The 60,948-nt window shown below is 55.7% G+C and overlaps 2 protein-coding genes across 3 annotated transcripts; one reads left to right on the top strand and one right to left on the bottom strand.

The window, feature by feature from the left end:
* The first annotated feature begins 2,221 nt into the window (after window positions 1-2,221).
* On the top strand, window positions 2,222-37,270 carry LOC120398917 (TBC1 domain family member 20-like). 2 transcript variants are annotated; one of them, XM_039526664.1, is made up of 9 exons: window positions 2,255-2,332; window positions 4,479-4,917; window positions 10,455-10,643; window positions 11,882-11,962; window positions 13,573-13,759; window positions 31,380-31,481; window positions 32,016-32,157; window positions 32,904-33,088; window positions 33,916-37,270. In XM_039526664.1, exons 2-9 carry the CDS (start codon window positions 4,596-4,598, stop codon window positions 34,163-34,165), a joined length of 1,458 nt encoding a protein of 485 aa, XP_039382598.1. In that variant the 5' UTR covers window positions 2,255-2,332; window positions 4,479-4,595; the 3' UTR covers window positions 34,166-37,270. The 2 variants fall into 2 exon arrangements, with proteins under 2 accessions (XP_039382599.1, XP_039382598.1); XM_039526665.1 differs by lacking the exon at window positions 4,479-4,917 and having other exon boundaries at window positions 2,222-2,332; window positions 33,916-34,165.
* Window positions 37,271-38,636: 1,366 nt separating this feature from the next.
* LOC120396417 (cytochrome P450 11B, mitochondrial-like) lies at window positions 38,637-47,330 on the bottom strand. Its single transcript, XM_039521241.1, has 9 exons — window positions 47,065-47,330; window positions 45,534-45,689; window positions 44,139-44,338; window positions 43,301-43,504; window positions 42,318-42,472; window positions 41,043-41,209; window positions 40,512-40,590; window positions 39,494-39,685; window positions 38,637-38,867 (listed from the first exon to the last, which is right to left on the bottom strand). Exons 1-9 carry the CDS (start codon window positions 47,328-47,330, stop codon window positions 38,754-38,756), a joined length of 1,533 nt encoding a protein of 510 aa, XP_039377175.1. The 3' UTR covers window positions 38,637-38,753.
* Window positions 47,331-60,948: the final 13,618 nt, after the last annotated feature.

The following is a 60,948-nucleotide window of genomic DNA, read 5'->3' as shown; positions in this document are numbered from 1 at the left end:
TTTAAGCCCATTGCCTCTTGTTCTATCCTTAGAGGCTGAGGTGAACAAGTTTTCTCCCTCTTCCTTATGACTCCCTTTTAGATACCTGAAAACTGCTATCATGTCCCCTCTCAGTCTTCTCTTTTCCAAACTAAACAAACCCAATTCTTTCAGCCTTCCTTCATAGGTCATGTTCTCTAGACCTTTAATAATTCTTGTTGCTCTTCTCTGGACCCTCTCCAATTTCTCCACATCTTTCTTGAAATGCGGTGCCCAGAACTGGACACAATACTCCAGTTAAGGCCTAACCAGCGCAGAGTAGAGCGGAAGAATGACTTCTCGTGTCTTGCTCACAACACACCTGTTAATGCATCCCAGAATCACGTTTGCTTTTTTTGCAAGAGCATCACACTGTTGACTCATATTTAGCTTGTGGTCTACTATTCACATAGTTTGTCAGCACTGGCTTTGCTGATCAGTTTGACAAACCAAGATCCTTCACTTTTACCAATTTCAGCATTGGGAAGCTTTCCTTCTTCATAAGCTTTTTTGCAAGAGGTGCACCTGTAGCCATCTTTTGTAACTCCAATAAATGGGAACACTTTGACCGACAAACATTGGGAACTGCCTTCAGGTTTTGGAGACACTGTTTCTTCAGTAGGTAGCTGTATTTGTGCTTCGGATTGGTTGGATGTAGATACACCTCTTGAACCTTCAGATGACATGTTGATATATTCTTGGTTCTTGATGTGTGCTTCACCTTGGTTAGTTTTTGAGGCCTTTGAGTGGAAAAATTGTTGTGTTGTTTTTTGTCTTTTCATTTTCACTTTGACCTGCAACATGTAAAAGAGATATGAATAAAGTAAATGTTTTGTTAGGATAATGCAAATTTAACATAAGGAAAATGCAAGTTACACCAAAACACATAACAGATTTCTAAAAAAATATAAATTAAAAAAAAATGTATTTAATTTAAATTGACTTTTGAAAAGTAAGCCATCCTGGGATGAGAGGGAAGGTCCTCTCATGGATCAGTAACTGGTTAAAAGATAGGAAACAAAGGGTAGGAATAAATTATCAGTTTTCAGAATGGAGAGAGATAAATAGTGGTGTCCTCCAGGGGTCTGTACTGGCCCAGTGCTGTTCTACATATTCATAAATGATCTGGAAAAAGGGGTAAACAGATGATACAAAACTATTCAAGATAGTTAAGTCCCAGGCAGACTGCGAAGAGCTACAAAGGGATCTCACAAAACTGGGTGCCTGGGCAACAAAATGGCAGATGAAATTCAATGTTGATAAATGCAAAGTAATGCACATTGGAAAACAATCTCAACTATACATACAAAACGATGGAGTCTGAATTAGCGGTTAACACTCTAGAAAGAGATTTTGGAGTCACTGTGGAGAGTTCTCTGAAAACATCCACTCAATGTGCAGCGTCAGTCAAAAAATGAACAGAATGTTGGGAATCATTAAGAAAGGGATCGATAATAAGACACCCCACATTCAAGTGATTTGAAACCCAACCCCAGCCAAAATCTCTCACTTGGGCAACACAGCTCTGTTTGCTGGATACCTCGGTAGATTAGGTGTGAATGGAAATACAGTCTGGCCCTGAAGCCTTTCCCCGCAGCCCCAGCTCATCACTAGCTGTCAGGGAGAGCTCATTTTGACTTTGCTTACAAATCATCATTTGAAATGATTAGGTTGGCCAACATCACTGAAATGAATGCACTGACATTGTCATAAAAAACAACAGCTGTATAAGGAAGCTAGTCTATGTTCATACTTTTCAAATCGATGATACTTTTTCAGACACACGTATTTTATCATACACTGTATATGCTTTTAAAGTGTGTAGTAACGTTTCAATTTCAATTCAAATTTCCAAACAGTCACTAAACTGGCATGTGACTAGTTCACGAAGCTGGGGGGGTTGGGGAAATACGGGGGGGAGGGAAATCACTGCCCCCACCCCTGCATCCCCCCACCCCCCACCCTTTCCTATGCAGAGCCCCCATGCCCACGCGTGTCCATGTCCGTGCCCCCGCCCTCCTTTGGCACAACCCAAGGCCCTCAGCTCCCGGGGAACTACATTTCCCAGCGCTCATTGCGCCCCGCTTCCTCTCCCCCTTCCACTCCGGACTTGAGCGACGGCGGTTCTGTCCAATGGGCAGCGGAGGCCGCTCCAATGAGGGGGCGGAAGCGGCGGGGGGCGGGCTCTGTCGCCCGGCTGGAAGGGGCGGGGGGGGGCTGTGAGTTGGCTCTGCGGCGATGAGCGGCGGTGGCGGCCCGAGGCAGCGGGGGGGCGGCTCGGCCGAGCGGCCCCCCCCGGGCAGGCGGCGGGAAGGTGAGAGGGGGGCGCTGACCCCCGTGCCCTGGGGCTGACCCCTGGGTGACCCCTATTCTGTGGGGTGGGGGGAGGTGCTGACCCCTGGGGGACCCCTATTCTGTGGGGTGGGGGGAGGTGCTGACCCCTGGGGGACCCCTATTCTGTGGGGTGGGGGCAGGTGCTGACCCCTGGGGGACCCCTATTCTGTGGGGTGGGGGCAGGTGCTGACCCCTGGGGGACCCCTATTCTGTGGGGTGGGGGCAGGTGCTGACCTCTGGGTGACCCCTATTCTGTGGGGTGGGGGGAGGTGCTGACCCTGGGGACCCCTATTCTGTGGGGTGGGGGCAGGTGCTGACCCTGGGGACCCCTATTCTGTGGGGTGGGGGCAGGTGCTGACCCCTGGGTGACCCCTATTCTGTGGGGTGGGGCAGGTGCTGACCCTGGGGACCCCTATTCTGTGGGGTGGGGAGGTGCTGACCCTGGGGACCCCTATTCTGTGGGGTGGGGCAGGTGCTGACCCTGGGGACCCCTATTCTGTGGGGTGGGGGCAGGTGCTGACCCTGGGGACCCTATTCTGTGGGGGGGGGGGTGTGGCTGACCCGTGGGGTACCCCTTTTCTGGGGGGGGGGGGGAGGTGCTGACCTCTGGGGGACCCCTATTCTGTGGGGTGCTGCGGGGCGCTGACCCCTGGGGGACCCCTATTCTGTGGGGTGGGGGCAGGTGCTGACCCCTGGGGGACCCCTATTCTGTGGGGTGGGGGCAGGTGCTGACCCCTGGGTGACCCCTATTCTGTGGGGTGGGGGCAGGTGCTGACCTCTGGGTGACCCCAAGTCTGTGGGGTGGGGAGGTGCTGACCTCTGGGTGACCCCTAATCTGTGGGGTGGGGGGAGGTGCTGACCCCTGGGGGACCCCTATTCTGTGGGGTGGGGGGAGGTGCTGACCTCTGGGGGACCCCTATTCTGTGGGGTGCTGCGGGGCGCTGACCCCTGGGGGAGCCCCGTGCCCTGGGGGGAGAGGAGGTGAGCAGGCGCTGACCCCGAGGGCCCCCTGGGGTGTGGGGAGGTGCTGGGGGGCTCTCCAGTGGGGCTCTCAGGGCTGCAGTGGCCTATCGGCCCCTCCCCCCGCGACAGGCATGATTTGGCACTAATTGGTGGGGGCTAGGGAGGCAGTTCCCCTGGCACAGGCTGTCCCATGAGCACCCCCTACTGGCTTCTTGCATCCTCCTGGGGCGCTGCTGCTGGCCTTGCTTGGGGGCAGGGTATGGCCTGTGGGGCGGGCCCAGGCTGGGGTTTCTAACGCTGGTGACTGAGTGCTGCGTTCAGAGCACAGGCCAGTGCTGGGCAGTCTGCCGAGAGGCGGCTCCGGTGACTGGCTGCCCTGTGCCGATGGGAGGCAGCGTGGTCTAGTGGATAGGGCACTGGGTGGGGACTCAGGAGACTTGGGTTCTCTGCCACTGGCCTGCTGGTGACCTTGGGCAAGTCACTTCCTTGCTCTGTGCCTCGGTTTCCCCATCTGTATAATGGGGATAGCGACCTGGACCCAGTGAAGCGCTGTGAGATCTGTGGATGATAGCGCTAGGAATTAGCATTATATTATATACACCTTCCCAAAGCCGCCGCAGAGCTGTGTGTTGTGTATGACCCCCTGCCCTTTGCTTGGGAAATGTGCTGCCCCCAGGTTCGCGTCACCCTTCCGGCCATGAGGCCTCTTCAGGCCAGCTGTGTAGAGCGGCAGAGGGGGTCGCGGAGTCGCATGTCCCGTGCTTCCAGCCTGGTTGGCAGTTCATGATGCGGGTCCCTGGGACGTTCCAGCCATGCTCTTGGGCAAGGGTGGGTCCGCGCCCCCCGCGTGGGGAGGAGGAGGGTTCGGGTGCTTGGGAATTTAGGCCTTGTTGCTGTGTCTCGTGAGGGAGCAGCCTTGTTCCCTACGGGGCTACACTCTGGTGGAGGTGGAAAGGCCATGGAGGGGGAGGGATAGCTCAGTGGTTTGAGCGTTGGCCTGCTAAACCCAGAGTTGTGAGTTCAATCCTTGAGGGGGCCACTTAGGGATCTGGGTCAAAATCAGTGCTTGGTCCTGCTAGTGAAGGCAGGGGGTTGGACTCAATGACCCTTTGGGGGTCCCTTCCAGTTCTAGGAGATAGGTATATCTCCATTATTCTTCTTAGGGAGCGGTGGCAGCACCCTGCCTGTCTCTTTGGGGCTCAGGCAGGAGCTGCAGGAGGAAATGTGGACGTCGGTGGAGCCATCGATAGAGTTCAGTGGCTCATCCGGCCAACGTGCCTATGGCCTGTCCTTTTCACAGCCAGCGGCACGTGTCCTCTGCCTTTGACTGCCCTAGCCCGATGGATCGGGTACCCGCATCGCAGCTGGATGAACTGGAGGGGGCCGTTCAGTGCGAGATGGAGCTAAACCTGCGACCTTCAGGACTGCAGTTGGGCACTTTAACTCCTCTGCGCCAGAGGGACAGGGAGCTGCCTGGAGTACGGGACACTCTGCAGGGCTGTAATTTCACTGCTAGAAAAGACATGAACGAGCTGCTTTGTGGAACAGCTGGGAGGGCCCGCGATGGGAGCGCAGGGGAGCCGGGTGCACCCAACAGAACAGGTGGCGTGTGCTGAGTTGATGGCTTCTCACTTCCTACCCCTGCATCCCATCGCACCAGAGGGTGCCCCAGGCCTGCACTGAGCTGGGCAAGCATATTGCTGCATTAGCTGGTCCCTGAGCCCTCGACCTCTGGGGGCTCCCTGGGAAGCATCTGATGCGCTGTGACGCTCAGGGCCTGACCCATGTGCGTGCTGGTGACGTGCGGCTGGTGTCATAGCCTTGACGCCAGCTCTGAACGTTCTGGTTTCTAGCGGTGATTTATGGATGGCTGGTGACAGGGAAAACGGCGGGTAGTGGCTTCCAAACCCGCTGTGCCTTTCTGCCGCGTCTGTGTCCGAGGCTGCCCCCTCCCCTTGTCCCGGGAGCGCTCAGCTGGAGGCGCCAGAGCTGAGGTGTGGGGGGATGTTTGCAATGAGATCTGTGGTGCCTCCATCGCATGGAGAGGTCTCCAGCCTGGAGCAAGGAGGAGAGAGTCCCTGCCGCGGCTTCTGGGGCCGCTGCTCCTGGAATTGTGCGTTCTGCACTGGCCCCTGGAGAGCCAGCTGCGGGGAGTTTGGAGGAGAGCTACAGAAATGCTCAGGGCCTGGAGAGCCAGAGCTGGATGGCCAGACTGAAAGCGCCCCATGTGTCTAGCGAAGGCAGCCAAGTAGGGGTGAAGGAGGGAGGGAGTGTGGGGAGGAGCAGGGTGGAGCCCGGAGGAAGGGGATGGAATTCAGGCAGGTGAGATGCATTGAGGTGGGGAGGGCTGGGAGCCCCATCGCTGGCTCAGGCTGCAGTGCCCCTCCCCACCCAGGGGGAGGGCTGGGAGCCCCGTCACTTGGGGCGCCTCAGGCTAGAGGGGCTAAGAGTCGAAGGCATCGTCTAGGGAGCAATCCCTGAGTAGGGGATGGCAGCCTGCTGCCCTGCTGGAGCCTTCCTGCTTGTGCTCACACCCGTCCCGGCTTGTGGCCGCTGCCCGAGCGGGTGCCGCGCAGAAGGGCTACTCCTGGGTCCCGTGGTGGGATTAGTCGCAGGGCCAGGCCCACGCGAGCCAGGTGTCCGCAGAGGGGAGGGTGACAGCTGCGGGGGTGGGCGTCCCAACATCTGCTTCTCCACCTCTCCTCCCCAGCTAGTCCTGTGAGCTGCTAATGCTGCTGGAGCCTGCCTGGAAGTCAGGGTGCTTGTGAAAGCTGCCGGCTTGCGGGTGAGACAGCAGGCTGCACACCAGCCCCAGGACAGTGAAAGGAGCGAAGCTGCCCCTCGGTAATACCCGGCACTCCCCTTCACCCACCCCCACCCCTCTTTCTGCTACATCTCTAGCATGGCTGGAGCGGCCCCAGCGCTTCACACAGTGGCAGGGGGGTAGCCTCAGGACGATTCTTCGCCCTGACATTTTGTCTGTCTCTGGATTGCTGCTGCACATTGAGCCTTACCTCTGTTTCCTGCCCTGCGTGCTGCTCTGGCCCCTTGCCTGAGCCGCTCTGGTTCAGTTCGAACGGCCCGAGGAGCTCAGGCTTGTCCCGCCAAAGGGCATTACTGCGCTTTTGTTACAAGAAATCCACTGGCCATGGCGCTGCTTCGGGGTCTCGGAGGCTCCTCAGCCTTCTCCACTCAACAAGCTAAAATCACTGTGTCGTCTACAGACTTTCCCACTCCCTGCTCCCGCCTTTCCCCGATCGGTCTGGGCTGGGCTCGGAGCATCCTTCATTATTATGGGTGCCTGACATTTCCTGTGATAAGACCCTGTTTTCAATTGCTTATAACTTTCCCAGTCTTTAATTGGTTGGGATAAAGCTTTTCAAGCCAGGTGTCTGCTTCAGGCTGATTATTATTAGTATTTTATTTTGAAAATTTCAGCTAAAATCATAGACTATTAGGGTTAGAAGGGACCTCAGGAAATCATCTACCAACCCTCTGCTCAAAGCAGGACCAATCCCCAAACAGAATTTTACCCCAGTTCCCTAAATGGCCTCCTCAAGGATTGAACTCACAACCCTGGGTTTAGCAGGCCAATGCTCAAACCACTGAGCTATCCCTCCCCCCTGTTTTGGGGGGTCAGCCGTTTTCAAGAATGTGTCTGGGGAAAAGGCAGTTTGCTGGTGTTAAAATCCTGGCAACCAGGCCTTTGAGAAGCTCTGGCACCTCCATGCTTTGGAGCAGGGACTCGAAATTTGGCATGGGCCTGGCCTTTGTGTCAGGGTGGTGCCGTTTGCCATCCCCAGGTAAATCCGTCCAAATTTGGCCAAGTAACAAGCCTTTGAGAAATTGCAGTTCACACATGTTCAATAGATTCCATCAGCTCTGAGCATGCTCCAGCCCTGAGGCTGGAGCGACCACAACTGAGACTGTCTCCCCTGCGCTCTCAGTGGTGCTCCCACCGAATTCAGTGAACAGGAGGGACCTGCTCTGGGGATGCAGTCAGGGCTGTGTGGTGAAGGCAGCTGCCTTATCTGCTGCAGACGTTGGAAAGTGTGTAGTGAAGGAGGCAGAGGACTGTAGGCAGAGAGGCTGGGCTCATGGTTAAGGCAGCTGAATGGTGCCTTTGCCACAGAGTTGCTGTGTGCTGCTGGGCAAGTCACTTAAACCAGACTATGGACAGGTGGCTGCTAACTGTGTGCACCTCGTTTTCTGGGTGCCTGACTTGAACCCTGGGGGCTGGTTTGCAGAAGCGCTGAGCTCTCAGCAGGAGCTGTGTTTTGAACATACAAAGTGCTGTGTGATGCTGAGTACTCTGAAGAATGAGGTCCTAGATGTCTCAGATTGGCCACCCCAGAACGAATCCCTTTGTGCCTCAGTGCTCCATCTGTAAAATGGGGTGATAGCTGCTCATTTCCCGGGGGTGTTGTGAAGATAAATTGTTTGTGAAGCACTCAGATGCTATAGTGCTGAGCGCTGTGGAAAAGCCCGTGAGGAAATGAATAATACTGCTGAAGAGCAGGGTTCAGATACTGTGGGTGAATAAGGCCTGTGGCTGCACAGTGGAGAATGAGGGTAAGTGAGCATCATCCATCCTGTGCACTGAATGAGGCAGGAATCCTGGGGAACAGATAGTATCTGATCACATAATTAAAGGCTGCATTGTAATATGCACAAAAGGGGCCAGATTAAGGCATTTTGTAATTTTTGAGTGCTGATTTGGCAACCTTAATAGTGTTCTTTTAATGCCGTTTTTTCCTGTGTAATGAATAATTAAATACTGGTCCCAGTACAGAACCCAGAACCACTGTTCAGGACCAGAGCTCCATTGGCATGGGGCTGCACAGGTGATAGACTCATAGAATCTCAGGGTTGGAAGGGACCTCAGGAGGTATCTAGTCCAACCCCCTGCTCAAAGCAGGACCAATCCCCAACTAAATCATCCCAGCCAGGACTTTGTCAAGCCTGACCTTAAAAACCTCTAAGGGTGGAGATCCCACCATCTCCCTAGGGAACCCATCCCAGTGCTTCACCACCCTCCTAGGGAAATAGTGTTTCCTAATATCCAACCTAGACCTCCCCCACTGCAACTTGAGACCATTACTCCTTGTTCTGTCATCTGCCACCACTGAGAACAGCCGAGCTCCATCCTCTTTGGACCCCCTTTCAGGTAGTTGAAAGCAGCTATCAAATCCCCCCTCATTCTTCTCTTCCGCAGACTAAACAATCCCAGTTCCCTCAGCCTCTCGTAAGTCATGTGCTCCAGCCCCCTAATTATTTTCATTGCCCTCTGCTGGACTGTCTCCAATTTGTCCACATTCCTTCTGTAGTGCGGGGCCCAAAACCGGACCCAGAACTCCAGATGAGGCCTCACCAGTGCCGAATAGAGGGGAATAATCACTTCCTTCGACCTGCTGGCAATGCTCCTACTTATACAGCCCAAAATGCCGTTAGCCTTCTTGGCAACAAGGGCACCCTGCTGACTCATATCCAGCTTCCCATCCACCGTAACCCCCTTTCCCAGAGAGCTCACGCACCCTTTGCCCATGTACATCCTTGTTTTTGGCCTTGGCTAGTTTCTGATCCACAACAAGATTTTGCGTCTTGCCCCATCTGCTTTGTTTTCACAGCAGCCTCCCGGGAGGGGCTTTGTCAAGGGCTTTCTGGTTCTCCGCTGTTGTGGCCATGCCTGGAGAGCTGCGCTCAGTCGGAGGAGCGGGGCAGCTTTTGTCTTGCAGATGTGCTGGTTGGAACGTGTCCTGTCAGGAATACACGGTGGGGTCGCCTGCGATAGCAGGGACTGGACTTGAGATCCCGGTGGTCCCATCTAGCCCAGTGTTCAGCTGGGTGCTTACAGCTCTGGTCCCAGCCAGTGCCTGTGATGATGCAAAGAGGCGCTTTGGTCTAACTCATCCGTTAGAGCCGCTGTTAAAGACAGCCCCAGCATCCGCTACCCTGCGCCACCCTGAATGAGCCTTCTCCCTCCTCGGGGTTTGTAGAGCAGCCATGTCTGTTCTGTTCTCTGTAGGGCCGTATCCCACCCTCACCACCTGGGGGTCTGAGCGCCTCCTGCTCTTGTGTCCGACGCCATCCTGCACGGTCCGGTCTCTCCCCCTAGCCCGAGGGCAGACCTGGGGGCGTGGTGGGGTGTTTCCTTTTGTCAGCGGCCCCCTTGGTCTGTGTGAGAGAAGGCCGGTTGGAGGAGTGTGCCTGGCAGGGGGAGCAGGGCTGGCGAGCCTTGGGGTGACCCTTTGTCCCTGGGGGGCTGTTGCATAATCTGGATGGCCCCTGGGAAAACTCTGCCTCTCGATGGCAGAAAGGTCCCCTGGGGCCAGAGGACCGGAGCTGTCCACAGTGGACTCCATTCGGGCTCCCCAGTGCTAGGCCGTGCAATACTTTGCGCTAGACTCTGTTCTCTGCAAGAGCAGCGGAGGTGGCGGAGGACAGGGCTGCTGCACTTGTGGTAGCCAGTGTCGCTGAGGAGACCCGTTGCAGCGTTCTGGGCTAGCTGGACGTCCCCAGGCCTGTCTCCACCCCATGGCCTGTCGCTGAGCCAAGCCTTGCTCGTGTCAGACTCTCCAGCGACTCGTTTCTCCGAGTTCCCTCCAGTTTGTCGCTTGCTTTCTGGGAATGGGGTGGCTGGAACTGGGCCCAGTGTCCCCTCCCTGCTCTGCGACTTGGTGCCTGTGCATGCGGCTCCCACAGCTACGCAGGGCTGCTTGGTCTTGTGATGGGAGCCGAACCCAAACTGGTGCCTAATCGCTGCCTCTCCAGGAGCTCTGCCTTCCTGCTCCCTTGGTCTGGCCCCCCATGAGGAGCTGGGAGTTTGGCTAATTCCCCAGGCTTCTTCGTTTGCCTTTATCCTAGTTGAATCTGGGGAAACTGGCTGCCCCACTCCCTGTCTCTCCCCTCCCTGTGTGCATCCCACAGGCCGAGTCTCAGGCCCTTCCCTGAGGAGTCTGCAGGCCTAGGTCGTGGCAGAGCTGAGCGTGTGCCCCGAGCCCTGGGGGGAAGGAGCACACTGGGCGCTGTAGGGAAGGGTTCGAGTGCAGGCTGAGCCAGGACAAGGATACAGGTGGCGACGGCCAAGCGTGGGCAGCTGGGCAGGGCCTAGCCGGTGACCATCTCTCTCCTGCTGGCAGAGCTGCTCGGGTCGAAGAGGAAGCAGAAGCTGCTGTTAATCCACCAGGCCCTAACGAGTGACCCGGTGGCCGTGGAGACCCTCCGGGGGGCAGCGGTGAGCGAGGGGGGGCTGCTCACCGATGAGATCCGCAGGAAGGTCTGGCCGAAGCTGCTTAGCGTCAATGTGTACAACCTGCCTCCCAAGCCAGGTAGGGGGGCTCAACTCCCTGGAGTGTGGGGGTGCGTCTGTGCCCCAGGGCCTCGCTGCTGGGCTGGCCAGTGCCTTAACGGGCTTCCAGGCACCGGAGGGGAGCGGGGAGTTCTGATTGGCTGTCCCATGAGCAGGAAGTGCTTGGGTCTCTCTTGCATGGTTGGTTCTATGCAGAGACGCTATAGGCTAGTGGTTAGAGCAAGGAACCTAGGAGCCAAGACTCCTGGGTTCTCTCTCCACCTCTGCTGCTGTCGCATCACTTTGCCCCTCTGTTCATCAGCACCCCCTGTGTAATGGGGATCGGATAGATCTCCATGGGGCTAATTCATATTCATAGGGTGCTTACCTTACATTTCATCCTGCTGGGACCCCGGGAGAGCAGTGCATGCTGGGGCTTGTAGGCCCTGTGGGTGGCACCTCATGCTAGACGTGGGAGTTGTGGGCTGGTGTGCCCAGAAGGGGTGTAAATGTGTGTGGCTGCCAAGGCCCCCTGCAGTAGCCTGCTTGGGTCACTGCGGTAGCTGCTTTGCATATTGCGAGCTACTGCAAACATCTGGCCCTTTGGGAGCTCCCAGGCGTTGGTTTACAGCAGCTGCAAAGCAAGGATGAGAGGGGTTGGCAAGGAGCTGCTGCCAGGGGCTCAGCGGGGCCTGGGTGCAGCACCCTCTGTGGTTCCTCGTCGTCGTCGTGCTGGGCTTAGCGAACACTGAGCCTGACGGGGTGGGGTGCTGACTGAGTCTCCCCACCCTGGGTGTGGAGCTGGGACCCGCATTCTGCAGACCCTGAGCCAGGAGATGGACTAATGCCTGGGCAACCTGGGGACCGGGCCAGAGACTTGCCCGAGCCCAAATCAGAGCTGGGGTTAAAGTCTGCCCTGTTAGCTCCGGCTGTGTGCTCTGCGCACTAGCTGGCACCAGTCCACATCGCCGTGCCGTGCCCTGGGGCCAGGGTGATGGGCAGCCAGCACAAAGCACTCCCTGCCACTGTGACACTGGAACTGCTGCCAGCGCTGCCTGGGTACCAGCCCTCCCCCGAGCCAGAGATCTGAGCTGGGGCCGTGTGGCTGGCAGGCGGGCAAAGGCTCAGACAGGCTCCCCAATGCCAGGCTGACCCGTCCTGTTCTGTGAGTTGGGGTCCACGCTGCAGACCCTCAGGTCAGCTGGGGTGAGGTGTGTGGGGCTGTCGGGATCGCTGCTAGCCCTGAGGGTGCCCCTGACCCCACTGCCTCTCCCCCAGGCAGGGCTGTCCGCCAGCACCACAAGGACTACACCCAAGTGCAGCTGGACGTGAGCCGCTCCACTCGCCGCTTCCCCCAAGGTGAGATGTGCCCTGGTGCCGGGGACACCCGTGGGCAGTGAGGTTCCCACAGGCCCTTCCTGGGCTGAAGTGGTGGCAGCTGGGGAGAGCTTTGCTGTGTGCTGGGATCGGGCATCGGTTAGTCCCAGGTGGCAGGGGCCTGATGGCCTCACCTCCCTCCCACGGGAGCTGTGGGGGAGGGTGGCTGGAGTTGCTGGGGGAAAGGAGAATTTAAGGGGAGAAGGTGTTTGTTCCCCCCTCCCCAGAGGCCCCCCTGCTGGGACAGAGACCCAAGGCGGCCACCGGCCCAGAGGTGTGAAAGATGGGGCCGGGTAGCTTTGTAAGGGGGTGGGGTGTTCCCAGGGGCCAGGCCCTCATTCCTGCATTGGGCTGTTGCTCTCAGCTCAGAGTGGCCAGGGAAGGGTTAAGTGCTTCCCCATTGCTAGAGCCAGGTAGGGCCCAGGGTTCCCCACAGGCCCCCGCAGGCTCCTGAGGCTAGACTCGGCTCCGCTGATCGGCACGTGCCCCTCCTCCCCAGGCAGACCCCGGCCTGGGTCCGGCGCAGCGGGGAGCGTGCTGCAGGGGAGTCTCCCTGGTAACTGTGTTTTCTTTCTGTCCTGCCTGTTCCTGGCTCTGCCGTGCAGAGCTGGTGCCAGAGGGGAGCTGCCTGCCTCGGAAGGTACCTGTGCCTCTCGCTGTGCTCCCCCTCCGTAGCCCTGCCTTAGAACTTCCACTAACCCAGCCCCCCGCCCGAGCGTCTGGCTGGAGCAGCCCCCTATCCACACCCCCTGCCAAGAGATTCCCTGTCGCTCCCCTGCTGTCTGGGGGTGAATCTGCCCAGCCAGGTGCTGGACTATTTGGGGAGGGTTGGTGGGGCACCAGTCTCACCCGGCTTCGTGGGGCCAGCGGAGGCCACTCGGCTGAAGGTTTGGTGAGAAAGCTCCGTGCGCGAGTCCGACTGGAAGAGCGAAGGGTCCCTGTTCTTTGCTACCAGTTCTCTTCTCAGACCTGACAAACTCACAGCACCAAACGCAGCGATCACGCTCCCTCCCCACGTGCACCCCGCACTGGGGCTCGCTGGCCACCCCAGGCCTCTCGGCCTCTTCTCTGTAAGCCAGGGCTTGGATGAGGGAGTGGCTGGCTCACAGGATGGGGAGGGACGATACGGGGCCCCTCAGCTCCGAATTACTGGTTCCAGTCTGCTGTGCTCCTGGCCCTCTGGGGGCTGCTGGCTGCTCTGGTTCATGGCCTTGGTGCTAATCCTCAAAGGAAGCAGGCCCAGCTGCAGCAGAGACCACGTCTCCGCTTGGGACCCGCCAAGGCAGCTGGGACAGGGCAGCTCACGGAGCCCAGGTACCGGGCCTGAGGCACAGTGCGCTCGGTCATGGGCACCTGCCTGGGACCAACTGCCAGAGGGGCTTAGAGGGGCCTGCGGTCAGGCCAAAGGAGCACTGCAGGGACCTCCTGTCTGACAGTCTTCCCACCACACCCCTGCCCAAGCAGAGCCAGGGTGGGGGAGCCAGAGGCTCCAGTGGGGGCTGGCTCGGTGGAGCTGGCTGAGTGGGAGGTGCTGGAGCAAGGTGCTTGCACTGCACGGTACCCTGGGGCTCTGACCCTCTGTCTCTGCGCAGGCATGCGGGCCGAGCAGCGCCAGGTCCTGCAGGAGCAACTCATCGACCTCATCCTGCACATCCTGAGGGCTCACCCCGAGCTGCACTACTACCAGGGCTACCATGACATCGCCGTCACACTCCTGCTGGTGGCGGGCGAGCGCATGGGCAGTGCGCTGCTGGAGAAACTCTCCACCCACCATCTCAGGTACCAGGCCAACAGAGCCGCCTTGGGGGGGCGGGGGACGTCCCCTCGGCCAGCCTGTGCCTAGGCCTGGGAATCAGTGCTGGCACTGTGCTAGCTGGGGTCCCCTGGGTCACCAGCCCTGTCCCTGCAGTGTTCCCTGGGGGGCTTCGAGCCAGGGTCTCCTGCATTGCATTGCAGAGCACTAACCGCTGGGGCGTCAGTCTGGCACTTGGGAGACCTGGACTGGAATCTCTGGCACCGTGGTGTTCTCAGGCCCCTCACCACCACTTGCCTTTAGCGTGACGAAGTCTTGTCTGTGCCTGCTGGGGGTGAGCTCCCTGAAACCACCAGCCTCTGGCAGCACAAGCACTGCCTGCCAGGGCTCTGCAGGCCCCGTTCCCTCTGTGCAGGGAGCGACAGGCATCTGCCAAGCCCCGAGTCCTCGGAGCGTCCCTCTGGAGGGCCCAGCCCTGAGCCACTGGCACTCTCAGAATGACCAGCCCTCCTGCGCGCACAGAACTCACCGGCTGGTACGCTCAGCCGGGGACCAGCACCTGCTGAGCACACAGCACCTGCATATATTTAGAGTGAAAACAAGAGTACGTTTGTCATCAAAGACAGAGATTCAGGGGACAGCGAATAAGAATATTGGAAACAAATGGCTGCATGGAAAACAAAATCACAGCCCAGTTCCTAGAGACTGCACTTAGCCACCAGGTTAGCCTCCTGGCTACAGCCGCCTATCTGGCCCAAGAGCCTCTCCCGCGTTTCCAGCCAGGTCTGGTTGAGACCCCGCTTTCATGAAGCAAATTGCTGTCCATTTACTTCCCAGGCGAAGGATCATCTTTGTCCCCCAAATGTCCTAGAGAGCAAAGCTTTGAGGTGCACCGTAAGATAAGAACGGCCAGACTGGGTCGGACCAAAGGTCCATCCAGCCCAGTATCCTGTCTGCTGGCAGTGGCCAATGCCAGGTGCCCCAGAGGGAATGAAAATAGGTGCCACTTGCTTCCTCCTATTACTTTTCTCTCTCTGAAGTTTTCTCGATCCTGCATTCGGCTCGGATCAGTGAGGTGAGACCCACTGTGAGCCAGACACTGCTTAATGTACATGTAACCAGCCAGCTAGAAAAACATTTGTCTGACAGAAAACCTGCTTTTCACCTTTGCCAGTGGCGAGTCCCTAGACACAGCCCTTAAGAACAGCATCTGTGCATGTGTTTTGCAATGATATTGATGACCGGTGCAGCAGTGGCTTTTATCTGAGACCTCTGTGACCCGTGGCAAAGTGTCACAGAGTGTGAGGGGAGTCAAGGCCCTGCACCCCCGGCTTCCTGCGATTCACCATGACTCTCAGCCAGCCGGTAAAACAGAAGGTTTATTTAGACGACAGGAACACAGTCCAGGACAGGGCTTGCCGGTACAGACAACAGGGCCCCCCCTTAGTTAGGTCCATCTGGGGCCCCCAGGGAGGCCACAGCCCTGTTGGGAAGCCCAAGCCCTGTCGGGACACCCCTCTCCATTTCCCAGCCAGCTCCAACTGAAACTCCCCCCAGCCTCTCACTCAGTCTCCCCCCCCCCCCCAGCCTTTGTCCTTTTTCCAGTGTCCCGGGCAGAGGTGTTACCTGGCCTCCAACCCCCGTCCTGGGTTCTCAGGTTACATGCTCAGGTATCCTCCCTTCCCCAATGCAGCCCGTCCCAGCAAAACTCCCCTGCACCCTTCCCAGGTCAATACTCCCCACTCAGCATTCACAGAACACAGCCGGAACATTCCCACTTCCTCACAATTCCAAACGAGTCTCTTCTCAGACCTGACAAACTCGCTATACCAAACACATGTCTTGCAGGGTATTTATCCCTGAGGGGTGACATGCAAGCTTGTAACTTACCAAGCCTCATAATGCTTGTGAGGTGTATGTGCGAGTAGTACTTAGGGGCTAATGTAACTGTATTGACAGGGTGCTTTATGAGCTTGGAGAAGAAGTTAGTCACCAGGGGATAATGTGTCTTGGTGATGGCCCACTCAAGCAGGAGGGAGTTGTCACCGCTCCCTGGTTAACTGGTGATGTACTGCAAGGCTCAGTTGTCAGCCTTGGGATGGAGCAAGGCTAATCGATGGAAACCATCAGAGACAACTGCAAACAATCGAAACCACTTGGAGGTGGTAAAGGATCAGGCTCGCCCTGTGTGAGCAGAGACAGTAGACTGTCACGGTAACACAGAGTGGGGGGAGGGCGTCTGGATTAATTCCCTGAGGAAACATCTTGTGGAGCGGGGGTGTTTTCATGAATGTTTGGCTGCTGGTTCCCGGGAAGCCAGCTAACTGCAACAGACTGAACTTTTGGGGGTGGGAGCAGTCATTGTGTCAGGTAGGAAAGGTAACTGTTAATAAGTACAGACCCACATGCATGTTTTGTGGTTCACTTTTGTACAGTCACTGTTTGTTTCCATCACTCTCTCGTGTTCTTAGTTGAATCTCTGTTCTTTCCTAAATAAACCTTCATTTGTTTCATTATGAGCAGGGTGGATTTGATAAAAATCACTAGGCAGGAAGATTCGATTTAATCATAGATTTTGACATAAGTGCATTCTTGTTGGTTGTTATAACCTTAATACATATTCTTCACAACTCAGAGATAGATGTAGGTTTCATTTTTAGAAGGTACACACTATACATTTAAAAAATGATTTATTTTGAAAACTTTTCAGATTAGTTTTACAGCTATATCAGAAAATGAATGTTTGGTTATTTCATTCACCAAAGGTAATTGAAGCAGATATTGATGAAGTCATTGGGAGGTGAACTATCTCCAGTTCAACAGTCATCAGAGGGGTAGCTGCGTTAGTCTGGATCTGTAAAAGCAGCAGAGAGTCTTGTGGCACCTTATAGACTAACAGACGTTTTGGAGCATGAGCGTTCGTGGGTGAATACCCACTTCGTTGGATGCATGTCGACGAAGTGGGTATTCACCCACGAAAGCTCATGCTCCAAAACGTCTGTTAGTCTATAAGGTTCCACAAGACTCTTTGCTGCTTTTACAGTTCAACAGGTTAATCATTAATATTTAGAGGATTTCCTTGCCATGCTGTATTAGGAGGAGAACATTACCAGACAGACTTTTAAATTGTTTTATTTAACTAAAACAGCAACGTTATGTATTCTGGATTTTTTTTCTTCAACAGCAAATATAAAATATTTTAACAAAACAAGCATATGAATGTTTGAATTTAAACATTCAAGTTTTTTTAAATCGGGTTTGTTTTTGTTAAAATTGTTTTTAACTAAAATAGTTAAATGAAATATTTTTTTAAAAAAACCCCTAGAATTAAAAAAACAAAAATTAAATTGACTACGTCAGCCAGGTCAACATGAGAAACTTAAAATATTGGCTTCTGCTGCTAAGTCAGTCGTCTTCACCTTCATTTTCCTGTTTGTTCATAATCTGGAAAAGAAAAACAAGCTTTCCTGCTTTTTCAGGTCCCAAACAACTTCTCAGTTTGGAATGAATTAGTGCAAAGGAAAAAAATATTCTTTCTACACCAGCACAACAAGCTACTGCTGTTAACAGTGAGATCATCACTTCAACAATCTTTGAAATCAAGTGCATAAGTGACTTCCACCAGTTCACTGGTGTGACTTTCTTTAAAGCATCAGCAAACATATATTTCTTGAATGGTTCACCCTTAGCTCTGAAGTTTATTATAGTTGGCATTATGGAGGGATGATTGCTGGATGTCCATGTAGAGTGACCAGATGTCCCGATTTTATAGAGACTGTCCCGATTTGGGGGTATTTTTTTTCCTAATATAGACTCCTATTAACCCCCACCCCCGTCCCAATTTTTTAAACTTGCGGTCTGGTCACCCTATGTCCATGTCATAGCCAACTCCTCTTCTTCACCAGTTAAGATTTGACCCCGGCACCGAGTATTGAAAATATTTGTGAGAAAATGAGCTAGAGATGGTGCTTATCCCATTCGTTTTTTTAATGCTTGTAATTTAACTCTGTCATTGTATATTTCTCTTTTTAAGATCTCACTCAGTTCCTTCCAAATTTCAACAGTGACAGTAATAAAACAGCTATTTCCCTGCATTTTGTTCAAGGCTACAGAAATAGGCTTCAGGGTACTCAGCATGTGTTCAACATTTCTCTTAAGCCTAATCTTGAGAACTTTGGCTGTGATGGTGCCATCTATTTTTTTCACGTTTTTGTTCACAAACTGTCATCAGATTAGGCCAGTTCTTGATATAGTGCTCAGAACAGTCCACTACTGAGTTCCATCGCGCATCTTGTGGGAGTTAGCTTGGGTCCTCCCACTTTTTTCAGAGCAGCTGCTGCAAAGTGGTTGTTACGGAAGTATTTTGCAATTTCAACATTAGTCTTTATTTCTGGAACACTGATTTCTTTGGCTAGGAGGTGCATCAAATGAGCACTGCAACCGTATGTTATTAGCTTGGGACTCTCTTCCAAATAATTTCTTCTCATCTTGGATACATTTGCAGCATTGTCTGTGACCAAGCTGCGTACTGGACATTTGAATTTTTTTCACAGTTTCTTGTAGCTTTTACTGCTACTTCTTGTAAGTATTCTGCTGTGTGGGCATTTCCTGATGTATCAGTTGTTTCAGTAAGGACAGTCCCTTCTGTTGTCACACAAGCACATGCAACAGGATCATTGGGGACATTGCTCCACTCATCAAGACTCAGGTTAACAATTTCACCCTCTAGACCTTTTGCACACTGCTCAGTTTCTCTTTCATACACTTTATCCAGCAATTTGCCTGCAACATCTGCTCTGTTGCGTGGACTGTATCCTGGTCTTAATGACTGAACCATGTTAAGGAAGTGTCCATTCTCAGTCATACGGAAAGGAGAGTTTGTTGCATAAAGAAAGTGGGCAATTTTTTCATCAATTACCTCTTTTTGTAATCTGCTGGTTCTTACCACAAACTTATCTATAGCTGTTTCTGGATGATGGAGATTTTTTTTTTCTTTTTGCTACAGGTGATATACTGTGGCTATGTGACATACATGATGTTACTGAAACTCTGAAACAATAGAAAATAATGGTGATGTTGAAGGTGGATAGTCTTCAGAATCCTGTATGTTGAGGGTGGATTCTCTGAAACAAAATAAGTTAATGCAGTTATTTAATTATTATTACCATACTGCTCATGTAGTGTTCCTCATTGCATTCACTGCCACTCAGTGCTACTTTAAAGGTGAAATTGTAAAAGGAAAATCTGCCTATTTCAGCTCTTTATTTTTTATCACAGCTGCATCTGAAATGATAGTACCACAGAATAACAACTATATTTTTTGCTTAAACATGAGAATTGAAGTATTGTCCAGAAGGAAGACAGGCAGTCCTTAAACTTTTTTATTTCATACTTCTTTCTTATCAACTTGAGGATCCTGCATGTTCAGACATGTTCCTTTCATTATCTTCAACACAGCTTCCTCCTGAGGTACACTTCCAGCGCTACTTCGCAGCAGCGCCAGCGCTAAGTGTAATCAAGCAAAGCGAAGGCGCCGAGAGCGCTCCTCAGCTCTCATCACTCCCCCTCCACCTCCTGGGAATAATAGCGCGCGCAGCGCTCCCAGCGCGCCGCTCGCACGCTGGGGCACTGGGCGCTTGAATTTGCAGCGCAATTTGAGCGCTGAGAGCCACACCCACCCACACTGCTGCAAATTTGTGTAAGTAGCCAAGCCCTGAGAAGGAAAACTTCTCATGATGTGGTTTCATTCGGGCAACCAGGCCTTGCATTTCTTTGTTGCACTGTTTGCATTTTGCACGCATGCCTGTCTTACCCACAGGTAGAGGAACTTCATTAAAATACAGGGCTGCCCAGATGGGGGGGAGCGGGGGAATTTGCCCCAGACCCCCCATGAGAATATAGTATTCTATAGTATTGCAACTTTTTTTTATGGAAGGGGCCCCTGAAATTGCTTTGCCCCAGACCCCCTGAATCCTCTGGGTGGCCCTGTTAAAATATTCCCAAACTGGGTCTCTGTTACTGCCAGCTGCCATTATAGGTTTTCCCTTCTAGTCAGGATGGATGGTCTGGTAGATCTCAAATCAATGAAGGCTACACTCGGAAAGATCTCAAGACTTCTAGAATATGCTGCTCAACCAGTTTCACTTTTGTTTCTACTGCCCGTCCCTCCCTTCTCACATTTATCTCCAGACCTATTCTGCCCCCAACAGTCTTCTATTCACTGAACTTTTTGAAATTTTGCACTTTTAGAGAGAGGTAAGGGATTGATTCTGTGTACACAACTTTGCAGAGGGACCATAGGGTTAGGTAATAATTGGAGCTATACCAATCTCCTAGAGCTGGAAGGGACCTTGAAAGGTCATTGAGTCCAGCCCCCTGGCCTTCACTAGGCAGGACCAATTTTTGCCCCAGATCCCTAAGTGGACCTCCTTAAGGATTGAACTCACAACCTTGGGTTTAGCAGGCCAATGCTCAAACCACTGAGCTATCCCTGAGCTCTCAGGTTGAGGTCTGTTATTTATTTATTAATTTAAAAACATTTTTGCTGTTAACAAGCATGTTATCTCGGGAGACACAAATTCACAGTTTGAGAACTGCAACACTAAGCATCTCTGTTGGTCTCTTCTAGATTGAGCGCTGAGTCCCATTGGGTAGATAGAAAGATTAACCTAAATAATCTACACAGAAACCCCTGGAACCCCACAAGATTGGGTCCCTAATCCATGAACTATTGGAACTCATTTACAAAACTTTTCGTAAACATGACATGAATACACTGTCTCATACTGTAGAATTAGAATTTATAATCCCTATTCCATGATGAGATATCATTGAGCTCTAATGTTTTAATTAAACAATCTTTAGATATGTGTTTTCCTCAAAAAGCATTTTATCAAAAAACCCGATTTAAATAAAAAAAATCTGATTTTTTTTTTTGAAATCATTGATTTTTCTCCACCCTGATTATAAGGGCTGGGTGCTGTGCGGGGGGAGTGGGCTAAGGTAAAACTAGTGAACTGGGGCACGCTGTTCCTTGGGGGCAGAGGATCTGGGATTTCTGGGGATAGCCAGTGTCGGGGGCTGGATATCACAGGGGAGTGATTCAAAGGGACTCAGGGACTGCAGTGCACCTATTGTTAACTTGCAAGGCGAAGAAATGGTTGCGTGAGGGAGCTGACACCCAGCTGTTGTGGGTAGGGCTGCCTTCTACTAGAGGCAGGGGGTAATAATCCTGGGTACCCCGGGCAGCGTCACAGCCTCACATGACACTCGCTGGTGAATTAGACTGTACGTACCAGTCTGTAACCCCAGGGAACCCCTGCCAGTTGGCACTAAGGTGTCACACCTGGATCACACCTCCCCTCATACGCTGGGGCAGTACGGGGAGGCACTGGCTGACCTGTAGGCGTCAGTTCAGAACCCTCTTGCCTGGATGGGTCGGTGGCTGCTGTGCTTTCTTTACCTTTAATATGTGCGGTTTCCATGTTGTATTCTTAGGGCAGTTTGTCGGTACCTTTTGTCCTGTGTAGCCATCTCAAGGGAGTGTCTGTTAGGACCCTGAATTCTCTGTTAAATAGCCAAGGCCTTAGCTGCTTAATGGCCCATGGTCTGGATTGCACCCCACAGCGTGACAAATAGTGGGTTGTGCCACTACCTGCCCTGTAGCTCTGGGTGCCTTAAATGCTCTGCTGCTGTGGCTCTCAGCCAGCAGCCAAGCATGCAGTACCCGAGTGTCTGCCTGCTGTGCGGCCCTGGACCAGCACTCGGACGCCAGCAGCCTGCCTACGACACAGCAGCCCCACCCCGGCTTCCATCAGTCTTGTTACTTGCAGAGGTGACCCCAGCTCACCCCTGAATTTTCCCAAAGCCACGTGCTCTGCAAGGTCCAGCCCTCTCCTGGAACACTCAGAAACAGTAAGGGTCATTGTCTCCTTTAAAGAGACAAAGACACATCCCAGCTTCTTAACCTCCCTGGGGTAAACACATCCTTCCCGTCAAGCACAGCACTGAGCTGGCTTAGTGTAACATAAACCAAGTTCAGACAAAAAGGACGTGGATGAAGTGATACAAAGTAGGAGGAGTAAAGTTAGACGGGGTTACAAACAAACAAAGATAAAAATACGCTTTCTAATGGCTAAGATCTAACTTAGCAAGCTACAGCCTCGGGTCCAGGTAGATTTCCTGCCAATCTGTTTCTTTGCATTTGATTAACAAATCTCTGAAAGGTGGCTCTGGCATTAATTAATCCAAAAGGTAACATTTTGAACTCAAAAAGTCCCCGATCAGTAATGAAGGCAGATTTGTTTTCTGCACTTTGCTGTCTAATGGGATTTGCCAATATCCTCTCTTTAGGTGTGGAGTGCTCAGATCTTTTGTCTGGCCCAGAGTGGTTAACGTGCTGTCAGTTCTGGGCACAGGGTGTGTGTCAGGAGCTGTGATGGTGTTAAACTTTCTCTGATCAACCCAAAACCTTGTGGTCCAGCCTTTCTGGGAGCCATAATAACTGGAGAAGCCCAGGAACTGTTTGACCCCTTAATTATCCCCATTTCCAGCATCCCTTTTATCACCTTAGGAATTTGCTCCTGCATCTTTCCTGTGGTCCGATATGCTCTGCTGGGAGCAGGTTGTGGCTCCACAGTGTTAATCTTACAGACCATTTTACGAGTCAGTTCTGGCCTATTGGAAAATCCCTGGGGGTGACTCTGCAACATACTCAGAACCTCTGTCTTTTCAGCTGAGCTTAGTGCTTCAGATAACCCAGTGCTCTCTAGTGAGTTGTTGTTGTGGCATGCCGCCATCAAATCAATGAGGAGCGCTCGGAGAAGTCTCCTCTGCACAACATATCATGTTTACAATGGCTTCCTGACTCTGATGTGCTTTTAACCTGTTCACATGCACGGTCTGTGAAGCCGCCTTGCTGAGGGGGCCTTCTTGTATATTGTAAATAACATTGTTATCCCTTTCTACAAACTCAGAAGGCCAGTCCCATGAGTTCTGTGTTTTGTACCTTTTTATAGGGAGCGTGACAATGGCAGAGCAGGGGCCAGCTCACGTCAAGGTCCCCATGTCTCCAGTGATCAGACACATACGTGGCTGGAACCAGGCTGGGTCGTCTGTGTGTTAGTATTGTTCAGATGGGTATTAGAATTGTAAGACTGTGCTTAGACTGTATGCAATGCTTGTGAATTGCTGCCGGCATTAATCTCACTTCTAACGTCTGTACCCACTGTCGTAAGGGAATATTTGAGGGTGTGAGCCTCTGTGGCTGTAAATCACCAGGCAGGAGAGAGACATTAACTAGTGTGAAATGCTGGTCTCCAACAGCAGGTGTTCTGTCCTGCCCATCAAGGAGGGCCCATCGACACCAGACGGACTAGGGTGGAACATTAAAGGGGACAAAAGACTGTTATTGACTGTTCCCCTCCCCCCATGAAGATGAGTCATTCAAGTGGATTCCTCCCATCAGCTGAGTTCACAGCTCAGAACAGAAGTGGGGAAGGGGTTAAAACCCCCTAACGAGGAGGAACTGTATCTTTATGCTGCTTGGACTCTAGGGGCAAGAATTACTAGGCATAAGCAAAAGATCCCCAGTGCTTATCCTGGTTTAGCCCTAAAGGACGTATAAAGCTTATCAGAGAAGCTTCTATTACTTTTTGTAGTTCATTTGTGTGTGTATCTATGGTTACCTGCTTTAACCTCGCCAAGAACTCTCCTGTTTCCTTTCCCATGTAATGGAGCTTTCGACAGCTTGTTATAGGGCTGGCTACAAGCGGGGCTTTGGTGTGAGAGCTGAAGCACAGGGGCCCGGGGGTGAGGACGGGGCCTTTGGGACAGGGCGTAACCTGACTGTTGCTGTATCCTTGGGGGAAGGGCCCGGCTATCGCACAGGTGGCAGGACAGAGGGGGGCGCCCACGGGCCTGTCTGTGACTCCCCGGTTAGGCTGTCGTGCGGGCTGAGGAGCTCACACCTGGTAACCGGTGGGTGAAATCGAACACAGAACTCACAGCCAATGTGGGGCTGGTGCTGGGTTCCAGGCACTCTGCCCTGAGGCTGGCACTGACGCCCTGGAGTCACAGCAGGCAGGTTGCCACTGGCGTAGTCGGCAGGAGTGACACACAGGTTGTTATTTTAACTGAGGTTTACACTTTGAGCCCCGGTAAAATAGTTTTAAGTGATTCTCTGGTGGAGAGGCTGGGACCAGTTTTACTAATTTCTATTTGTTTATTTCGAGCAAGGACAATAGAACAAAGGAAAGCGTGAAGATGACTAAACAGTAGCAAAGAAGCAGGTGCTGAGCTCCCCAAGAAGCAGTGAGCGGAGCTGTCAGCACAGGGAGCTCTGTCAGCAGCCGCTCAGACACAATCAGAGCCAGTGGCCATGCCGCATTCATGTGCCATAAGGCAGGCTGGGGTGCCTGCACCAAACTGGGGACCAAAGGGGGTCCCTCGTTCTACAAGGCATGCAAGAGACCAAGCGGCTAGTTCCCCAGGGGAATAATGGCAAGAGCTGGGGAGGTGGGAGTGGAAGAGGCTACTCGTGGGGGAGAGGTGGATGACGCTGGAGGCCTGTGCGAGGAGGCTGAGGTGCAGCAGCAGAAGCTTGCTGACCAGAACACATGCAGGCATCTCAAACAGAAGAGGCGGGACAAGTCACGCCCATAGGACCCAGGAGGAAGGACATATGAGGGTGGCTGATCAGGGGATAGCAGATGTCCAGATGTGGATAGATGGACCCCACCACTCTGCCTGTAGCCTGAGGCATGACGGACATTAAAGGTCATTCTGGGATTCTGACTGGGGGCATGTGGGATGTGGCTTTTCTGCATGTGTTAGTTCCTGTAATGATGTAACGGTGGAGCCTGAGGGCTTGGGCACACGCCTGCCATAGCCAGATTCAGTGGTCGAGGGGTAAGCCCTCACCAGGGAACCTGAGTCGGTGTGGAGTATGACTCTGGCACAGCTAGGAAAGCTGTAGGCCAGAACTCCACTGGAACAGGGAAACTGAGGCATGGCTGAAAGGTGCTGAGTGTGGAGAGACACTGGCACAGCGAGGATTGCTGTGGGCCAGAGTTCTGCTGGGAGCAGGGCAGCCTGGTAAGAGGTCTGGTTTCACAACTTAGAGGGTGACACTTTACTGTTCTGGGTGAGGGAAACTGAGGCATGGCTAGATGGTGCTGTGGGCCAGGATCTGCTAGGAGTGGTGGGACTCTGTCACAGCTAGGGAATAGCGCTCTGCTGAGAGCAGGGAAGACTGCTGGGAGTGGTGAGTCTCTGACACAATTAGGAGAGCTGTGGCCCAGAACTCCCCTGAGAGCAGGGCAGACTCAGCGTGGTCAGAGAACTGAGTAAACACCTTGGGGGTGACAGAACTCTTTACTGGCCTGGGTGACAAGCAACCACTGGGGGAAGTAGGAATGTTGAGGAGGGGGGAAGTTGCCCTTTAATCTATGGGTTGAGGGTGGTGATTTCAGATGTAATTAAACTACTGAGGTGTTGGTGAATGGTGGGTTCTAACCTGCTGCCTCCAGGTCAGCCAGTGGCTAACCCCCCTGCAGGTTTGTAAGAGGGAGGTGTGACCGAAAGTACCTCCACATTCATACCCTACCTGCTATTGCAACAGTCTTTGTACAAAATAGGCCTTGGGAGGCATCATCTGAAAAGTGATAACTCTCTGGTCGGTAATGTTCTTGTGTGGTGTATGTCTGTGGTGGGTATTGAGAGCTATGGAAATACGCTAGAATGATCACTTGGGTTTAATCCAGGCATGCTGGGGGAGTTGGGAAACAGGTCTGCCCTAAAGGGAATTTGTTTTCCCTACCTGCGAGTTACTTCTGAAGTACTTTGAAAGACAACGAAAATGTATTTACATATTTCATAAACAGACCTATCAAGCAGCTACGGGTGGAGGCAAACCTCAGGCTAACAAGTGAGAGAGAAGACAGCATGGTCTACAGCCAGCAAGAGGGAGAAGTGGGTCTGGGTTGTACTTCTCAAGAACCCACTGCTAAGGTTTACGGGTTTATAAAGATGGGGACGGGCTGAACCTCAAGTGATAAGCAGTTGGATCGGCTGATTGTATACGACGTTACTGAGTTATTAAAGGGTATGGAGTGAGGTCTTTTCAGAAAGCCCCTGACACACTGGTGATGGATCTCACTGTGAAATGTCTGTATTAACACTCTGTAAGGAATGATGGGGACTCATTGTTATTAGGCTGTACAGTCTGCCCAGGCAGGAGGGAACGTCGCCGCTATCTACCGGTCTCCTATGTAAATTCAGCATGGTGGAATCAGAAACAATGGACGCCCCATTGTCATAGAACCTGTGCAGGGGACGGGAAGCCCCCAGGAAGGGAAGAACAGCATGAGCTCATCCTGCCTCTTGAAACAAGTTCACTGACCTTTGGAAGATACAAGCAAGGACAGAAGCCATCTTTGGCATCTGTCACTGGACAGACACAAGGGAATGGAGCTCTTGCAAGCTGAGGACGGGTCCTTCAGCCAAGGCGGGTGGAGATTGAAGTCTCTGGAACTGAATGTAGGTGAGAAACCTGCTTAGACAAAGATCTTTCACCTAGGGAGGCGAGGGAAGCCAGCCCCTTGTACCTTTGTGGGAGGTCCTGACTGAGGGAAAGTCAGCTGTGGCTGGGAGGAAGAAAGACTGGTGAGAGAAACCATCGTGAATAAAGCCAGCATCTTGCTAGATTGTTTTAGACTTTGAGATGCATGTTGTCATTTTTATTTTCTTCTGACCCTTCCTAACTTTATTCCTTTCACATGACATCAATTAATGTAGGTCCTATTGTTAATAAACTTGTCTTGAGTTCACGCTAAAGCAGCTCAGTGCTGGGTTTGCAGGGGAGGGTGTATTCCCCCCAGTTAAGCTGATAAGCTGGGATGTGGTTTTGTCTCTTTACAGGAGCAGTGACTCTTATCATTTCTCTGCACTGTCCAGAAGCGGCTGGACGTGGTTTGGGGGAAATTCGGGACTGGGATCATCGTGCTGGTTGTAACCAAGGCTGCTGGAAGCCAGACTGTGGCTGGGGTGTTGCTGACAGGCTGCTGGGCCAGAGACACTCGGGATGTGACCTGCATGTTGGCAGGCTGGCTGGGAGCATCCCGGGCTGGGAGCTACAGCAGCAAAGCATTGGGAGGCACCCCGGGTTGCAGGGCTAATGGTGACTGGTCTGGATTGCACCCTGACCCGACAGCTGTCCCAGCGGCGTAGTTTGGCAGGATTTACACAAGAGTTGCTATAACTGTGGTTTACACTTGAAGCAGTGGGGAAATAGTTTTTAGTGATGCTCAGGGGAAGAGGCTAGGAACAGCCAGAGAGGTTACAGTGTGAGGCCTTCATGGATATTGTAAATACCATCGTTAACCCTTTCCACAGCCTCAAAAGGCCCCGCCCCTGAGTTCTGCATTTGGGGCCTTTTTCTAGGGAGTAACTCCAGGACCGAGTCGCCCATGTCACATGGTGACTTGCAGGCGTTGTAGTCACGCCAAGCTTCCTGAGCAGGCTGGTTCTCAGGAGGTTTTGATGAATCGTTCTATCAGACTCTTCAGATTCTTCCTAAACTTCTGTACGTCTTCAGCCACCAGCTCCCCCTCTGCCTCAGTCTCACCCTCCCAGGAGTCTTTCATGTGATCTAGGGGACCTCTGGCCTTTCTCCCACCCAGGAGATCACATGGGGCAAACCTCGCAGACTCTCGGGGTACCTCCCGGTAAGCGAATAACAGAGAGGTAACAGGACATCCCTGTCGCTTGCCCTCCTTTATACATTCCCAGCATAGATCTGAGGGTCACATTGAACCTTTCAACTGAACCATGTGTCTCTGGATAATATAGGGCAGATCTCAGCTATTTTGCCCCACACATCTTCCATAACTCACTAAATAGCTGGAACATGAAATTTGACCCATCATCTGACAGGGTTGATTTGATTTAAATTATGATTTAAATCACTAGTCAGACTTGATTTAATCATGGATTTCTACATAAACGTGTATTCTTGTTGGTTGTTCTATCCTTAACACACATTCTTCACAGAGACAGATGTAGGTTTCATTTTTAGAAAATACACACTATACATTTTTAAAGTGACTTATTTTGAAAACTTTTCAGATTAGTTTTACAGCTATATCAGAAAATGAATGATTGGTTATTTCGTTTACCAAAGGTAATTGAAGCAGATATTTATGAAGTCATTGGGAGGTGAACTATCTCCAGTTCAACAGGTTAATCATTAATATTTGGAGGATTTCCTTGCCATGCTGTATTAGGAGGAGAACATCACCAGACATTTAAATTGTTTTATTTTACTAAAACAACAACGTTATGTGTTCTGGATTTTTTTCTTCAACAGCAAACACATAATAGTTAAATGAAATACTTAAAAAAAAAAACCACCCTAAAATTCAATTGACTATGTCAGCCAGGTCAACATGAGAAACTTAAAATATTGGCTTCTGCAGCTGACTCAGTCGTCTTCACCTTCATTTTCCTGTTTGTTCATAATCTGGAAAAGAAAAACAAGCTTTCCTGCTTTTTCTGGTCCCAAACGATTTCTCAGTTTGGAATGAATTAGTGCAAAGGAAGAAAATATTCGTTCTACACCAGCAGAAGAAGCTACTGCTGTTAAAAGTGAGATGATCACGTCAACAGTCCAGGTGCTTAAGTGACTTCCACCGGTACATCATCAGCAGCAAACATGTATTTCTTGAATGGTTCACCCTTAGCTCTGAAGTTTATTATAGTTGGCATTATGGAGGGATGATTGCTGGATGTCCATGTCATAGCCAACTCCTCTTCTTCACCAGTTAAGGTTTGACCCTGGTACTGAGTATTGAGAATATTTGCAGAAAATGAGCTGGAGATAGTGCTTCTCCCATTCAGTTTTTTTTTTATTGCTTGTAATTTAACTCTGTCATTGTATATTTCTCTTTTTAAGATCTCACTCAGTTCCTTCCAGATTTCAACAGTGTCAGCAATAAAACAGCGATTTCCCTGCATTTTGTTCAAGGCTACAGAAATAGGCTTCAGGGTACTCGGCATGTGTTCAATGTTTCTCTTAAGCCCAATCTTGAGAACTTTGGCTGTGACAGTGCCATCTGTTTTTTCACGTTTTTGTTCACAAACTGTCATCGGATTAGGCCACTTCTTGATATAGTGCTTAGAACAGTCCACTACCGAGTTCCATCGCATGGCTTTTGGGAGAGTTAGCTCGGTTCCTCTCACTTTTTTCAGAGCAGCTGCTGCAAAGTGGTTGTTGTAGAAGTATTTTGCAATTTCAACATTAGCCTTGATTTCTGGAACACTGATTTCTTTGGCTAGGAGGTGCATCAAATGAGCAGTGCTTGAGACTCTCTTCACTCTCTTCTAATAATTTCTTCTCATCTTGGATACATTTGCAGCATTGTCTGTGACCAAGCTGCGTACTAGAGATTTGAATTTTTTTTCACAGTTTGTTATAGCTTTTACTGCTGGCTCGTTAGCACTGACCCCCCACTTGCTGAGGCTACTCCCATCTTTTCATGTGCTGTGTATTTATACCTCCCTACTGTATTTTCCACTGCATGCATCTGATGAAGTGCGTTTTAGCCCACAAAAACTTATGCCCAAATGAATTTGTTAGTCTCTAAAGTGCCACAAGGACTCCTCCGTTGTTTCTGCTGTGTGTGCATTTCCTGCTGTATCAGTTGTTTTGGTAAGGAAGACATTCCCTTCATCTGTCCTATGGACTAATTCATTCCAAACAGGTCCAGACTAACACGGCTACCCCTCTGATACCTTCATCTGTTGTCACACAAGCACATACAACAGGATCATTGGGGACATTTCTCCACCCATCAAGACTCAGGTTAACAATTTTACCCTCTAGACCTTTTGCACACTGCTCAGTTTCTCTTTCATACACTTTATCCAGCAATTTGCCTGCGACATCTGCTCTGTTGGGTGGACTGTGTCCTGGTCTTAATGACTGAACCATGTTAAGGAAGTGTCCATTCTCAGTCATACGGAAAGGAGAGTTTGTTGCATAAAGAAAGTGGGCAATTTTTTCATCCATTACCTCTTTTTGTAACCTGCTGGTTCTTATCACAAACGTATCCTTGGTTGTTTCTGGATGATGGAGATCTTTTTTCCCTTTTGCTACAGGTGATATATATTGTGGCTTTGTGACATACATGATGTGACTGAAACACTCTCATTGGCAGATAACTCTGAAACTATAGAAAATAATGGTGATGTTGAAGGTGGATAGTCTTCAGAATCCTGTACGTTGAAGATGGATTCTCTGAAAGAAAATAAGTCAATGCAGTTATTTAATTATTATTACCATACTGCTCATGTAGTATTCCTCATTGCATTCACTGCCACTCAGTGCTACTTTAAAGGTGAAATTGTAAAAGGAAGATCTGACTATTTCAGCTCTTTATTTTTTATCACAACTGTATTTTTTGCTCAAACATGAGAATTCAAGACTAGTCCAGAAGGAAGACGAGCAGTCCTTAAGAAAAAAGTATGAAATGAAAAAGTTTACCAACCTGAAGATCCTGCATTTCATTATCTTCAACGCAGCTTCCTCCTGAGAAGGAAAACGTCTCATGATGTTGTTTCATTTGGGCAACCAGGCCTTGCATTTCTTTGTTCCACTGTTTGCATTTTGCACGCATGCCTGTCTTACCCACAGGTAGAGGATCTTCATTAAAATATTCCCAAACTGGGTCTCTTTTACAGCCTGCTGCCAGCATAGGTTTTCCCTTCTAGTGAGAGGATGGTCTGGTAGATCTCAAATCAATGAAGGCTACACTCAGAAAGACCTCAAGACTTCTGGAATATGCTGCTCAAACCGTTTCACTTTTGTTTCTACTGCCCGTCCCTCCCTTCTCACTTTTATCTCCAGATTTCTTCTCCTGGTCCAGATCTATTCCGCCCCCAACAATCTTCTAGTCATTGAACTTTTGAAACTTTGCACTTTTAGAGAGAGGTAAGGGATTGACTCCGTGTACACAAATTTGCAGAGGGACAATAGGGTTGAGGTCTGTTATTTCTCACATCTATGTATTTATTTTAAAACATTTTTGCTGTTAACAAGAATGTTACCTCTGGAGACACAAATTCACAGTCTGAGAACTGCAAAGTTAAGCATCTCTGATGGTATCTTCTAGACTGAGCACTGAGTCCCATTGGGTAGATAGAAAGATTAACCTAAATAATCGATACAGAAGCCCCTGGAACCCCACAAGATTGGGTCCCTAATCCATGAACTACTGGAATTTATTTACAAAAATTTTCTTAAACATGACCTGAATATATTGTCTCATGCTATAGAATTAGAATTTATAATCCCTATACACGGCTACCTCTCTGAAACCCGATTCCATGAGGAGATAGTTTTAATTAAGATACATTATAGCTCAAAGATATCTTTAGGGTTTTTTCTTCAAAAAAAATTATCAAAAAAAATCCAATTTTTAAATAAAAACATTAAATCATTGACTTTTACCCACCCTGCCTGTAACACAACACGGCGGGGGGGAGGCTCCTGGTCCCAGCAGGCACTGGCTGAGAGTGCGGTAATCACGCCTGTCGGTGCTCCTTGTGACTCGCTGGGGACACCCTCCTCTAACCTCTCCCCGTCCGCAGGGACTTCATGGACCCCACGATGGACAGCACCAAGCACATTCTGAACTATCTCATGCCCATCCTGCAGCGGGAGAGCCTCCGCCTCCATGACTTCATGCTGAGGTACCAGGCGCGGTCCTGGGCTGGGGGCGGGCGGGGGATGTGTGCCATGCAACGCTGCCTCCTTCCTGGGCCCAGCTGCTCCATGACTGACCTGCCCAGAGCCCCCCCCGCACCCCCGCCCCAAGATGGGCCCAGGATGGAAATAATTGGGTTGGGCCCTGCAGGTTGGGAGGCAACAACAGAGCTGGTTGGATGAGCGGGAGGACCCTGGGGCTGCAGGAGCAGGGGGCTGTGGGGCAGGATTTGGGGCTGGGGTTGGGGCTGTGGGTTGGGATTGGGGATGGGGAACTGTGTGGTGGGGTTGGGGCGTGGGGCTGGGGGTAGTGGTTGGGGATGGGGTGGGGCTGCAGGTTGGGGCGGGGCTGTGGGTCAGGGTTAGGGGTTGGGGCTGTGGGTTGGGATTGGGAACTGTGTGGTGGGGTTGGGGGGCGCGGGGCTGCGGGTGGTGGTTGGGGGGGAGGGCTGTGGGGGGCAGGTATTGGCAGGATGGAGACAGGCAGCACCTGAGCAGGACCCTCTCTCCTGTGTCTGCAGAGCGGAGGTGGGGACGATCTTTGCCCTGAGCTGGCTCATCACGTGGTACGGCCACGTCCTCACTAGCTTCCCCCACATCCTGCGCCTCTACGACTTCTTCCTGGCCTCGCACCCGCTCATGCCTGTCTACTTCGCTGCCATGGTACGTCCCACTGGTGTCCTCAGCCCAGCGCCCTGCGGAGCCCTGCCCCCAGCCCCACCCTGCCCGGGGAGCAAGGGGAGCGAGCCCTGGCCCCTTGCACCCCGCTTCCGTGGGGGGCTTAGCAGAGGAAGGTGACTGGCCGCCAGCCTCCCTCCATCGCCTCCGAAGGCAGAAGGGCCCATTGTGATCACCCAACCCGACGTCCCTCGAACACAGGCCAGTGAGCACAGCTCTGTCCCCTGGCCCATCTCACAAACTCAGCCCACTGGGACGGCTCAGTAGCTGGACGGGAGAGCTCGGAGTTGCTGCAGGGCGGGGGTGGGTGACTCGGAGCGGGAGGCAGCCCTGAGCCCAGTGCCCCGGTGCCTCTAGTCCTGGCCATTGATGAGCCTCTGGCAGTTTTAGTCAGTCGAGTCCCAACCCAGCTCCCAGGAGGGTGACTGTGGTTCCCAGCTCCCCTGCAACTTCACTTGGTCATGGGGTTCTCTTACTGCCTGTCTCAAGCTGCTGGGTGCTGTCCCTGTTCACTGTTAAACAGCTGCTGTGCTCCACCCCAGAGCTGGCTGTTTTTCAGGGGTGCGGTAAGGTGATGGGCCATGAACCATGTGACGGGGGCATGGCCGGGGCGGTACACGGAGAGCCCTTGTCGGGGCTGGGGGATGTGGGTTATTGCAAAGGCTCCAGCCCCGTGGCAGTGCTGGGAAGCCGCACGTGTCCCATGTGACAATGACGCGCTCTCCCTGCAGATCGTCCTGCACCGGGAGGAGGAGGTGCTGGCGTGTGACTGCGACATGCCCAGCGTCCACCAGCTTCTGTCCCAAATCCCCCAGGACCTTCCGTACGAGCGCCTCATCTCCCGGGCCCTCCAGCTCTTCCAGCGTCACCCGCATGCCGAGCTGGCAAAGCAGGCGGCTCTGCAGCACCACAAGAGGTGAGGGAGGACAGGGTTGCGGGGGGAGGGGGAGGTGAATTGCGTCCGGGTGTGCACCCGGCTCCCAGTGCTCTCCCAGGCGCGGGGTTGCCCGGGACCCTGGCAGGAATGTCTGGTTAAAGGTGCAACTCTTCCCTTCCCTGGCTCATGTAGCTGCTGCAGGGCTGGCTGGCTGCCCCACTGCCAGGGTTCCCAAACTCCCTATCGATTCCCCTCTGCCCCTGGAGCAGCGAGAAAACCAGGCGGTCTGGCCGAGCTCTCAGGCATGCTGGCGGCTGCAGCAGAGGGGGTGTGGGGGGACTGGGCACCCCTCTTAGCTCGCGGTGTCTGGCAGGGTGGCGGTGAGCCAGCCCCCAGCATGCAGCCCTGGCGCTGAGAGGCTCCCAGACCGCGGCACAGGCTGGTACTGCCAGAGCTGAAGGGCCCTGACTGTGGGAGGACTGGCGCGAATGGCTTTTCCGTGGGTCTCCGGCCCCTAGGCGGCGATGTAATGGCAGACATTGGAGCCGGTCCGATTCCCTTCCACCCAGGGCAGTAACCCAGGGGGTCCAGCTCGGCAGAGCCGAGAGCTGTACTGGCCAACAGCCAGAAGCCAGGGGGTTGTGCTCAGAGATGCCCCCCTGCCTTCTCTCACCGTGGCAGTGCAGCCGAGGAGGACAGGTCTCCCCACACAGTGCGGCCTGGCCACCCAGGAAGAGAGCTGCATGCTGGGACCTGTGCAGGCTGCACATCTCGGCATTAGGTGGGGAGAGCCCCAGCTGGGCCCTGGCCAGCCCTGCGTGTCACTCACCCCTGCGCTAACCAGCTCCCTCCCTGTCTGTTCCCAGCATCTCCATAGGCTCCTTCACCGCCTTCCAGCTGGCCACCTCCCAGCAGCGCCCGGACGCCGTGCTGCGCAGACAGCGGCAGCAGGACAGCGCCCACGCCGAGGCCGCTGCTCTCCTGCCCACGGCCGGGCACAGCCTGCTGGTGAAAGCAGCCGTGTGGGGGATTTCAGCCACGCTGGGGGCGGCGGCTCTGGCCGTCACACAGACTGCCCTGGAGTGGGCACCGGAGTTCTTACTGCAGCTCTTCTAGTGCCCAGCAAGCCAGCCAGGACCCTGCGGCCGGCACCTGCACCGGGCCACGGAGCCACAGCCCTCGCGCCTCCTCCCACTTAATTTATTGGACTGTCTCAAAGGCCTGGGCAGCCGAGTTCAGACAGGCTGTGCCCAGCTCAGAGCGGCCAGTAGCCAAAGCACTAGCCACAGCGGCACAGAACTGGGACAGGCCTTTCCTGCTGCTGCCTGAGCCACTCGTGGCCTGGAGGGGGCAGGGCTGGGGTTACACCCCGGGCGAGAGCCGGGGCTCGAACGCTGGATCTCTCCCATGGCTGGGGCAGGTCCCACCCCGGCTCTCAGGTGGAAGTGTAGAACGGTGACCGCGGGGCGCTTGCAGGGGAACAGAGCACTGATCCCCAGCCCCCCGATGGCCCCAGAGAGCTTTCCCAGGTTCCTTTGCCCAGCCTCTGCCCGTGGGGCTGTGCTGCTGCAGGCTGCCGGCCGTCCTGCTGCACAGGGGGTAGGTGTTTGCTAAGCACCAGCTGCCTGCGTGTTTGGGCCCAGGGCGCAGGAAGAGAGACGCCCCCGCCCAGAGGGGCCAGGCAGCCCCTCCTCCACTAGCAGGATGGTGCGAGCGGCTGCAGGCTGCGGGAAGCGCTGTCCCAGCAGAGTGGCGGGGGGGCACTGCAGGCCGGGGCAGCGTGCCAGGAATGGCGGAAGGCAGGGATCACTGGAGTGAGGGTGCACAGGCATGAGCAGAGCCTGGAAAGCAGTGAGGAAGGGCGCCCTGCACAGGCTGCACCAGGGGAGAGAGGCCTCGCCTAGATCGCTGCTTCTCTCCTACTGCCTCCCTTGCACCCAGGGTCCTCCTGGTGTCTCCTCTGTGCCTGCCTCCGCTCTCGCCTCGGCCCTGCCAGTCCCGCCCCTCAGCCAGGACGGAGGGACGCTGGGCCCAGAGTCTGGGACAGGCCCTTTTCTCAGGGCTTCAACTTTATTTCTTCCACATAAAGCCAGTGCAGCACATCAGCCGTCCCTTCCCCCAGCGCCGGGAAAGCAGCCAGTGGTGCCTGCCTCCCCATGCCAGTCCCAAGAGGTGGCAGCAGCAAGCGGAGCTTGTGCCCTGCTTACCAAGTGGCCCGGATCACGCTGTGTCAGTGACCTGTCCTCTTCATTCTTTCCTATTCCCTCAATTTCTGTCAGCTGCAAACGTGATCAGGGATGATTTTATGTTTTCTTCCAGCTCATTGATAAAAATGTTAGTGTAGGGCCAAGAACCAATCCCTGTGGGACCCTGCTAGAAACCCACCTGCTCAAGGATGAGTCCCTGTTTACAGTTACCTGTTGGGACCTATCCGTTAGCCAGCTTTTCATCCATTCAGTGTGTGCCAAGTTACATTTATATCATTCGAGTTTTTTAATCAAAATGTCAGGAGGTATCAAGTCAATGCCCAATAGTCTATGTACGGTGCATCAGCACTATTACCTTTTTCAACCAAATTTATAATCTCATCAAAAAAATATCAAGTGAGTTTGACAGGATCTATTTTCCATAAACCCAGGTTGATTGGCATTAATTATATCACCCTCCTTTAATTCTTTATTAATCGAGTACCATATCAGCTGCTCCACTATCCTCTCTGGGATAGATGTCAGATTGACAGGCCTCTAATTACCAGTTTACCCTTTTTAGATATTGGTGTAACATCAGCTTTCTTCTAGTCTTCTGGCACTTTCCTGGAATTTTAAAACACTAGGAATCAATATGAATGGTGCAGTGCGTACCTCAGCCAGCTCTTTTAAAACTCTTGTATGCACGTTACCTGCTGATTTTTAAATGTCTAACGTTAGTAGCTGCTGTTCAACATCCTCCTGAGAGACTAGTGGACTGGAAAGGGCGTTATAGGAGATGACTACATCTTTTTTTGACAGAACAAAAATATTTATTGAACTTTTCTGCATTATTATTGATAAGTCTACAATTTCCATCTAGTAATGAATGGACTGTTCTTTTTGTTCCTAATATAGTCCTTGTCCTTAATTCTGCTGGCCACAGATTTCTCCTTGTGTCCTTGTACTTCCCTTATTCATTTTCTATAATTCCTAGTTTCTGATTCATATTCGTTATTATCAACTTCCCCTTTCTGTGCTTTGTTACGTATTTTCTAGCTGCTGTTACTTTCCCTCTCAACCAGGGTTTTTTTTAACCAATAGAATCATGGCCTGCTGCTTTGAGACCCTTCTTGCCGTTTCAGCTAAGAGGCCAAGGACTGAATGGCTACACAGGGACTGAGCCCGCCCCCCACCTCCTCTTGTTGTTGTTGGAGAGTTCTGGATTGACAGCTGTGGATACCCTCAATGTGCCTTTACAGAGCGGCAAAGCTGCTAGTTAATGTCATAGAATCAGAGACTATCAGGGGTTGAAGGGACCTCAGGAGGTCTGTGCCTTTGCTGTGGGGTGAGGCCTTTAGCAATTTCTGCTCCTTTTTGACTGCACTAAACCCGCTTTACAAGAAACAAGCACATTAAGAATGGTGAAAATAAAATCAAGGGGTTTCTTTTGTTTTAAATAATTGATTTGAACTGGCCACCCTGATGGGTCCCATTAACATTCCATTAGTGCTGGGTAAGATATGTGATCATTTCTGGAAACTTTAAAAGAATTTCCACCCCTTGCCTTGTGCTAGACACTTAGCAGGTAGGTAATAATGTTCTGAGCACTGCATGTACCCTGGTCAGTGAGGGGATGTGAGTACTCGCTGGGCTAGTGAAATATTTATTTATACACCTATAATGCTCCAATTCAGGGGGGTCTCGACAGTCAGGTGACAGCAGCTTCCTAGATACACACACACACACACACGACTTTCTGGCGCCAGTCCGAAGTGACACAGCTCTTTGGCCAGGCTCGGAGGCTAGCAAGCAAACCGGTTATTAACAGTTAAAAGGTGACCGTATTCCTAAGCAGGGGATGGGTCTCGGGGCTGTCCAGAGAGGAGCTCGGGGAGGGAGAAAAGCCAGAGAGCACGTCTGTAATGAAAAGTCGAGAGGGAATTCCTCTTTCCAAGGTCCCCGCGCATGGAAAAGAGGGAGACGCCCGGGAAGCAGCTCTCTGTGTACCCTGCGTTATTGTGTGGAAGGTATATTTTCTCTGAAATACTCTTGTTCTCAATAAATGATTCTTTTGCTTAAAGGGGGCCATTTGGTCTCTCTAGCGACCACTGGCAGTGCCCTCAGAGGGAAGAGGCCTGCAGGGTCTACACGCTGAGGTACGGCACCCGTGATCCATGGGGCTGCCCCCCAGGCTCTGCTTTGAGAATGGGAGAATTTCACCAGTCTGTCCTGAGCTCAGGTGATGGCTTGAGGCCTAAAACCTGAGCAGGGGGGCCCTCAGTGAAACCAGGAGGGGGCAGAGGTGAAGTTTCCCCAGGAACCCCGACTTGAGACCTGTCAGCATTTCTGGAAACTTGGAAAGGCGTCCAAAGAGCACCTTGCACTCACAGCCATAATGGGAAGTTTTATTTTTCTTAAAGATATAAAATCTGAACCTTCCCCCCGGCTCACGTGCCAAAAACTCCAACCCTCTCCAGAAAAGTAATAGTTGAGAATAAGCAGCTGGCCCGAGCAGAGTGAACCAGCAATCCCAAGACAGGAGCTGCTTCATCGTACCAGTAACCTAAGCAAAACGCGTGGAACTAATTACTGTAATAAGAACATTAGAACAGCCACACTGGGTCAGACCAAAGGTCCATCCAGCCCAGTGTCCTGTCTGCCGACGGGCCAGTGCCAGGTGCCCCAGAGGGAGTGAACAGAACAGGGAATCATCAAGTGACCCACCCCCGTCGGCCATTCCCAGCTTCTGGCAAACAGAGGCCAGGGACACCATCCCTGCCCAGCCTGGCTAAGAGCCATTGATGGACCTGTCCTCTGTGAACTTACCTAGTTCTTTTTTTAACCCTGTTACAGTCTTGGCCTTCACAACACCCTCGGGCAAGGAGTTCCACAGGCTGACAGTGCGTTGTGTGAAAAAATACTTTCATGTGTTTTAAACCTGCTACCTATTAATTTCATGTAGTGGCCTCTTGTTCTTGTGTTATGAGAAGGAGTAAATAACACTTCCTTATTTACTTTCTCCACACCATTTTATAGACCTCTACCATATCCCGCCTTAGTCACCTCTTTTCCAAGCTGGAAAGTCCCAGTCTTATTAATCTCTCCTCATACAGAAGCTGTTCCAGACCCCTAATCATTTTTGTTGCCCTTTTCTGAACCTTTTCCAATTCCAATAGATCTTTTTTGAGATGGGGCAACCACATCTGCACGCAGTATTCAAGCTGTGGGTGTACCAGGGATTTATATAGAGGCAACGTGATATTTTCTGTCCTATTATCTGTCCCTTTCATGGTGATTCCCAACATTCTGTTCCCTTGTTTGGCTGCCGCTGCACCTGAGTGGATGTTTCCAGAGAACTCTCCACAGTGACTCCAAGATCTTTCCTGAGGGGTAACAGCTGATTTAGACCTCACCATTTTATATGTAGAGTTGAGATGATGTTTTCCAACATGCATCACTTCGCATTCATCAGCACTGAGTGCGAAAGGAGCAGGCGGGGAGCTGGGGTGAGGGGCTCAGTCGATGGGCCGAAACGTGAGCAGAGGCGGCTTCTCCGGCATGAGGATAAACCCGAAGACGGTTTGAATATCTGCCTTGGACACCGTGTCAATCCGGAAGTTCCGCAGCACCTGAAAGGAGACGGGACGGGCAGCTGGTGTGACACCGGAGCAGCTGGGGCTGGGATCCGGCCAGCGAGTCTGAGACCCAGCAGGGGCGGGCCGGGCTGCAGCGTGGGGAGATGGGAGACCCAGATGCTGCAGGGTGTGGGGCTGGGAGGGGATCGCGCAGGGGCATTTACTGGCTCATTTCTGCCCGTCACTCCTGACTCGGGGGCTGAAAGGGCTGCGTGGCCTGCTCTGTCCAGGTCAGATGGAAGAATCCAAGCTCCTAAATAACCTGGCTGTGGGCTAAGGAGCAGAGCAGTGGGGAGCCCGGGAAAAGGTAAGGGGGCTGGGAGTCAGGCCTGAGGCACACAGTGCAGAGCTGAGGGGAGCCCGGGGCCGGGATAGCGGGGTACCGTGGGCTGGGGTTGAGGGACGGTGGCCGAGCTGTGTGGGAAGGTCACAGAGTGACAAATACCTTCTCCTTTTCTTGAAGTACCAAGAAGCAAATTGAATTGTGTAAAGTTTGGCCAACGTACAGTGAGAGCCCCCTGGCCTCGGGCCAGCCCCAGGCCTGCCCCCCCATGGGCCTGCCCCCGACCCGCCTGGCTCTCTGCCCTGCCACCTCTCCCCAGAGCTGCTCCCCGACTCACGTGCATGAGGAACAGCATCATTTCGGTCTCTGCCAAGCGGCGGCCGATGCACTGCCGGGCCCCGAAGCCGAAGGCCAGGGCCTTGAAGCTGTTATCCTCCTTGCTCAGCCAGCGCAGGGGGTCGTAGCGCTCGGGGTTGCTGAACACCTCGGGGCTCCGGCCCATGGCGTACAGCCCCACCTGGCACAGGGTCTGTGGGGCAGCAGAGGGGAGACGCTCTCCCAATCAGCTCGCTCGCGTAGGAGAGCTGATCGGTTTATACCGCCAGCGTTTCAACGGCTGCTGCTTTGTCCAGCCGAAGTCAGGCGGTGACCTCCCCCCGCAGCCCGCGCCGACGCAGACCGGGGCCCTGGGGGCCATGAGGCCTCTGGGGCTGGAGTTCTCTCATTTCCCTGCAATGTACCAGGGAAACCCGAAAACGAAGCGCAGCAGGGGGAGGGGGAGGGTAAACGCCCTGCGGCTGTTGAGGGAGCTCCCCCTCCCTGCCTGTCTCACTCCCCCACTGCGCAGGGAAGGGGGAGGGGGTCAGAAGGCTGCACCCCAAGAGAGCCCCCTGCTGACCCCGCCAGCCCCTCAGCTTGGCCCCGTCCGCTTCCCCTGGGAAATATTGGGTCCCCCAAAAGGTCAACATTTAGGTTAAAAAAAATGGGTAAAATGTGACTAGTGGTTTTATCAAACCCCAGGATTTTTTGTGGCAAATCAGGAAATCCTGATGCCGAAGGGCTCGGCCCCCTGCTGTGCCCTGCACACGCTGTGGGGCAGCTCGGTGCCCAGTCGCGGCCGCTCCCTGCGGCTTCAGGGGGCAGAGAGAGAAGCCCATTGTGTGCCGGGGCAGTTGTGCAATGCTGTGGATGGGGCCTGGGGTGTGATGTTCCCTTCCAGACCCCCCAAGGCTCTTCTAAGCGCAGAGTAGGAGCTCCCGCTTTGTGATCTGCTTGGGCGTCTGACCCCCGGGCCGTCCTGGGGGCAGCTCCCGGCTGCGGAGAATGGGGGTGGGGGCAGAGGAGCAGGGACTCACCCCAGCCGGCACGCAGTAGTTCTGGAGCACCACGTCTTTGGTTGGGTAGCGCTGCACCGTGATGCCCACAGGGTAGAGCCTGCCAGCAGAGCCACACTGTGAGCTGGCCGTCCCCTCACCCCCCTCGTCACCACCTAGACAGCCGGCCTGACACGGCTCAGGCCAAATGGCCCCTGGGGGGGGGCCCCCATGTCACCTCCGCTGCCCTTCATTCACCCACCGCTGCTGCTGAGCTTTGAGCCCCATGGAGCCAGCTTCCGGCTGCCCTCCTCCTCCGCCAGCCACCTGTGCCCCGCAGCGTCTGCCATGCCCACAGCCGCTCCCCGCTCGTGCCTGGCCAGACCCCACTGCTGGAGGGGCCGCTGGGCTGGGCTGCCCCCATCCCCCGCGCCGGAGAGTCCCGTCCCCAGCAGCCCTGGGCGGATGCTCAGGCACAGGCAGGCATTTGAGCCCAGCCCCAGTGCCTGGCAGGATGGAGAAGAGCCCCCCCTCCTCCCCCAGGGGCAGCTCCGCAGGGGCCCTCGGCCTCACCTCAGGGTCTCCTTGAGGGTGCTCTTGAGCAGGGGCATGGAGTTCAGCACCTTGGCGAGCTCCCTCGGGCCCTGCGACTCGGCCTCGGCGATCTCCCGGCGAATGGCCGTCTGGACGCTGGGGTTGCGGGCCAGCTCGAAGAGGGTGAAGAGCAGGGGCATGGCAGTCTGGGCCAGAGGGGACAGTCAGAGCCGGCCCACCCCTGCGCCTGGCCCGGGGGCCCGGGTGAGAGGGTCCCAGCTGCGCTGGCCAACCCAGAGTTATCAGCCACTGAAACATCCCCAGCCTGGCTGGGCTGAGTTGTGTTCTCGGAGATGCAGCCTCAACCTTCCTCTGCTCTGCCCCCCTGCCCCATTCTCTGCGCTCTAGGCCTGTTCCCCCCAGCTCACCCCGCTCCCTCCATGGGGTTCAATCCCCCTTGGGCACAACAGACCCATTCATGTAGGTGCTTCCCCCTGGCCCCTCCAGCTCTCCCATGAGCATCCTCCAGCATGGCCACCTCCGTGCAGGATCCAGGTACCCTGAGTTGGGGGGGGACCCTGCAGAGCCCCACTGAGGGGAGCTCTCTGCCTATGCAGACACGCTGTGCCCCGTTGCTGAATCAGGGCCTGTTTGCTGCCCCCTTGGTCCCTCAGCCGTTCCTGCTCCCTCCCACTGGGGGTCTGGTTCACCCCCCCCCCATGAGTATTAGCTGCGGGTCTCTGGCCTGAGTCTAGTGTTGTTCCCCAAGCCGGTCTCTGGTTTCTCCAGGGCCCCCAGGATTTAGTCACTGCTGTGCTGGCTGCTCGCGAGGGTCTCTAACCGGCCCACCCCAGGGCGGAGGCCTGCCCGGCCCACCTCGCCGCAGCCCTGGCGGTGCCCTCGCCAAGCTGACCAGGGCCCTCACTACCAGGCTGTTCTCTCCCACGAGGGGAGTCCCAGGCCGGAGCAGGGATGAAGCCAACAGGGCCCCACGGGAACTGAACCTAGGGGGAGGACTAGAGCCCCAGAGGCGGCGATAAGGAACAAGTTCCTGTCCATAGGTAGCTCAGGCACCCGGTGGAGTCCTGTGGCCAGGCGGGAATCCCCCCTCAGCTCCACAGGGACTTCCCCTCAGGGCCCCAGCGGGAGCCATAGCTCAGGAGCAGCTGTGAGCACTGGGACGCCCAGCCAAGGCCCAGTGCTCCGGGAGGGGGGGCTGGGCTGGGCTGCCTGCACTCCCCAACCGCGGCACTGCCAGGGAGCTGGCCTGGGGCTGCAGCCAGCCTGCCAGAGGGGAGGGCGCCAGGCACTCACCGTGTCCACGCCGCCCGCGGTGAACTCAGTGATGTTGGCCTTGATGGAGTCCAGCGGCAGCTCCGCCTGCATGAGCAGCTCCGCCATGATCCCCGAATACTTCCGGGGCTGCCCCAGGCAGAACTCCTGGTAGATGTTCTGGATACACTTATCCGCTGGGGGACGAGCACGGGGCAGTGAGCGACTCCTCCCAGCCGGGGTCCCAATCCCCCCTCAGCCCAGCCCAGCCCCAGGGCAGGAAACAAACCAGAGCCCCAGGCGCTAGGGAAAGCAGAGCAGGCCGGGACCAGCCTCCGGAGCCTCAGAAACCCTGAGGAAAATGAGGGCTTCCCCCTTTAGAGAAGGGGAACCGAGAGGGCAAGTGTCCAGAATCCCACAACTCCAGAGCCCCAGACAGAACCCAGGAGTCCTGGCTCCCAGTGTCCCCCCAGACAATCTCCCAGAACCAGGAATGGAACCCAGGAGTCCTGGCTCAAGCTCTGAGGCTCTCCCCACTGGCCATTTCTGCCCCAGGAAGGGGGAAGAAGAGTGGGGGAGCAAGGGGCCATGGGGAGTTTGCTAGAGGCGATGACATGCAAGCCCCATGGTGCTCCTGCAGCTGCAGGACAGCCGGACTCAGGGGGGTGCTTTGGAGATGGGCTTGCAGTTGTTTTGCTGCTGGGAGCTGGTTACATCTCAGGTGGGCAGATCCCGGGCAGACCCGCAAGGAAAATCCTGCATGCTGCAGGGAGCGCTGCGGGGGAGTCTTTCATTGCACCAGCGCTGGGCACAGTGCCCCAGCCTGGCACTGCGGGGGGACGGGGCTGTGTGGCTCGGGGTGCGAGCTCATTGCTGAGGCGACATGCCAACCTGTACCGCGTGTGGCTGTCCAGGGAGGGGCCGGGCATCCCCTGCTGCGGCACCCCGAGGCCTGTTGCAGGAGACCCTGCCGGGATGCCCCACTCCTTCGTACGGCGGGGGGTGCCCTCTGCCCCCGGGCTCACCATGCTTGAAGATGGTGTCCCAGGCCTCGATGTGGTCCCTCCACAGCTTGGTGTTGACCCAGCGCATGAGGCCCGGGGGGATGAAGAGCAGCGGCAAGGTGGTCCGCAGCATGGTCTCCACGGCGCCGATAAACCTCTGCGACTCCACGTTGGGGCTTTCCTCCAGGAGCCCCAGGCGCTCCCCGTACAGGGCGTAGCTGCTGGCTGGCCGGAGGGGAGGGGAGCCGTGAATGGATCAGCATCTCCATGTCCCACTTGGGGGCTGGGGTCAACCTGCCCCCACACACACAGCACGGCGGGGCAGAGCCAGGAATCGAACCCAGGAGTCCTGAATGGGGGGGGGGGGTAAGCGCTAGGCCATCCCCTCCTTCCACTGATTGTCCCTCGGCTCCCCGCCAGCGTGTTCAGGGCCCCTCCGCACCAGCACCACGTCAGAGAGCTGCCGGGGGCCGACCCGCCCTGGTTCATGAGGGGGCCGGTGACAGTTGTGTCCGTCTGGCTGGGCTATGGGAGGCAGGCAGGGCCGTGGCTGGGGCAGAGGAGAGCTCACCCCGCCCTTTGCCTGGTGCGGGGGCAGTTTGCTAGGGGTCCCTGGGCCTGGCTTGTCTAAATGGAGTAGGATGTGGGGACGCAGCCCTCCCGGTCCCCACCAGCGAGCCTGGTCCCAGGGACAAGCCAGGCAGAGCCCAGCCGGGGGCAGCAGTGGCGACGCCACTGGGGCAGGGCTTTGCATCCCCCACATTGGCCGCAGGGCATTGCTCGGATGCCACGACCCCCAGGGCCCTGGGGCGAGGACCTGGGGCCCTGGCATGGCCCGCAGCTCCCCGCCCCCACCTACCCTCCAGGGTGAAGCGGAACAGGTCGCCGTAGAGGTCGATGGTGAGCGAGCGGCGCGTATTCTTGCTGATGCGCCGGTGCATGAGGGTGACAAAGTCCTGGGCCACTGCGTTGAGGAAGGGCAGGAATTTCCGGGTGCCCGTAGGGCTGATCACCTCCTTGTTGAGGATCAGGCGGTCCGAGCGCCACTCCTCCCCGTTCCTGCGGGCAGGAGAGCCAGCGAGTGACACTGCCCTCTGCTGGGGGCATCAGAACTGCCCAGGGTGTGTGTCGTCAGCCCTGCACTGCCCCCAGCCTTGGGAGATTCCCCGTCAGCTCCGGGGGCAGGAGGGGCTGGGGGTGAGCGCTGAGTGCCTGGCCCCCACCATCTGCAGCAAAGGGGCACCCGTGGGAGCACAGTTACTGTCAGAGCCAGGACATGGCACCTGGCTCCAGGGAGCGGAGCACCCCCGCATGGCTGTGGCCAGTCACTGGCTCAGTTCTCACCTAAGCAGATCCTAGCTCATGGGCGATGCCCAGGGGGATGAAAGTTCCCCTGGGCCAGGACTCCCCCTCCCCTCTCCTCCCCTCCCTCTGTCCCTGGCCTCCTCCATTCCTCTCACCCCCTCTCCTCTCCCCCGCCCCAGGCCTTGCCCCTGCCCTCTGTCACGGAGTCCCTGGGCGCTGCTCTGGAACTGCTCCCCACAAAGCCAGGCAGGACTCTGGGGAGCCTCCTCTCCCTCGGAGCAGCCTGTCTGCAGGGCAAGAAGCTCCCACGGCTTCACCTCCTGGGTCTCTCCTTGGAGCATTCAGCATCCTCTGCCCCTCCGTGCGCTTCCCACAGCGAGTCCCCCCAGCGGCGTCCTGGGGAAGCCAGAGGGTCCTGCCCCCCCACTCTGCAGTCAGACGTGACTCTCAGCCAGCCAGGAAAACAGAGGTTTATTCGATGACAGGAACAGGGTCTAAAACAGAGCTTGTAGGTACAGAGAACCGGACCCCTCGGCCGGGTCCATTCTGGGGCCCAGCGAGCCAGACCCCCATGTCTGCCCTCACTCCTCGTCCCCAGCCAGCCCCAAACTGACACCCCCTCCAGCCCCTCCTCTCTGGCCTTTGTCTCTTTCCTGGGCCAGGAGGTCACCTGATCTCTCTGTCTCCCACACCTTTAGCATCCCCTTGCAGGGGGGAAGGGCCTGGCCATTAGTTGCCAGGTGACAGAGGGTCGGCCAGGAACTGAGGGCTCCCCCCCCCCCAGTATTCAGGGGAAACATTAAGAACAGCCCCACTTCGTCACAGCATCCTCCCTCTGTCCTGCACCTCACCCCCTCCCCTTGGCCTTGCCCTCCTCTCTCTGTCCTGCACCTCATGCCCTGCCCCTCCCCTCCCCTCCGCAGCGCCCCAGCCCAGCGGCAGCCCTTACAGCAGGAAGATGCCGCACTTGTGGTTGCGGAGCTGGCGGTGGGCGATCCAGGACTCGATGCCCATGCGCCGCGGGAAGATCCCCTCCGACTGGAAGAGCTGGGCCGCGTCTCGGGGCAGCAGCACGTTGACACAGTTGTAGGTGCCTACGGTCTCCCTGTGGGGAAGAGCCCTGGCCTCAGCTCGGCCCCCGCTGCCCATCCCCCGCTGCCCATCCCCCGGCCCGGTGCGCCCAGACTGAGCCCTGGCAGCGGGTGCTCTGAGCTCGGCACAGCCCAGGCCCCAGCTGCCCCACCCCCGCAAGCAGGGCCTTTGGGAGAGGAGCAGGTCACACGCCTCCCTGAGCACTGTCCTGGGCGGCTCTCCCCAGAGCCAGCCAGGGAGGGGTCTCCCCTCCCTGCTTCGGGGCAGGAACCTTCGGGACTGAAAATCCAGCCAGCCGGGATTCCCACCCCTCTCCCAGCTGCCAGGCCCAGCGCGGGTTCCCCTGGGGTCCGGGTCCATTGCTCCAGACGCAGCCTGTTCCAGAGAGTCCCTCTCCCCCCCGGGCCCCGCACTGGGTGGGCACCCGGCTGTGCTGGGATATGGCCTCCCCCAGGGTAATCCACGGGAGCGAGTGACTGGGACGGATTCCCCAAGGCTCTCGGGTGCCAGCAGCTGCTGAGCCGGGCTTGGTGCTGCTGCTTCTCCTGGTAAAGGAGCTTCTATGCGCAGGAGGAGCCTGTGCCACCCAGAGCCCGCGGGCAAGTGCCACAGAGACGGACCAATCCTCTGCCAGCCCCCAGCACTTCCCAGCCACTCCCAAGCTCCGGGAGCATTGCACAGGGCAAAGGATTCCTGGCACTGCTGGGTAGTGCTCTGCCTCCTGACCCCAGCCGCCGCCAGCTCAGGCCCTGAAGCATGAGAGTTGATTGCCCCGCCTCTCTCCAGAGACAGATGGTTGTGGGTTTATCTGTGGGTGTCTGGCTCTGATCTCCTGCTGCAGGGAGTTCCAGGGGTTGGCCCCCTGGGCACGTCATGCCCGTGGCTCTGAATGGAAGAGGGGCTGGTCCCTCTGGAGGGGAGTGCTGGGAGACCCCTCCCTGGGGACACCTCAACCGGCAGGGGGGCGAGGAGGGAACCCAGGAAAGCTGGAGGGAAACGCAGCCCTGAACCTGGGGGCACAGACGGGCTGACGGAGCTTCGCCGTCTCCAGGGCGCGGATCAGTCCGGCGCCTCCCGGCCCAGTGCGCCCGGTCTCACAGCCCCGCTCTGATCCTTTGGCTCCCGGAGCAGCCGCTGCGTTTAGATCCCGGGCAGGGGACCCTGGAGGCCCCCGCAATGGGCTGATCCAGCGGGGCCGGCGGACACACACGATGGGGGTCTCACCCGCCCCCCAGCCAGCCGGGGGGCCCTGCCGGGCGGGCCCGGGTCCCCTTCAAGCGGGCAGGGCGCTGCTTGGGGCGGGGGAAACCCGCGAGCGCTCCCTGAGCAGCCGCCGGGCGGGCGGGCCCCGCCGGAGAACCCAGGAGTCCGGCGCCCGCGGGCCGCACCTGTAGATGGGCCCGAGGCGCTGGAAGTTGCGCTGCATGACCAGGTGGAAGCGCTGGAAGCTGTTGCTCCGCCACAGGCGGTACAGGCTGAGCCAGGCGCTGCGGCCGCTGCGCGGGATGGCTTCGTAGGGCAGCGGCCGGGCGGCGGCCGGGGCCGGGGCCGGGGCCAGCGCCGGGGCGGTGGAGCTGCGGGCGGCCCCCGACGGGAGGCAGCGGGAGAGGCGGCGCTGGGCGGGCCGCTTCCAGAGCTGGCTCGGCGGGCCCATGGCGGGGCGCACGGAGGGGTCCGCGGGGCTCGCTGCGCACCCGGCGCCCGGCTCGCCCTTAAATCCCTGCGACGGGACGGGCCCGCCCCCCTCCTCCCGCCCGCCCCCGGGCCGAGCGCCCGGCACCGCGTCGGCCCCCTCCTCGCCCGGCCCCGCCCGCCCCGCCCGGCCCCGCGTCCCTCCTCGCCCCCGGCCCCGCCGAATCCCCTCCCTCCTCGCCGGCCCCGCCCGCCCCGCCCGGCCCCGCGTCCCTCCTCGCCCCCGGCCCCGCCCGCCCTCCTCGCCCGGCCCCCGGCCCCGCCCGGCCCCGCGTCCCTCCTCGCCCGGCCCCGCGTCCTCCTCGCCCCCGGCCCCGCCCGCCCCTCCTCGCCCGGCCCCCCCCGGCCCCGCGTCCCTCCTCGCCCCCCCGGGCCCCGCGTCCCTCCTCGCCCCCGGACCCTGCCCGCCCCCGCCCCTCCCCGCATGGGAAAGGAAACAGGAGAGTTCCTGGCGAGGTTCAGCAGGGAACCACAGACACACACCGGAGTTACAGTCACAAGGTTCCAAAGGGAATAGAAGCGTCTGTCACATGCAAGCTCCATACGTCCCTTCGGGTGACCCAGGCTGAGCACTGGGGAGCTCTTGCTTCTGCCTAGAAACCTGCCCCTCCAGAGTCCAAGCGGAGCATCATCATTTCCCTCCGTCTGGGGGTTGATCCCCCTCCCCCCACGTGCTCTGAGCTGCAAACTCAGCTGATGGGAGGAAACCACTTGCACGACTCAGCTTCATGGGGGGCACAGTAGGTGTGGATGGGCCCTTCCCCGTGGGGCAGGACGTGACACCTCCCGCTGGAGCCAGCACGTCACACTGGTTAGTGTCGCTCTCCTGCCTGGTGAGTTACAGGGTCACAGAGGCTCCCAATCCAACTGCTCAGATGTTCCCCTGCACCAGGGGATACGGGTGTTACCCGTGAGATTGATGCCGGCAGCAACTCACCCCCATTGCAAACAGGCTGAACACGACCCACCTGCTTAGAGTCCTGGCACCCGTCTGAACAACAGTAACACTCAGGGGCCAGGCTGGCTCCAGCGACGTATTCGTCGGGGTTCCCTTGGGACAAGGGGACTTTGGCTGGAGCTGGGACCTGCTCTGCCAGCGGCACAAGAGGTTCAGAGAAAGGCAACGTGCTGATGCGGGGGATGGAACCGCTGCATTTGAGGGGAAATGAAAAGGACTTGGACTGTTCAACTTGGAAAAGAGACGACTAAGCGGGGATACGACAGGGTCTAGAAAATCATGGCTGGTGCGGAGAAAGCGAATAGGGGAGTGTGATTCACCCCTTCTCATAACGTAAGAGCCAGGGGTCACTCAATGAAATGAACAGGCAGCAGGTTTAAAACAAACCTAGGGCAGAATTTCTTCACTCAACGCACAGTTAACCTGTGGAACTCGCTGCCAGGGGATGTTGTGAGGCCGAAAGTAGAAAGGGTTCAGGAAAGACCTAGATAAGTTCCTGGAGGACAGGTCCATCAATGGCTCTTAGCCAGGCTGGGCAGGGGTGGTGTCCCGAGCCTCTGTCTGCCAGGAGCTGGGAATGGGTGACAGGGGATGGGTCACTTGCTGATTCCCTTGGTGACACTGGGCTAGATGGGCTTGGTGAGGTAGGGATGGGCGGGGGGAGCTGAGGGCTGGGATGGCCGGGGCTGCAGATCGGGGTTGAGGGGCACCAGCAGAGCTGTGGGCGGGGGGAGCTGAGGGCTGGGATAGCCGGGGCTGCAGATCGGGGTTGAGGGGCACCAGCAGAGCTGGGGGGGCTGGGGGAGCTGAGGGCTGGGATGGCCGGGGCTGCAGATCGGGGTTGAGGGGCACCAGCAGAGCTGGGGGGGCGGGGGGAGCTGAGGGCTGGGATAGCCGGGGCTGCTGATCAGGGTTGAGGGGCACCAGCAGAGCTGGGGGGGCGGGGGGAGCTGAGGGCTGGGATAGCCGGGGCTGCAGATCGGGGTTGAGGGGCACCAGCAGAGCTCTAACAACCAGGAGTCCTTGTGGCATCTTGGAGACTAACACATTTATTTGGGCATAAGCTTTTGTGGGCTAAAACCCACGCAGCCGATGAAGTGGGCTGTAGCCCATGAAAGCTTATGCCCAAATAAATGTGTTAGTCTCTGAGGTGCCACAAGGATTCCTCGTTGTTTTTGCTGATACAGACTAACGCAGCTACCCCTCTGAAACCAGCAGAGCTGCCTGTGTGTGTCTGGGGCGGGAGGGGGGGAGCTGAGGGCTGGGATGGCCGGGGCTGCAGGTCGGGGATGAGGGGCACCAGCAGAGCTGGGGGGGGGGGGGGCTGAGGGCCAGGATGGCCGGGGCTGCAGGTCGGGGATGAGGGGCACCAGCAGAGCTGGGGGGGGGGGGCTGGGATGGCTGGGCTGCAAGTCGGGGATGAGGGGCACCAGCAGAGCTGCGTGTGAAGCCCACACAGCCCCTCCCACACTTTGCCGGCTCTAAGCCCTGCTGTTCATCCCTCATTTTCGTGAGTGCTAAAAATACCCTGCAGGCCGGGCAGAGCAGGGAAAGCGCAAGGTCTTGGGACCGGCTCCCTCTGATCTATTCATAGCGCCCCCCCGCCCCCCCAGCAATGTTCCTCTCCACAGCAGGGTCAAGAGAAAGGGCAGCTGCCGGGGCTCTCCCTGCCAGCCCTGGCGGGGTGCAGAGCAGAGCAGTGCATTGTGGGTTCGCCTCCCACGGAAGGGGTCCCCCCCACGGCATCGGGGGCTCACACGCAGGGTCTGCAGGAGCCAGCGCCTCACAGGTTCGCAGGAGGGTTCTGCCTGTTCCCCAGGATGCTGCCATGGCCCGGCAGCAGGAGAAGCTGTTAAAGGCGCCGTCGGGCCTGGCCTGAGCAGGCAGCAGCCCTGGCACCTGCACAGCGTAACCCTGGTCCTCCAGGGGTTCCCGGCCGAGAGAGGAACCGATGGGCCGTGGACGCTGCACCCCTGGATGGCGACAGTCACTGGCGGGGGGTGGGGGGGGATCGAACCAGGCCCCGCCAGCCCCAGCGACAGGCCTGGCCCCTCCAGGGAAAGCCAGCGATACGGTGCACAGCATGGGGCCGTGCCACACGCACAACCGGCTTCCTGGGGGCGGAGAATCTGGGGCAAGGTTCACACTGGCCTGGCCTGGGCTGCCCCAATCCGGCTCCCTAGTCTGGGCTCCAGCTCCATTGAATCCAGGGCATCCAGAGTGGGAGCGCTGCCCCAACGCACCCGTCCCCCAACACACCCGTCCCTCCATCCTCCAACAGCACCCATCCCTCTGTCCCCCAACGCACCCATCCCTCTGTCCCCCAATGCACCTGTCCCTCTGTCCCCCAACGCACCCGTCCCCCAACACACCCATCCCTCCATCCTCCAACAGCACCCATCCCTCTGTCCCCCAATGCACCCATCCCTCTGGCCCGAAACCCACCCGTCCCCCAACACACCCGTCCCTCCATCCTCCAACAGCACCCGTCCCTCTGTCCCCCAACGCACCCGTCCCTCCATCCCCCAAACCCACCCATCCCCCAACACACCTGTCCCTCCGTCCCCCAAACCAACCCATCCCCCAACACACCTGTCCCTCCACCCCCCAATGCACCCGTCCCTCCATCCTCCAACAGCACCCATCCCTCTGTCCCCCAACGCACCCGTCCCTCCGTCCCCCCCACGGCACCCATCCCTCCATCCAGGACTGTCATTAACACACCACAGGTGTGTGAGGCAGTTTGCAGGCAAGTCCAGGTGAATGGCCCTGCCCCGGGCTGCTTGCAGGCCAAGGGGTGTCCCCAACTCCCACTGCCCCCCCAGAGGCTGTGAAGGGCGGGGATGGTCCCCCAAGCGCTCGCTCCAGACTCAGTCGATGAGCTGGTAACACCGCATGTCACTGCAGGTCACAGAGCTGGCGTGCGCAGACATGAATTGGATCATCCCAGACAGGGGCGGCTCCAGGCCCCAGCACGCCAAGCGCATGCTTGGGGCGCCGCGGGGGGTGCTCTGCTGGTCGCCATGAAGGGGGCAGGCAGGCTGCCCTCGGCGGTGTGACGTTATTGATATAAACTGGGACCATATAGAACATGGGTTGCAACTGAGGTCCTGTAGTGGCACCAAATCTTAGATAAAGGGGGTCATCTAAGATGGCTAAGACCAGGTTCTGGGTTGCTGGTTAGGATTATGCTGTCTGGGTGTCTGGGTGTGTGTATCATTTTGTAGTTGAAGTTATGAATGTTGGCTCTGTACTGTCTGTATTTCAAATTTGTGCTGTGATTCTGGGAGACACCCCAGACAAGCTGGTGTTAGCTCTGCCTAGCCTGCTTGATGGCCCATTAAGGACCATCAGCTACACAATTGACCCATGGAGAGAAGGCAGACGCCTTGTGACTCAGCAAAGTATGCAGGGACTGGCCCCTGTGACTCCAGACTCCATTTTGCTGTGATTTTCCACAGTAAGAACAAAGGGGTTCTTACGCCTGGAAAAGCCTATATAAGGCTGATGCATCATCTCCATCTGGTCTACAATCCTGCTTCTTACCTCTGGAGGGACTTTGCTACAAACTGAAGCTCTGCACAAAGGACTGAGGACCCATCCCAGCGGGGGATGTACTCCAGAGACTTGATTTAGCCTGAACTAAGAACTTTGCCATCACTGTATGGAATTGATTCCATTTAACTGATTCTAGCTCTCAGCTCTATCATTTTCCTTTTATGAATAAACCTTTAGATTTTAGATTCTAAAGGATTGGCAACAGCGTGATTTGTGGGTAAGATCTGATGTGTATATTGACCTGGGTCTGGGGCTTGGTCCTTTGGGATCGAGAGAACCTTTTTCTTTTATTGGGGTGTTGGTTTTCATAACCATTTATCCCCAGGACGAGTGGCACTGGTGGTGATACTGGGAAACTGGAGTGTCTAAGCGAATTGCTCGTGTGACTTGTGGTTAGCCACTGGGGTGAGACCAAAGTCCTTTTTGTCTGGCTGGTTTGGTTTGCCTTAGAGGTGGAAAAACCCCAGCCTAGGGCTGTGACTGCCCTGTTTGAGCAATTGGTCCTGAATTGGCACCTCAGTTGGGTCCCACCAGAACCGCCTCATCACAGTGGCGTAGTCGGCAGGATCCACAGAACCAGGTCAATTAAGCTTTGGGTCAGAACCCCACGCTATCCAAATTCGAAATTTGGGATTGAGAGTTTGGTGGGTTAAAGATCAGTGACCATGAGCCAGAAAGCATCAGCAAAAGCAATGAAACTGCAAGCCCTGATGGACAGCCTGCGGTTTGAACATGAGCAAAAACTGGCAGAAATTTGAATGAAAGAGAAGCAAACATTGGCCCAGCTGGAGAAAGAGGCTGTTGAGAGAAAGAAAGAGCTCGTAAGGGGCGTCTGGAGCTGCTGGCTGCTGAGGAGAAAACTCGACAGATGCAACAGGAGACTCACAAGATGCAACAAGAAACTGCCAGAGTTCAGCTCCAAGTCAAAAAAGCAAGGGAAGAACGGCAGAGACTGTATCCTCTCTGTCTTTAACCAGTTTTGCTATGGCCATGGAGAGGGGGATTCTAACCTGATGGGAAATAGCTGTGTGTCTGTGCCAGAAAGCAGTGTGTCTGGGAATGGAGTTTCTGAATGTCTGTCTAATGTCTCAGAAGTGAATCTGGAGTTAGATCAAGAGCAGAAAGAACTAATTGGTCAGGAAAATGTTTCTCAGGAGCAGATGAAAGTGGCTGGTCGGGTGGCAGCGCGAGCTGAGGAGGAGAGGGGAGATTTGTGATGGGTGATGGATTGGTGGCTAGTGCAACTTGTAAAAGTGAACCTGAAATGGGTAACTGTGATTTGCTGGCAGTAGCTCAGTGTAGTGAGAAGAGCAGCAGCTCATCTGTGGGGAGTGGCCATGTGCCGGGTAAGGAAAGTTTGGAGGAGCCTAGGCAGGGGCGGCTCTAGACATTTCGCCGCCCCAAGCAGGGCGGCACGCTGCAGGGGGCGCTCTGCCGGTCGCCGGTCCTGCGGCTCCGGTGGACCTCCCGCAGGCTGCCTGCGGAGGGTCCGCTGGTCCCGCGGCTCCACTGAAGCCCTGCAGAGCCCCCCCCCCCCCCACGGCATGCTGGGCCTGGAGCCACCCCTGAGCCTAGGCAGCCTTGGGAGCTGGTGGCTTTGTCTAGTCAGCAGTTTGGGAAGACAGGGACAGTGGAAGAGGAGTGTCCCTGTCCCTTACCTGTGTCCTGTGTGGAGAAATGTGACAGTGGAGGGAATGTGCCTGTCTCTGTCAGGGGTATTGACTTGCCTATGGAGGGAGCTACCTCGGTCTCCAAGCAGTTGTCTGTGAACAGCCCTGTGTGCTGGGACAAGGGAAAGGAGCTCCCAAGCTGTGTGTCTGGTAGAGGAGAATGTGTCTCCGGCTCTTCTGTGTCTGTGGAGCAAACAGAAGGGGCCTTTCAGCCTGGGAGGGTGGAGAATAGTGCAGTTGTCTCAGAGTTGGTTCTGGATTCAACTAAAGCCCAGGAAGGGAATGGTGCTGAGTTTGTGTCTGCTGGGGAGAATGGCCCTGTGACTAGGGTGCATCCAGTTAGTGTCCTAGCAAAATCCTAGAGACCAGACAATTCTGGTGCTTGTAGTTTGCCTGTTGCTAGTGTGTGGCTGGAAAAGGGAGTAGCAGCTCTGTCTGCTCAGGGTGACACCCTAGCCAGGGCACAAGGGGAGCATGAAGGTGATTTAATTGTGTTACCTACTGACAGTTTGACAACTTGTAGCAAGAAGGAAAAGATTCCTGAACTTGTTCATGGCCAAGGGAAGGAGAATGATTCTAACCTGTTATCTAGTGAGTCTATACGTTTGCCTGGAAGGGGATTGTGTAGGAATCTGCCTGATGGGCCAGAGGTGAGTCTGAATGTAAGTGAGACCCAGCAAGAGTCTGTGGGGGCTCAGGGAACGGTTCCTTTAGAGCGAGCCCTGGGTGAGAAGGGTGAGGGCAGAAGTTCTGAGAGGGGTGAATTGCTGCTTAGAAAAGCTCCTAGGGAAAGGAATCCTCATGGTAGCCTGTGCAAGCAGTTTGCTACAACTGAAGGGTGTGAAAGTGATTTAATCAAGGAAGTTTCAGTTCCCAACAGTCAGAAATTTTCGGTTGTGAATGGATCCACTGACTTTCCTTTTGAAAGATCCAGTGTGGGGAGCTTTGAAAAGGTCTCAGATGGAATAAAAGCTGTTAAGAAAGATGAGCAGCCCTATAACCACCTGGCTGTGTGTGGCCAGCTTGTTGGGGAGACAATGGTGTTGGGACAGGACTGTCTCCAGGCTGATTCTGGGAGTGAGCAGTCTGTGCTTCAGGGGCTGAGGACAGAGTTGGTTACTGGTGTTTCAGAGCAGAACAGTTTTATGGCTGAATGCTTGAGGAGGCAGGGGAGAGCAAGCCAGCTCTCACCCTCAGACTCTTTGGATTTGTGTGGTATCTCTGTAAGACAAAGTCCAGCCGTGGAATCCATAGCAGCTAAGAAGTTAAAAGCTAGTGTCTGTGTTGATGCGAATTACCTGGCTGGCAGGGAGAAGAAAGACCTGCTAATAGCTGTTAGCACAGAGAGCCCACCCCATCAGCCAGTGACTTCTGTTAGGCAAAAGCAGATCCAATCCACTGTTGTTCAAACCAGGTTTTACCTTGAGTTTGTAAAGAGATTCAATCATGTTATTGAACATGACTTTGATGAACCATTTCTGTTATACACTGGTACGGCCTCTAACCCAACACCAGCTGTAGTGAGACAGACCCAAGGAGGGGGAGCTCTTGGGATGCAGTCAGCGATGTTTTGTCATCCCTTCCTGCATCAATTTTGCATTCGGGGTGTGACGTTATTGATATAAACTGGGACCATATAGAACATGGTTTGCAACCAAGGTCCTGTAGTGGCACCAAATCTTATGTAAAGGGGGTCATATAAGGTGTCTAAGACCAGGTTCTGGGTTGCTGGTTAGGATTATGCTGTCTGTATGTCTGTGTATCATTTTGTAGTTGAAGTTATAAGTATTGGCTCTGTACTGTCTGTATTTCAAATTTGTGCTGTGCTTCTGGGAGACACCCCAGACAAGTTGGTGTCAGCTCTGCCTAGCCTGCTTGAGGGCCCATTAAGGACCATCAGCTACACAACTGACCCATGGAGAGAAGGCAGATACTCCTTGTGACTGAGCAAAGTGCAGGGACTTGCCCATGTGACTCCAGACTCCATTTTGCTGTAATTTTCCACAGTAAGAACAAAGAGGTTTTTACACCTGGAAGAGTCTATATAAGGCAAATGCCTCATCTCCATCTTGTCTTCAATCCTGCTTCTTACCTCTGGAGGGACTTTGCTACAAGCTGAAGCTCTGCACAAAGGACTGAGGACCCATCCCAGCGGGGGATGTTCCAGAGACTTGATTTGAACCTGCAGTTTACTCCAGCACTGCTGCAAGCCTGAACTAAGAACTTTGCCATTACTGTATGTAATTGATTCCATTTAACCAATTCTAGCTCTCACCTCTACCTTTTTCCCTTTATGAATAAACCTTTAGATTTTAGATTCTAAAGGATTGGCAACAGCGTGATTTGTGGGTAAGATCTGATGTGTATATCGACCTGGGTCTGGGGCTTGGTCCTTTGGGATCGAGGGAACCTTTTTCTTTTATTGGGGTGTTGGTTTTCATAACCATTTATCCCCAGGACGAGTGCACTGGTGGTGATACTGGGAGACTGGAGTGTCTAAGGAAATTGCTTGTGTGACTTGTGGTTAGCCAGTGGGGTGAGACCAAAGTCCTTTTGTCTGGCTGGTTTGGTTTGCCTTAGAGGTGGAAAAACCGCAGCCTAGGGCTGTAGCTGCCCTGTTTGAGCAATTGGTCCTGATTTGGCACTCTCAGTTGGGTCCCGCCGGAACCGCCTCGTCACAGGCGACTTGCCTGCAGAGGGTCCGCTGGTCCCGCGGCTTTGGCGGACCTCCCGCAGGCGTGCCGCCGAATCCGCAGGACCAGGGACCTCCCACAGGCAAGCCACTGAAGGCAGCCTGCCTGCCGTGCTTGGGGTGGCAAAATACCTAGAGCTGCCCCTGATCCCAGCGCAGGAGCCATCCTCCCCCAGCATTGCATGGCACCATGGCTTTTCCACCCCTGGCATATGGAGGGTGAGCCCAGGGCAGCCCTGTGCCCGCCAGTCCCCAGCTCCCACCTGGCCTCTGAGGCTGCTGATGTCATTACAACGGCCCCCAGGCAGCTTGAACGAAGCCAGGGGACCAGCCTGGCACACGCTGCCCAGAACCGGAGGCTCCCTGGCCCTGAGCTGCGCTGTGTGCTCCTGGTATTGCCGAGGTCCTGCTGCCGCAGAGGGGAGAGCCAGGGTCTCCGCGGGGATTTCCCAGGGGCTTTAATCATAGGGTCTCCCCCGTGCCTGTCGGGGCCTCCTGGCAGCATGAGAAAGGTGTTTTAGGGGAGATGGGGGGGGGGAGCCAGACCTCTCTCCGTCTCAGCATCGTGCAGGGCCCAGCCAGGGTGTCCCCAGTCCCAGCAGGCTCCCGGCTCTGGCCTGTCCCCATTGTTCTGCGTGGCCTCGGCAGCTGCTCTCTCCCCACCAGCAGGAGGCGGCGGGGTGCTCTCCTTTCCCAGCTCTGGGATGCACGGGGCACTGCCCTGTCCGGAGCAGCTGCTCAGCGCGGTGGAGGGCAGGCAGCGGGTGGGACGAAGTGGGACTGTTCTGGCTCTGTTCTGTGAGTGCTGAGTGGGGAGCACTGACCGGGGAAGGGGGCAGGGGAGTTGTGCTGGGACGGCCTTGGGGAAGGGAGGACACCTGAGCATGTAACAGAGACTCCAGGAGGGGGGTTAGAGGCCAGGTGACACCTCTGCCCAGGACACTGGACAAAGGCTGGGGGAGGAGCCGGGGGAGGCTGAGTGAGAGGCTGGGGGGAGTTTCAGTTTGGAGCTGGCTGGGAAATGGAGAGGGGCCTGGATGGGGCTTGGGCTTCCCAATGGGGCTGTGGCCTCCCTGGGGCCCCAGATGGACCTAACTAAAGGGGGTCCTGTTGTCTGGCAAGCCCTGTCCTGGACTGTGTTCCTGTCGTCTAAATAAACCTTCTGTGTTACCGGCTGGCTGAGAGTCCTGGTGAATCGCAGGAAGCCGGGGGTGCCGGGCCTTGACTCCCCCACACTCCGTGACAGGGTAATCGGACCGACGGGAGCCTTGCAATCGGCCAGACCAGGACGCAAATATTTAACCCCCAGAGAGCTGGGGATCCCTGCTCCCTGGCTTATGGGACATGGAGCCCTAGACATGGGGGGGCAAAAGGCCTTTAAATAGCCCCCGCCCTGGGCTGGCTTCGGCCCCACGCTCGGTCAGTAGAATACACAGCCCGCTGCTGGGGCGGATGCGTGTCGTGCTGCGCATCTCCCAAAGGCCCCAGAGAGCTCCCTGGGGAGCGCAGAGCGGGACGCCGCCATGGGGGCCAGCAGCACTGAGCGGGTCCTGGCGTCACCGACCACTCAGATGTTTCAAGGCCCTGTCAGAGACGCAGCCAAGGAAAGCAGGTTGCGGCTGCGAGGGACGATGCCCCGCGATAAGGGCTCTAAATATACCAGGCCGTGGGGGGACAGTGGCGGCCTGCCAGGCCTGGCTGCTGGCTGGTGCCCAGGATGGGATGGATCCGTTCAGCCAGGCCTTGGGCACCCATGTCACCTCCACAGGCTGGCCAAGAAACGAACCCTGCTGGGATGGAAATACACGTGGCCTGCACGGCTGCTTCCACTAGCCACGGCGCCAGGCTGGCCAGCACCACACGGGCAGGGAATCCAGTCTGCAAGCCGGGGTGCGGAGGAGCATGGGCAGGAGGCAGATGCACAGTGCAAGGGACTTGGCTCTCCCACACAGAGAGAACATCCGACAGAAGCTGTAAAACCAGAGGTCAGTTCAGAGTTTAATATCCGGCAGCCTGCTCACGTCAGCACGGCCAGACTGCGTCAGAGCCAGGGTCCATCCAGCCCGGTGTCCTGTCCACCAACAGCAGCCAGTGCCAGGTGCCCCAGAGGGGATCCTCCCCCCATCCCCCCAATGCACCCCTCCCTCTGTCCCCCCAACACCTCTGTCCCTCCCTCTGTCCCGCAATGCACCCATCACACCATCCCCCCAGTGCACCCCTCTCCATCCCCCCAGTGCACCCCTCCCTCTGTCCCCCAACACACCTGTCCCTCCGTCTCCCCAGACACTCATGACTCCATTCCCCCCAACACACCTGTCCCTCTGTCCCCTCCAACACCTCCATCCTGTGTGTGTGTGTGTGTGTGTGGTACCTCCAGGACGTGCCTGGTGCAGCCTGGAGTTGTGTGATGCAGCCTGGGGTGGAGGATACTGCCTACGAGTGCACGGTACAGTGTGGGGTGGGGTGATACTCTCTGGGGGTACATGGCACAGTCTGCAGGTATCTGGTACAGCTGGAGGTGCCTCGTACAGGCTGTGGGGGGGGGGCATGGCACAGCCAGCAGGGTCTAGGGGGATCTGTGCACTCAGGCCCAGCCCAAGCGACGCAGGCAGGCCCCCCGATCTGGCCCCCAGAGACCTGTGACCATGTCTTCTCATTCTCCTTTTCATCCGCCAGTCCCCTGAACCTCAGCTCCAGCCTGCAATCTGGTCACCCCCGGCTTGTGGTGAGTTATAAACAACACACGCGATGTAATTCTTCTGCTTTGCTCTGCGCTGATTGTGATGATGTGGCAGAGTTTCTTGTTTCCCTTGTTTCCTATGGGGGATTCGCTTGGTTTCCCAGTGGGTTGCATGCAGAGGGGGTGGGACTCAGTTTCCCTGGGTGTTACTGGTTTAACGAGGGGAGGGGAGAGGGAGTTTGTTGGTGCACAGGACCGGAGAGGGAACTCGGGACCCCGACCACTGGTGTGGAGAATGGAGACCCCAGCGACTGGGGATCTGGTGACCCGGAGGCCCAGCTCAGGAGTCACAGCCGGTTCTGGCCAGTGGGAGGACATGGGCTGCGGGGAGAGGACCCTGGTGACCTGACCAGCTGGTTCCAGCCAGAGGGGGCCCAGGAGACCCTGTTTCCCTGGAGAGAAGCCAATGGACAGAGGGGGCTTGGGGCCGGGGGTATCGGAGGCCCAGCTGGGAAGCAGGGGGGCTCGGGGCTGGAGAGGGGGAGCAGGCAGAGCCCCCCTGGCTGCAGGGGGACTGGGATGTGCTGGGCTGAGGGAGGCCAGGCCTGAGGCCCGGAGAGTTTCCTGTGCTGGGTTCAACCCTCAATAAACCCTCCTGTGTTACGCTGGCTGAGAGTCACTCCGGGCTAGAGAACAGGGCGGGGGGTGAGGAGGCCTGGGGGGCCCAGAGCGAGGGGACTCCCTGGCGGGGCCCATGGCAGAGACAGACGTGCTGAGGCTCAGAGAGGTGCAGCTCCAGGAGGTGGAGGGGCCTGACCCCGAGAGAGAGGGACCCCCGAGAAGGGCTGTCGCACTGAAAGGGCCCCCCCCCACGGACCGCACGGGGCCACGAGTGGGCACGACCGGTGAGTCCGTGACACCGATACAGCCTCAGCTGCAGTATTGTGTCCAGTTCTGGGGGGCTGCATTTCAGGAAAGATGTGAACAAACTAGAGAGAGTCCAGAGAAGAGCAACAAAAATGATAAAGGGCTGGAAACCACGAGCTCTGCGGGAAGGGCAGGGCTGCCCAGAGGATTCAGGGGGCCTGGGGCAAAGTAATTTTGGGGGCCCCTTCCATAAAAAAAAACTGCAATACTATAGAATCCTGTATTTTCGGGGGGCCCTGTGGGGCCCGGGGCAAATTGCCCCACTTGCCCCCCCCCCTCCGGCGGCCCTGGGGAAGGTTGAAAACGTTGGATTTGTTTAGGCTGGAGAGGAGGAGACTGAGAGGGGACATGATAATAGTTTTCTAGTACATTAAAGGTTGTTACATGGAAGAGGGAGAAAAATTGTTCTTGTTAAACCCTGAGGACAGGGCCAGAGGCAATGGGCTTAAATTGCAGCAAGGGAGGGTTAGGTTGGACGTTAGGAAAAACTTCCTGACTGTCAGGGTGGTGAAGCACTGGGATAAATGGCCCAGGGAGGTGGTGGAATCTCCGTCATTGGAGCTGTCTAAGAACATAAGAACGGCCAGACGGTGTCAGACCAAAGGTCCATCCAGCCCAGTGTCCTGTCTGCCAACAGTGGCCAGTGCCAGGTGCCCCAGAGGGAATGAACAGAACAGGGAATCAGCAAGTGACCCATCCGCTGTCACCAGTTCCCAGCTTGTGGCAAACAGAGGCCAGGGACACTCTCCCTGCCTGTCCTGGCTAAGAGCCATTGATGGACCCGTCCTCCAGGAACGTGTCCGGCTCTTTGTTGAGATACTTGGTCCTGCTCTGCACAACTAGCTCCTGACACGGCTGGGGGCTCCCCAAGGCGCTTCCAGTTCTTGCCCTGCTCCCCCAGCCCCCCCTAGATCTGTCCTTGCCGCTGTGTGTGTGAGCGTGAGTGTGTCAGCGCCAGGCCGTGCTGCTGGGTGTGCAGACAAGGCTGGGTGTGCCCACAGACTTGTGTGTGTTGTGTATGTGTGTGTACCCTGTGTGTGTTCACTCTGTGTGTGTGACTGTGTGTGAGTGTGCACGTGCACTGTGTGTATATGT

Source organism: Mauremys reevesii, linkage group 2 (assembly GCF_016161935.1).
Source record: "Mauremys reevesii isolate NIE-2019 linkage group 2, ASM1616193v1, whole genome shotgun sequence".
In the NCBI taxonomy this organism is placed as follows: Eukaryota; Metazoa; Chordata; order Testudines; family Geoemydidae; genus Mauremys; species Mauremys reevesii.
Note: the sequence above shows the minus strand (reverse complement) of the source record. Positions and strands in the feature narration are given on the sequence as shown.

Excerpts from the sequence above, each read along its gene's own strand:
- LOC120398917 (XM_039526664.1), top strand. The coding sequence starts at position 4,596 with ATGGCCTGTCCTTTTCACAGCCAGCGGCACGTGTCCTCTGCCTTTGAC. Across the intron at positions 4,918-10,454 it reads GGGTGCACCCAACAGAACAG|AGCTGCTCGGGTCGAAGAGG; the intron begins GTGGCGTGTGCT and ends TCCTGCTGGCAG. Across the intron at positions 11,963-13,572 it reads CACTCGCCGCTTCCCCCAAG|GCATGCGGGCCGAGCAGCGC; the intron begins GTGAGATGTGCC and ends GTCTCTGCGCAG.
- LOC120396417 (XM_039521241.1), bottom strand. The coding sequence starts at position 47,330 with ATGGGCCCGCCGAGCCAGCTCTGGAAGCGGCCCGCCCAGCGCCGCCTC. Across the intron at positions 40,591-41,042 it reads ACCCTCAAGGAGACCCTGAG|GCTCTACCCTGTGGGCATCA; the intron begins GTGAGGCCGAGG and ends CTCTGCTGGCAG. Across the intron at positions 39,686-40,511 it reads ACTACTGCGTGCCGGCTGGG|ACCCTGTGCCAGGTGGGGCT; the intron begins GTGAGTCCCTGC and ends GCTGCCCCACAG.